The sequence below is a fragment of the Lissotriton helveticus genome, chromosome 2_1, assembly GCF_964261635.1.
Source record: "Lissotriton helveticus chromosome 2_1, aLisHel1.1, whole genome shotgun sequence".
NCBI classification, from domain to species: domain Eukaryota; kingdom Metazoa; phylum Chordata; class Amphibia; order Caudata; family Salamandridae; genus Lissotriton; species Lissotriton helveticus.
Genome location: NC_136059.1, coordinates 1,060,329,956 through 1,060,402,044, shown reverse-complemented (window position 1 = coordinate 1,060,402,044; position 72,089 = coordinate 1,060,329,956).

Below are 72,089 nucleotides of genomic sequence, written 5' to 3'. Positions count from 1 at the left end.
AAACAAAAAACAGCCAACACGTGTTTCGTCTTGGGAAGATACCCAATGACTTCCTCAGGGCCAAATAATTCTATCAAGATCACATCAGAAATGGCTTCAACATATTATTGTATAATGTCATATAATGTTGTTCCAATCGTTATATTCACCATGGAAGGACTGAAAGGACAGGTCCAAAGTAAGTGGTTGATATAGATTGTAAATCAGGTCCCGGAGAGTACTCCCGCCATATTCGAACGCCATAAATTAGTAAAACGTTTGCAGCTGGTCACCATCCTACAGTGCCCGAGACCATGTTATGCACAACCGGAGGTCCAGGAGCGGTGCAAGATTCGCCCAGGATGTGTGCCGATTCTGCTGAGGCTGTGGCGGTATTGTGGCCCACGTCGTAGTTTCGCAGCGCTGCCGGGAGAGTGGTGAGTCCGCATCCATTTGCTGCCCTTTCACTTCCCTGTTGCGCATTTCTGCCTGGCAGGCGTGCTTCCCGCTGACTGCTCTCTCGCTGCCGCCCCTCTGGTCGGATCCCCTGGCCTCGGGCGGGCTCTAGGGCTGTCGGGGCCTGGTGCGTGCTCCTGGGCTTCGATTGCTGGGGCTGGCCGGCATGTGGGGGTGGATTCGCGGGGAGTTCCGGGTCGCTGGTGGGTGACTGGTGCGGGGGCTGCGTCGGGGCAGTGCGGGTCGGTTGGACTTCCCCCCTCGGTGCCCCGGAAGTGCCCCGCTGCCGGTAGGGGCTTGGAGCCCAGTGGATCCCCGCTGCGACGCTCGCACCTGTGCCTCTGCTGACCTGACCCTATCCGGGCATTGATGTGCCAACGGAATCACCTGCCATTGCCGAAGCTACAGTCTGCCTTACCTGCTCGTCTCCAGTTCGGGGTCATGCGCTATGCCCGGGCCTGACATACGGGTGTCCTACAGTGCTCTTCTGCGGCGCCTGGGGTGTATGGTTGCCAGCTGCCGGACAGTGCTCTGTACCCTCTGCAATCCCTGGCGTGGTGTGGTTGTGAATGCCAGGATCGCACTCAGACGCCCTCGTATTGTGTCTGCCACCCACGCTGTTACCACTTGGCTGTCTCTACACTGTGCCTAGGAGTTACCTGCCAGTCCTCCTTTGCCGCTGTCCTTCGGATTCCCATTGGCCCTCAGTCTGTTCCTGGAGTGTGTGACACTGCCCGACGAATTGGCTGTGACCTTTCCATCTGCTTGGCGACTCCCCCTTCAGAGTTTGGTCTGTACAGCGGCGCTCTCATCGCGCTCTTCTCTGCTGGTCCCCTCTCCACGCTCCTCGAAAATGGTGAAGAAAGACCCTGAGCAGAGCAAGCTGCAGTTCGATAAAACAACAGGCTCCTGCTGATCAGTCTGCGGAGACCTCAATCCCCCAAGACGCTGAATGCTTTACTCCTCTTGCTACTGCCATGCTAGCCGAAATGAAGGCTGGTTTTAAGGTACTGGATGGCCGGTTTGATCATCTGGATAAAAAACTGGCGGATATGGGTAGAAAAATCCAGGTGCATGATCGTAGACTGGATGTAGTTGAATCCAGAGTATAGGACATCGAAGATGGTGCTGCCTCCTCTCTGAAATGGCTGGAAAGGGTCGAGAAGATCCTCAAGGATGTTGCTATTAAGAACGAGGTTTGGAGGCCCGGAGTCGCCGAAACAACATTCGCATTCTCGGTGTTCCAGAGACGACAGCCACCAGTCGGATGGACACGTTCGTGGAACAACTACTGGCGGACCTGTTTGGCAGGGAGACCATCACGCAGAGATTCGTGGTCGAGCGCGCCCATAGTTCGTTGGGCCCCCGTCCTAGACCTTGCCTGCCTCCGAGATCCATCATCGCCAGGCTCATGTACTTTTGAAATAGAGACACTGTGTTGAACGCTGCTCGTGACTTTGGGGATATTCAGTGGCAAGGGAGCAAGCTAACTTTCTTTCCTGACTTCACCATCGTGGTTCAAGAAGCTAGGCGCAAATTTCAAGGGGTTAAGGCAACTTTGAAAAACTTGGGTCTCCATTATGGCATGCTGTACCCAGCGAGGCTTAAGGTGGACATAAATGGCAGGTCTAGGGTGTTCGGCACTCCAGCTGAGGCGCAGGAGTTTTGCCGAGATTACAGGAAGGATCGAGCGGGTTCGTCCGGCGAGCCGAGATCTGCTACCCCACCGCGAGAGGCCTCACAGACAAGTGTGGATCTCTTCTCCCAGCCCGGGACTGGTTGACCGCTTTTTCCTTGCTCCTTTAATGTGTCCGACTAATGCTTATTTCTTCATCCATATGTGCTTTATTTCAAAGTTATTGATTGCTGTGTTGCCCGACTGGCGTGACGTTGCCATGTCCTATGGTGAATACCGTAATGTTTTCTTCTAATGTTCACATGTTGCACTGTGCTTCATCTGCTCCTCCTTGCAAGCTCCGATTTCCATTGCGCATGTGCATGGTTGATTGTACTTGGGACTGCCTCTTTGGGTTTACAAGAGGTTTAGTGGGGGGTGGGGGGGGATCGTTGTTTCATTATTAATGGTTTTTGCAGATTTTTGGAATCTATGGTCATGATGTGGTTTGGATCAGACGTACACAAAGCTTCGATTGTACTGATACTGTTTCAATGGTTTAGCTAGGTAATGTACCCGGTCCTTCCGGGCTTTCACTGATGACATGGAACGTGAGAGGACTGAATAACACCAGAAAACGTAAGCAAGTTTCAATTATATTGTGCGACACAAGATTGATATAGTATTTGTGCAAGAAACTCACTTGTCTGCGTCAGATGGGGTTCCGGTCGCCTCAAGTTGGGGCCCACATAGGTTCTTTTCCAATTACAGCAGGTACGCGAGAGGGGTTTCCATCTTTATCCATAAAAGGGTCCAGTTTGCACTCTATAACACGATCCAAGATCCTGATGGCCGCACGCTGATAGTAACTGGCTTGCTGATGGGACATAAGGTTACCTTGGTGGGGATTTATGGCCCTAATGTTGACTCCCCGACTTTTTTTCAGGCTTTACAGGTTCGGCTCCTTTCGATTGACACCGGGCTTTTGGTGGTGGGGGGGTTTCAATCTTCTAATGGACCCCGCTAGGGACAGTACTGCTGCTTCCCCTGACGCCAAGCCCCATGCCCGACAAGTACTAAGGGACATATGTGTTCAGTATTCTTTTTTTTTTTTTTTTTTTTTTTGGGTTATAAACTTTTATTCAGTGACAGTACATACACACAGCTCTATGCCTACAACCCTTAGGCCGGCAGCAATGTAAATGAACTTCAAGACCATCATAGTAGGACCGGCAGATCTTACAGAGCAGTAGCCCCCCAGGGAACAGTGGACACCCCACCTCTTCTCCACTGCCGAACACACATTCCCAAGGTACCATGGCCTCCCCGTCCTAACCTCGCCTCCCCCTGTTGGTGCCCACCCAGCGCTACTATGTGATCAGGTGTGTTGGTGTGGTGTGTCTGTCTAACCCCTGAAACCCAGTTTTATAACCTCACTTACTACTACCCCTCCCGAACCCACCCCCTCCCCCCCTTAACTACCCCAGTGCTTGCCTCTGCCTGACTCCCAAAATCGTGGCTCCTCCTACCCCGCTCTCCCAATCCGCAACCTACTCTCCACCCGCTCCAAACCTCAGTGACCCCCTTGCCCTGTGTCGACCCGCCCTGCAAGCAGCTCACTGGTAATGGTTTTCAAGTGGCGCGCTACCACTAGCTTCCCACCACCCTTGAAGACTCGCCTAGTGACGCACCCAGGCCTCCACTAGTCACTTAATCCGAGTGAATCGAGCCCCGAACCTCAGTGTCCTCCTCCCTGATCTGGTTCTCCTCTTCCTCCTGTCCCGAATCCGCGTCAGTCTTATTGGTAGCATACGTCAGGTACTGGTCCCAGAAATTTTTCGGTCTGCTGAGAGGAGGTAGAAGCTCGCTATAGAGCTGTGACTGAGTGCACCCATATAGCATATCTCTGGACCACCCATCTTTAGTCGGGAGAGGTCCTCGCATCCAGCACCGCGCCACCGACCGTTGGGCCATTATTAGTCCCAAATCAGCAAGGCGACGCATCGCCGGTGGGAGAACTCTGGAGTGTCCCAGTAGTGCCAACGCCGGGTCAACCGGTAACTCGGTCTCCAGTATGTGGCCCAGCTCCTCAAAAATGGCTGCCCAGAATCTGTTGATGCCCGGACATGTCCACGCAAGATGCATGAAATCCGCCACTGGAGAGTGGCAGCGATCGCACTCCGCTGACTGTCGGAGGCCATACCTATGTAGGCGTTCAGGGGTATAATACACTCTTTGCAAGAATTTAAAGTGGATGAGTCTATGTCGAGCGTTAATGGACACCCTTTTAGTATTGCGGCAGCAGTATTCCCACATGGAATCGCTTATTTCCGCCTGCAGATCCCGTTGCCATGCCGATCGAGCTTTGGAGATGGTTTGTTGGCCGCAAAGCTGGCCTATCCGATACAACCGGGAGACAAGGTGGCTAGGGGACGGAGTTTTGATAACGTACGTCAGTTCCGGTGTTTCGGGAGGCTCCTGCATGGTCGCACCCAACAAGGCCCGTAGCGCCGCTCGGACCCTGTGGAAGTGGAAGCGCTGCATTAGTGTGGCTGATGGACGGGAATGGGCCAACTGTGTCCAGGTGATCGCCGTCCCATCTTTGAATAGATCTCCCAGCTTGAGTATGCCCAATTGTCGAAGCGCACACAAGACCCCCTTCTCCCGCAGCGGCGAGAGCCACACTGCCCAGTCTATAGGGACGAGCGGGGAATACAGTAGTTCATGTCCATGTCTCCGAGCCAAGGAATGCCACGCATGATTAGTCGCCGTAATGGAGTCCAACGTACCAACCCGACGCGAAGCCGGTTCAAACACTGTGGCCGGCGGGGGGAGAGGGGCAGCGAAAAGGGTTTCAAGTATCACGTGGGGGATGTTGCGATCCCCGTGAGTCCAAGTATGCAAATGTGTTGCTTGCGCGACCCTATAGTATCTCTCCAAGTCAGGAGCCCCTAATCCTCCTTGTTCATATGGGAGCGTTAGGATTTGCCACTGTATCCTCGGTTGCTTGCCCCCCCAGGCCAACCGTGTGAGTGCCTGGGTCAGCGTCTTGAAGAAGACCTTCGGTAGGGTCACCGGGATGGTATTGAACAAAAACAGGAACCGTGGTAGGACTATCATTTTTATCAGGGCTATGCGACCCGACAGGGATAACGGCAACCTGCACCATCTGTCAACGTCATCGGACAGTCTGGAATAAGCCACCCCATAATTTTCCCTCACCAGAACATCTGGGTCCGGGTGCAATTGTATACCCAGATAGCGAACCGGGTCATCCGACCACTGTAGTGGATAATCCATCTCAAACTTGCTCGTTGCTGGGGTCAGTGGGAATGCAACAGATTTACTCCAGTTTACTCTCAGTCCTGATAACGCTCCAAACTGCACTACTTCCCGCAGCACAGAGGAGAGATTGAGCTCTGGGTCTCTAACATAGAGAAGGGTATCGTCTGCATACGTGGATATGCAGATCTTGTACGTAGGGAAGCTGATTCCCTCGAGACTATGGTATTCTCTTAGTGCGCACGCCAGGGGTTCCGCAACGAGTGCATATAGCAGCGGCGAGAGAGGGCAGCCCTGCCTGGTGCCCCTGCGTATTGCGAAGGCGTCCGACACTCTGTTGCCCAGGCGGATTCTGGCTGATGGTTCATAGTATAACGCTCCTATCATTTGCAGGAAGGGTTCTCCCAGGCCCAGCTTCCGTAGTACTCTAGACATGAAGGGCCATTCGACAGAGTCGAACGCCTTTTCCATGTCCAAAAATACAGCTAGCGCCTTACACTCTGGCTTAACATGTTGCATTGTCCCCAGCACCGTGCGTATGTTGTAGGTAAGGCTCCTAGTAGGGATGAAGCCGGCCTGCTCTGGAGCGACCAGTTCCGGGGTCAAGAGAGCAAGACGTGTCGCCAGAACCTTGGCGTATAGTTTAGCATCGACGTTTATTAAAGAGAGTGGCCGATATGAGCTCCGTTCAGTCGGGGGTTTCCCCGGCTTAAGGAGAGTAATAATGAGTGCCTCTCGCATGGTCGGCGGCATACAGCCTTCCTGACATATGCCGTCGAACAGAGTCGACAGGTAGGGTACCAACTGGTCCCTGAAGGCCTTGTAGAAGCCAACCGTCAGCCCGTCGGCCCCCGGGGCACTGCCCGTGCTCATGCTGTCCAGCGCTTCCACTATCTCTTCCCTCTGAATAGGCATCATCAGGAACTCCCTCTGTGCGTTTGATAGTTGTGGCATTTTAATAAAGCCTAAATAATCATCTATTGCCCCCTCCATGCCGGTAGATTTGGCCTCATAAAAAGTGGTGTAGAATTGTCGAAACTCGTCCAGAATTCGCTCTTCGTCGGTCAGGAGCTCTCCCGTACTCGACACCAATTCGCCAACTACAAGCTGTCTTCTTTCACTGCGAACTATGCTGGCCAGAAGGGATCCAGGCCTCCCACCTTCGCCATAAGTGCGTGCTGTAGCGTATTTGCCCATGTGCTGGACCTCCCTATCAGCTTCCGCATTGTATTCTGATACCAGCTGCTTAATAATATCTAGTGTGTCCTCGTCAGGGCCTGCCTGCAGCCTCTGCTCCAGTTCCGCCAGGCGCGTTTCTAGGTGCTGAAGCCGCTGTCTAATGGACTTAAGGACGCTGGAGTGTTTGGCCATCGCCACACCGCGTACATACACCTTGAATGTCTCCCACAGCGTTTGGAAGTCATCCACGGAGCCCACGTTAATGTCAAAGAAGTTCTGGATCTCCTCTGCGAGTTCGCCCCTAAACACTTCGTCTAGTAAAGAATATGGGGGAAAGCGCCACGTGAACGGGGGGAGACGAGGCGTCGGCAGTTCGAGAAGCAGGAGGAGAGGAGAATGATCTGAAAGTGTGCGGGGCAGAATCAGACAGTCCCTCACTCTACTAGCCAGAGGCCGCGACGCAAGCCAGTAATCTATTCTTGTGTGTATTTCGTGGTAGGAGGAATAATGCGTGTAGCCCCCTCTGGCATGGTGCCTGCTGCGCCAAACGTCAAGTAAATCCAGGCGCGCCATTGCAGTCTGTAGCACCGCTGCCGCTGCCGACGGGCTCCTATGCGGTCCCGCTGACCTGTCCAGCATCGGGTCAAGGACCAGATTGAAATCCCCACCCCAGAGCATCCCTGAACATTCATACAGCTCGCATTTCTGAGCCAGTGTCGTGTAGAACTCCGGGGAGTCAAAGTTTGGGCCATACACATTCACCACCATGCAATCAAGACCCCTGCCCTTACATCTGCAGAATACATATCTGCCCTCAGTGTCGGTCTCTAAGAGCGTCAATTTTAGTTTGGAGCCAGGGTTAACCCAAATGAGAGTTCCCCTAGAGTGTGTTGGGAACCCAGAAGCTACACTACAATCCACCAGACCCTTGTGAAGAAGCATTTTGCTGGTCAAAGGTAAATGTGTTTCCTGTAAGAGTGCAAGATCTATGTGGTGTCTGCGCAGATAACTGAGGACTTTGCGAAGCTTCCTGAAGTCATTTAAGCCCCGCACATTCCAAGTCAAGACTCTTAAGTGTGTAGGTTCCGGCTCCCTCAGTGCCGTGAGCCCGGCAGTATCAGTCCCACCCGCCATGGCAGATTGTAATAAAGTTGAGGAATAGATTCACGTATACTGCGGCAACACAGTCAAGCAGGTGAAACGGAGGGGGAGCAACAGCAGCATACATATTGGGAGGTCCCCGCAAAGATTGGCAAAGCACATTTTCAATCAGTAACAAAAAGAACAGTCCAAGTCCAAAAACAAACCCCAACATTCCACCCCCCTCCCACAGCTGACCCTCCCCAACTCGGCCACGCAGGTCCCCATCCCACCCGCCCCTCCCCAGCCACCAGTCCAGACACCCCGTAGCCGACGGCTCGTGGGCAAAGGTAGCCAGCCACTACAGACTCACCTAGTAAGTCACAACTCTGGTGCCCTGAGTCCCCACCCCCCGTCGTACACCATCAAGTATGCATCAGCCCATCAATCCGTAGACACAACCTCTACATTTCCCCCAGCTATGCCGGGAATAACTCCCCCCCCCCTCACCCGCCCCCAGCACTGCAACCACAGCCCATCCAATAGTAACAGGCCAGAGAGAGCAACAGTCACAATGGGTGCAGTCTAACACAACAAGGGACAATAACTGTGCCCGCATCCCATGCCCTCTTATCTGTGACGTCTCGGCTGTAAATAGCTCCTCCGGATCCAGGTCTCTCAAATCACACACGACCCCTGAAGGAACAGTTGGCAATCACTGTGCCACAGAGCGGTCATCGCCGAGTCACTCCTGGTCGTCCATATGTTGCTGACCAGCTTCTTCCTGATTATCCGCCTGCTCTTCCGGCTTGTCTCGGGCCCACTTCTTCATAGCTTTTTGCAACTCCGCAGGGTCCGTGAAGATGTGCGAGTGGCCCTTCCTATTCACACGCAGCTTGGCTGGGTACAGCATGGCGTAATCAAGGCCCATGTCCCTGAGACGTTTCTTGTGCGGCGCAAAGTGTTTGCGCGCCTCCTGTACCCGGGCCGTGAAGTCCGGGAAGATGGAGATCACTGATCCCTCGAAGTGCAGATCACCCTTGGAACGTGCCAACCGAAGTGCCGTGTCCCTGTCTCTGTAATTCAGCAGCTTCGCTATTATCGGCCGCGGAGGGAGACCCGGATTAGGTCGTGGGCCCAGCGACCGATGAGCACGTTCGACCACGAACATGGACGAGAACACTCCTTCTCCAAGCAGGTTAGTGAGCAGGTTTTCCACGAACTGCTCCATTCTTCCGGTCTGAGTGGTCTCCGGCAGGCCAAGGATGCGGAGGTTACATCGACGGGAACGTGCTTCTAAATCCTCCGTCTTGTCTTGCAGAGTCTTGATCAGCGTCTCCGCCCGGCGTCTCGCGGTATCCAAGTCCGTCTGGGCCTCCTCCACCTCCGTGATGCGCCTTTCCGCCATGTCATGCCTCTCTGTGTGTTTGTCGAGACGCTCCGCCATGCGGTCCATCCTGTATGACATGGCGTCCATCTTGGTCCCCAGCGCCGTGATGTTTGTTTGGATATTCAATTCCATGGAGCGTAGCATCGACTTTATCTCCGAATTATCCTCCGGATGTTCCCCCGCGGGCAGTACCTCATCCTGGTGCGTCTGTGGACTCAGCACCTGGACCCTCCGCTGCGAAAAGGGGAGCTTGCCCTGGGTCCTGTCTCCCTTCCCCATGTCTCCTTTGGTCCTGTTATGCCCCCGCCTCTGCGTGAAGGGGAATCTGGCCACCAAATAAATACTGCCGCTTTCCGACCACTAAAGTGGCACGACTGGGACTCCAAGGAGATCGCCCGGCGCCAGAGATGGGCACCGAGACCGTCGTGGTACAGCTTGACCGGCGGAGCAGCAGGTCCGTCACCACCAGATATTCCAACCGCCGTTAGCAATGCGGTGAGACCTGGGCCTCGTGTTGGGTAAGTAGCAGGAGAGCGGGGGAGGTGCGCAGTCCCCAGTGTGCCCGTGCTCTAGTCCAGGAGAAGGGCAGACCTCGGGCCGGGCGTACCGTTCATGGCTCTCTGGGTGGGCTGGAGGGGGGGGTCCACAAGTCCTTCCGCTCCCCCTTCCACTGCCCAGCGGTGCGCAAATCCTGCGTTGGCTGCCGTGCGTGCCCCTGGCGCCCCGGGTCCGGTGAAGGCCGCGCGTGCTCCCAGCCCCCTCCCGACTCCTCACCACTGGTTGGAGCGAGGTCCGGGTCCGCTGTGCAGGTATAGATGGCCGCACTCCCCGCGGCTACTCCTCCGACACTGCGCCGATCCCAGCGGAGGGTCCCGACAACTTGCGGTGCGGCCGCCCAGTCTCAGCCGCACGTCGCCGCACGCAACGCGGGCACGTTGCTAATTGAGACCGCGGACCTCGGGCCTTCCAGGAGTCCCAGCGATGCAGCCCGTCTACTCCGTCGGAGCTGATGGGATCTATCTCAGATCGGGTCAGCCAGGTCCCCACGCGATCCGCAACACTTTAGGGGGATAGGGGAGTCGCAGATAGTGGATTGATGCAGGATAGAGTAGGATCATAAAACGGTGTCGACGGAGCCCCGGGACTATGCGGCCATTTTCCGCGGCTGCTAGCTCCGCCCCCATGTGTTCAGTATTCTTTAGTCGACGTTGAGCTTCAAATGCGCACACACCTCCCCGCTTTCACTCATTACTTGGGGTTTCACAACACATGGACCAGGATTGACTATTGGTTAGTTTCCCCTGGGGTGGCGGGCTGGTTGGATGCAGTCCTTACTCTCCCCCGCACTCTTTCGGACCACTCTTCGGTGGTCCTGCAGTTGAATATTCCCAGAGCTGGGGGTTATGAGAGGCACTGGCAGTTCCCTGGCCGGGCCTTGTTAGACACTGTTTTCAATGAAGAGGTCAGACAGGCTATCGAGGACTATTTTGATTTAAACACTGGGTCAGTAGACATGTGGGCGGTTCTATGGGAGGGCTTTAAGGCTTACATTAGGGGGGTATGCATTGCTAAACACGCTGGTGTCCTGCGTGACCTCCACTCCACCTTGAACCGTATCGAACGAGACATCGCCGCTTTAGATCGTAATGCACTTGCAGCGCCCTCTGCGACCATTGAGTCGAGACGATTGGAGTTACTGATGGAATTTAGAGAGGCCGCGGAAAGGGAGCTGTCTTTCCTCAGTAAGCATCACGTTGCACGGCGATATGGTGAGGGCGAGCGTCCTGGTAGGCTACTGGCCAATACTCTGCGCCCTCCGCGTGACTCTGCCTACATCAGTGTAATGACTAGCCCCGATGGTACCCCTTTGCACTCCACCCCGAATATTTTCGGCCACTTTCTTTCCTATTATAAATCGCTTTATACGTCTCGTCTGACTGGTGACCTGAGTGACTAGGCGGATTATTTATCTGAGGTCGCTCTGGTGTACTTGGAACGCTACATGCAGGACTTTCTTTTGACTCCCATCACACCGGATAGCATTGTTGAGGCCATTGATGCCCTACGTGCCTCTTCGGCGCCTGGTCTCGACGGTTTTTCAGCCGATTTCTATAAGGCATATAAGGATATCCTGGTGCCGCGTTTAGTGGAGGTCTACGCCGAGGCACTTGAGGTTGGTATTCTTCCCCCTACATTTAGGGAGGCGGTAATCATTCTCCTGCCCAAGGCGGGGAAGGACCCCAAGCTGTGTGGCTCTTACCGGCCATTATCACTATTGAACCTGGACTATAAAATTCTGGCCAAGGTTGTCGCAATTAGATTGTCATTGTTGATGGAATTTATCATTTCACCAGCGCAGTCGGGATTTGTCCCACACAGATCAACTTCTCTTAATTTAGGACCTTATATATTGTGTTGCATAGGATTGAGCCCTCCCCTCCCGCCGCTGCTATTCTCCTGGATGCTGAAAAGGTGTTCGATTCCCTCGAATGGCCTTTTTTCCTGTCGGTCATGCGCCGTATGGGCATGCCTGAGTGCTTTGTCTCCACGGTGGCTCCGTTACATACTAAACCGACTGCCAGATTGCACCTTAACGGCACTCTCTCCGATCCTTTTCCCTTGACTCGCGGCACGAGACAAGGGTGTCCCTTATCATTTGGCCATGGACCCTTTAGTACGCCATTTCCAAGAGAACCACTTACACCGCGGCCTTCAATTTGGTACAGGCCCCCTTTTAATTTCATTGTATGCGGATGATACTGTTCTCTATGTAATGATGCCTCATATCAACCTTGAGCCCCTGATTTTGTAAATCGTTAGGTTCGGAAGGTTTTCTGGGCTTAGTATTAACTGGCATAAATCCGTTATTTTCCCTCTTACGGCTGGCACCATTGCCTGGCCTTGCGAGTTTCCTCTGGAATAGTGCAACGATTCGGTTAAGTATCTTGGTGTTCACATTCATCTAGATACTGCTACAATGATCAGACTTAATTATGGCTGAACAATTAGCTTGTTGGAATCACAGGTCGCGAAATGGTTACATCTCCAGCTGTCTATGGCGGGCAGGGTTGCCATTATTAAGATGGTCGTCCTACAGTTTCTTTATCTTTTTAATAACATCCCCATCCCTCTCACAAAGACTTTTTTTCTACAGCTGCGTTCACTACTGTTGCGATTAGTGTGGGGGGACAAGACTCCCCGGGTCAGCTAGAAGATTCTTACTTTACCATATGACAGAGGAGGGTTCGGGGTGCCGGATTTTTATTTGTACTACCTGATTGCACAATGTTGCTACGCGTATGCCTGGTTCCACCCGGGCGCACGCATTCCATATTTGAAACCAGAAGCAGATCTGGTTCTCCTGCCCCATCTCCTTACCATCTTACCCTCGGGCTTCCCCCGGGATCTGTGAGATGTTCAAATGGTCTCTACCACATGTTGGGCCTGGGACAGGCTACGTAGACTGTTGGGGTTCGACTCGTTGTACTCTCCTGATCTACCTCTGCCTAATCCTTCCTTGCTCCCGATTACTGGGGAGACCTTGATTCAGCGCACCCTGCAGAAATTAAAAGTTCGTACGTTTGGTGATCTATTCACCCAACCAATAATTTTGCCGCTTCGGGCCCATATATTTCAATTCACCATATACATTGACCGGGTGACTTCACGGGCTGCTACCAATTTGTGTGAATTCCCTACTGTTATTCCTCAGCGTACCCGACTTACCATCCACCGACACGGGTACCTATGACCACAATGGATCAGGGAGCTAGCTGTAAAAGGAAAGGCAGCAAAATACAACTCAAAATGACATTCAATACTTTTGTAAAATGACCACGGACAACTGGAAGTTTAAAATCTTTATCTAAAGTTCGTTTTCAGAAATCATGAGATTCACAAGAATAAGACAATCGATAATCAAGATAATGAAAAGTACATAACTATAGAGAAATAAAGTCAGGGTAATCATGGAAATGCTAATATGGGATGCAACAGGAAAAGCTATGCATTTAGGGCAAAAGTTCTTTGGACAGTTTAAGTAAGGACGTTCTAGACCATATCAGAAAATGACAAACTGCAATGCAAAATACGATTTCTAACAGGTAGGGTAACATGGGAACACGTTATGAAAATATGCAAATGACTTTACGATTCAATGGTTGCGGCAAAAGCATGGAAAAATTAACATGTGCAAAGGTATGTCTTTATTAAAGCAAAAGACAGAAAAATAGAAAGGTGCAAGGTTTAAAGATTTCAGAGCAATATTTACCTAGACTGGTGTGGAAACCAAACCCTGGCCACGGGTCATTTAAGGACAGGAAACCCTCCAGGAAGGATACCCCTCAATGGACAGCAGGTGCAGAATGGACACCCAGGACAGGACAGGAAACCCTCAGATTAGGAATCAGGACAGGACCTCAGGACAGGAACCCCAGGACAGGACCAGCACCCGCAGTTCGGAAGCAACGCCTGCGCTCCACCCTCTCTGCAGCTATCGATCAAGACCCCGATTGGGTCAGCGAACTCCCAGCAAAGTGCTCCGCCAGCACTTTAAGGTTCAGTAAAACCTTAGTCTATGGTCAATTTCGGACAGAGTGCTCTGCAGCTCTCTGTATCTTCAGTCACCTATTGAGTGCGTTGGGTCAGTGACAGGTCAGCTAAACCAGACAAGTCGGACAATTTCCCTAGGTGAACCCAGGGTAGTTATACTGTTTTGGGGCGGTGTACCACCCCCCAATGTTGCAAAGTGTCAGGATCCCTCAATTTGGATTGGTCCTAAGATAGGATTTGGGTAACACACCAATCAGAACAGACTATTTGGAGGCCTTATTTACATCTCTGGGCACCGCCTAGCAAGATTGGGGTTCCCATGAGAAAATCGCGCAGAATACAGTGAAAGAATACATTTTAGCAACATAATAGAACAATATCATGATGCTGCTGGGCGAAGGTACAGCTTCCCAGGGTGGCTCTGGTATCAACCTTCTTTGGCCGCCGTTCAATGCCATGATGGCTCCTGGCGAGTCTGCGCACAAGTACCCTCCAAGATGGGCTCCCCAGCCCAGCACCCCTCCGAATTGAGGATACATGAAAAGTAAGCGAAAACAAATTAAAACATAGAAGTGACGATATGAAAACACATCATTGGTTTTGTACTTTGAACTTATCATTATAAAAATATACTATGCAGTTTACGGGTTAGCAACATATACACTGGCACAAGAGCGACTGCACGAGCAGTACCACGTTATTACCAAAGCTATGTATTACGCATGCGCATCTTTTCCCTCCAAGCCTGCAAACACGTCAGGACACGTGAGTGTGACTGACGCATGCGCAGAAGCTATTTCAAAGCGGCGGCCATTTTATAGACTCGAATTAATCGTATTAGAAATACACATGTGCAAGCTTCATCTACCTCGTTCATACATGAAATAAAGATTAGTAAGACGTACAAATTATTAATTGATTACACATGAGCGAGGTTCATGACTAAAGCAAGTCGCGATGCGAAGCTTTGCTTCATCAATCCCCTCTTTGATGATATTTACTATCATCACAAAATAAATGGAACCAGATGCCAACTTCTCACACTTTATACAACTCTATCTCTTCCAGCAAGCGATTCAGTTTTTCTTTCTAATTTTTGGTAGGGTGAGAATTCTTCACCCTTTTGTATATCTGATTATTCATTTCCTCCAATTCAAGCTCATCCACACTTCGTTTCACTCCTCTGGCATTCACTTGATGCTTTCTGGTGTGCTTACGGCATTTGCAACAGACAAATATGAAGAATAGGATAAGACCTATAATTCCAATTGGTATCAGTACCTTAAACAATAAGCTTTTACCTAAGCTAACAAGCCAATGACCTACATTTGAGAGACCATCTACCAGTCTCTTCCAGGCACTGTCAACCTCGAGTGGTTTGAGTTCCCTTTCCAAATTAGTAATGTTTTTCACATATCTTTTGAGCTGTACACTTTTGTCCGGAATATAAGTGCAACAATGTTGCGCCTTCAACATCCGGCAGACTCCGCCCTCTTTTGCTAATAAGGTGTCAAGAGCAAGTCTGTTCTGCAAAACCATTGATCTGATCGCAACCATTTCGGTATTGACCAGCAGAAATCCATGAGCTGTGTCAGTAGACAACACATCCACTATGGTGGACAATTTGCAAATTCTGTGAGTGTTCAGAACCACTCCCACTCCAGGTATCAGTGCACTGAAAATACTACCCATTATTTCACCTACGCTTTCTCTTTTACTACGCACTAAGCCATTAGTATTTTCACTGCTTCCAGCAACTTCATTCACATGGTATATTTTCGGGAAGACAATGCCAAAATAGCAGCTTCCATACCAGTGATCCGGCAATTTGAAATAAGCCTTGTCTCCACATATATAATAAATTCCTGGAAACACAGGCTCTGACCCATTTTTGAAACCCCAACCTCCAATTACCTTGTAATTATGTTCACATTCACTGGAACCAATGAAAATGTTATTATAGTAGCTAGTCTTCTCGCGGTGAAGACATAGCTTTCCTTTCTTTTCAAAATCCAGCAACAGAGCAGGACCCGCCCCACCATTTGAGGTGCCTTCCATGTTCTCTGCCCATCTTGGCCTTTTCTGTTTTTCGTCATCTGCCTTTCTTTGTATTTTTATTCTCCTTTTCTCTGCCATGTTCAGGAACATCTTTTCCTGCTCACGCAAAGAACAAGTCAAGTTATCTCTGTGTGCGTCACCTATGTCGATATTACCTATAGTCAGAAAGTATTCGCCCATATAGCGAGTAACGTCACTTTTGGTATGTACAGGATTCAAGTTCCCACGTATAGGAAGTTCAGAAAAGATCACGTCATTGTTAGAGTAATAGTACTGTAACGGTCCTCTTTTGTAAAATAAGCTTGCTAAAATACTACAGGATATTCCATATGTCAGGGGCAGGTGATGGTATGTCACGCCTTCAGCTACAGAGGTAGGTAGCTTCATGCAGACATAGCAATCTTCAATTTCCATAGTCTCTACATAGTGTATTAACAAGTTTGCGAAAACATTTAAATGTGTCCTGTTCTTAACTCCATGATAATGTAGTCCTCCCTCATCTGATGCTTCTAAGTCTCGTTTTGTTTGTTTCAGTGCTCTCTCATGTCTTGCTACAGTCTGTGTTGTCAGCTCCTCACTGTCAGTATTTACAATCTCAGTAGGGTAAATATTAGTATTTTTGCTCACTGCAAAGGGAATGAACACTGTTAGTCCTATCCAAACTAATATCAGTATAACTATACTACATACACATACCTTGCAGCATGTTTTGCAACAACTGCGACTAGGTCTACCATTCACGCTTGAATCAGACATTTTGGCTCAGAAGAAGTTTCTCGACCCCTCTTTGTGTCTTCACACAAGTAGCTTACTTTGTGCAAATTCACGGTGGCTCGTCTTCTTCTTCGGCAGAGTACTCGGGGACGGGTTCTCCGTCGCTTTCGTCAGTTATATCAAGATCTTCAAATTCTTCCAAAACGAGCGTCCATTCAGGTGACTTGTACTTTTTGTTTTGTCTCTTTATTCGATCACTCCTTCTTTTGGAGGTACCTTCTTGTTGCTCAGCTATGCGAGCACTTCTCCTTTCTTCAGCACGTTTTTCTTCCACCGTTTTTATCCTTAGCCTCAATTTCTTTACAAAGCCAGGCTCAATGTGCTTTCTTTTCTTAAGTCTTTTAGTTGGCACTTGGGCTTCGTTTTCTTCTCTTGCCCTCTTGTTTTCATTAGTTGGTGGCAATTCTGCTTCAGTTTCTCCCCCTTCTATCTGACTAGTTCCAGGGCTAGCATCTAATTCTTCTGCCTGGTTACTAATCTGGCCTTGTTCAGGACAGTTTTGTGTTTGCTTTTCAAATGTCTCTGTTTCTGTTTCCTGAACACGTTCTTCTAATCCTATCTGATCCTGTTCGAGTACTTCGATCTCTTGATTTTCTTCTGCTCAAACTATTATTCTATGTCTAGTCTGTCCCTTCTCGACATCAGGAGTCAGTGGAGGAGTATCAATCACTTGTTCTGTCCCTGTCTGACCTTCTCCTTCCTCAGTTTTGATGTGAATCTCAAGAGTCTGAGGTTCTTCGCCTGTGCCTTGCTTTTCCTCTCTAGTCCACTCTCTACCTTCCCAAAGTCGCTCTCTTGTTCTGATGGGGTCTTCGGTGAGATCAATCAATGGTATCCACTCCTATGGCCATATGCTCGGCAGCTCGTCTTCAGCTACTTCTGGCTCAACTTCTTGGACCCCTTCAGCAGGCTGGACTCTTGGTAGTTCGTCATCAACTACTCCTGGGCCAACGTCTGCTGATCCGGCAGCTTGACTGGTACTGGGCTGTACGTCGTCAGCTACTTCTGGTCTGGCTCCTGCAGAGTCCTCTGCTGGACGCCCTTCTTCTTCAGGCTCCTCGTCTGGTAATACCTTCTGGGTGTGGCTGGCGTGTATCCAATGTGGAACCCCTGCACACTTTACTGCTGTGGTTGTTACCAGGATCACCTGACGCTTCTCTCCCCACCTTGGTTCCAGGCAGTTCTTCCGAGTATGCTTCTTTATCTTGACCCAGTCCCCCGGGACCAGTCTATGGAGAGGAGTCGTTGGGTTGAGGATGGCGTCTTCTCCGATCTGGCGAGAGATAGAACGCACTTGGTCACCTAATCTCTTGCAGTATTCAAGCACCAAATCATCAGTAATACTCAACAGTTTGCTTCCTGGTACCCATGCTTGTCTCATCACTCTTCCCATCAGGATTTCATGGGGGCTCAGGCCTGTCTTGCGGTCAGGAACACTTCGGAGTCCCATCAGGACCAAGGGCAGGGCCTTCACCCAGGTCATGCCAGATGCATCACACAGTTTTGCTAGTCTGTTTTTGATAGTTCCATTTATTTGTTCCACTATTCCAGAAGCCTCTGGACGGTACGCACAGTGAAGCTTTTGTGTTATTCCAAAGGCTTTACAGAGTTCGTCGATTACATCATTCTGAAAATGTCGGCCTCTATCTGATTCAATAGTGACTGGAACCCCGAACCTAGGTATCAGTTCTTTCAGTAAACACTTAGCTACTGTCAGTGCGTCATTTTGGGGAGTAGGGAAAGCTTCCACCCACTTTGAAAATAGGCAGACCATGACAAGGACATATCGCTTCCCTTCACAACGTGGCATGGTGATGAAATCAACCTGTATTCTCACAAAGGGACCCCCTGACCTCCCAATTTTTCCCAGTTCCACCATTGTTCTTTTGCCTGCGTTCATCCTTTGACATGGCAGGCACCTCTGGCAGAGGGACTCTGCTACTTTCCTGAACTTTTTACTGTACCAAGTCTGTTGGAACACTAGAATCATGGCGTCCCTACCAATGTGTGATCCTTCATGTATCAATCTCGCCATTGTGCCAAGTAAGTGTCTAGGTAACACAGGCATACCAGTTGGGCCCAAGATGACACCATCCTCACGCCTTGGTCTACACCCGTCCTCCTTCCACTTCTCTCTCTCTTGCCAGGGTGCCGCCTGCTGCCATTCTCTCACTTCATCCCATGTAGGCACTTCTTCAAACACTCGAAGTTGGCAGCTGGTTCCGGACCCCCCTCGTTTTGGATTTATGATATATCGATCTCTGGCGCACCATTGGGCCACTCGATCAGCGAAATCGTTTCCCAATGATACAGTGTCAGTGCCCTTCTTATGAGCAACACACTTTACCACTGCCAGTTCCTTTGGTAACTGGATTGCCTCTAAAAGGTCTTGAACAACTTTTCCATTTCGAATAGGGGTACCTGATGAAGTCAGGAACTCCCTCTGTAGCCATAATTGGCCAAAGTCATGCACAACTCCATAACAGTACTGACTGTCAGTATACACTGTTAGGCGTAGGTTTTTCCCAATTTTGCAAGCTTTTATCATAGCGATCAATTCGGCTACTTGTGCAGACTTTACTTCAAATAGATAACCTGCTTCTTCAATTTTGGTTAAGGAGACTACCGCATAGGCAGCACTTAGGCCTCCTTGTTCATGTCTTAGGCACGAACCATCCACAAACAATTCCTTGTCATGTATAGGCAAAGGTGTTTCTTTAATGTCTGGGCGTGGTTTTGTGCTGAATTCTGTTAGATCAATGCAGTTATGCTCATCTTCCTCCCCATCTTCCATATCCATTGGGTCGGGGAGTAAAGTGGCGGGGTTCAGAATACTGCACCTGACAATTTTTACATTTGCAGCACCCACAAGAATCCTCTCGTATTTAGTCAGCCGACTAGGGGTGAGATACTGAGTTTTCATTCTGGTCAGTAAAATTACCACTCCATGTGGAACATACACAGTTACAGGATGTCCCATGACAATGGACTCACTCTGCTCTAAACTTGTGCAGGTAGCAGCTACTGCTTTCAGACATCCTGGTAATCCAGCAGCCACTGGATCCAGGGTGGCAGAGAAATATGCCACAGGCCTTCTGGTTGTGCCATGTTCTTTTGTTAGGACTGACAATGCACAATTATCGCGAGTGTCACAGAACAGGGCAAATTCCTTGGTATAGTCTGGCATTCCCAACGCAGGGGCTGTACACAGACAATCCCGTAGTTTTGTGAAGGCTGTTAAGCTTTCATCATCCCATTGTACAATATCCGGTGTTCCTCTCTTGGTCATTTTTATCAAGGGCCTAGCTAGAACTGCAAATCCCAGAATCCATTGCCTGCAGTATCCTATCACTCCCAGGAACATTCTGATCTCTTTCTGAGTACGGGGTAACTGCATCTTTTGAATTATTCTCACTCTTTCTGACGTTACCTTCCTGACGCCTTTCTCTATCTGGTGCCCCAGATATTTCACTGATTTTGCACAGAACTGTAATTTTTCAGGGGCCACTTTATGTCCCTTCTCACTCAGGTGATTCAGTAGGGCAATGGTGTCAATCACACAATCCCTATGACTTTTGGACGCCACCAAGAGGTCGTCAATGTATTGCACTAGGACAGAGTTTCCAGGTAGGACCAAAGTTTCCAAACATTTTTTCAAGATCTGATTAAAGATAGAGGGGCTCTCTGTGTACCCTTGGGGGACCCTGTTCCAGACATACACGTGACCATTGAAGGCAAATGAGAAAAGAAATTTGCTGTCTGGATGCAAGGGAATGGAAAAGAATGCATGACACAGGTCTATCACAGTGAACCACTCAGCATCCCAGGGAATCTGATACAGAATCACTGCTGGGTTCGGGACAATAGGGCAGCAGGGAACCACTATCTTGTTTACCTTTCTTAGGTCCTGCACTACTCTGTACTTGCCACTAGGCTTCTTGATGCCCATAATCGGTGAGTTACATGGGCTACTCATTACTTCCTGTATGATGTTTCCTTCCAGCAATTTCTGTATTTCCAGGGTAACACCTGCTCTCACTTCTGTATTCATTCTGTAGGGTTTAGTATTGGGGTATACTGCATTGTCCTTTATTGCTATCTGTATGGGGTCCACGTTTTTCATTAACCCTACATCTTTCCCAGTAAAGTCCCATACCTCTGGCTTCACTGCTTCTTGGAGTTCTTTGGGCAAATCCTGCATAGTCATTCGTTTAATCTCTGAGTCAGGCCTAATTAACATTAATTTATAAATGCCATCTTCATCTGGGGTCTGAATTTCAACTCCCTTTGGTGTGCAAAAGATGGTACAGTTCATTTTGCACAGCAAATCACGTCCCAGTAAGTTCACTGGACTGGTGTCACAAACGACAAATCTATGCATTTCTTTAAAGTTTCCAATTGATATCTCCATGGGTTTGGTAACAGGAGTACTAATCAATTGATTAGATACACCCACTACTTGGATGGCTTCTCCCGAGAGGGGTAGGTTTGGAACGTCCACTGTTCTCACAGTAGAACGGGTAGCGCCAGTGTCCAACAGAAAAGTGACATCATTTCCGTCAACCTTTCCTTCAATGTATGGTCCTGACTGGTCCACCGGCAAGGAGGCGCCAAGTACGCACTCCTCATCCTCCCCTCTCAGGCCCCGTCAGTACTGGTCATCACAAAGGAAGGTATCATTTAACAAATACTGCGAAGTTGCTGCATTTCTGTTCTCATTGCTTTCCCAGACTTCTACCTCATCACCCTCTGTGGATTTTCCCTTATATACTTGCTTTGGAGCTCGGGGCACCTGAATTGTTGTTACCTGTGGTTGAGTCTTTCTTGGTCTTTCTTTCTGCGTCTGTGGAGTTAAATCAGGTGTTTTGGGGTTATCATCTGGCAAATAAGGACACTCGTTTCGCCAGTGTCCAATTTCTCCGCACTGGTGACAGGGAAATTTCTTCATAGCCTCTTCTCTGCTCATTTTGGGCCGGGGCTTACCTCCTCCCCCACCCCCAGGACCTTGGTTCTGAGTGTTTTTGGCCATGTTACTCAATTGTTTTTCTTGTTGTTCTGCGAGTTTCACTGAAGTCCACATAACCTTTTCCTTGAGAGCCTTTTTCTTTTCTGCCATTTCGTCCTCACAGTATTTTGCATACCGTAGGACCTCGTCTATCTTTTTGGACTGCCAACAAATTTTGTTATCTTTTATCCACTGACAAATTTCAGGCCTTAAACCATTTACAAACCTGTAAATAAAATGCGTCATATCCTTCATCTCGATGTTATCTATACCACTGTATGTTTTAAACACCTGCAACAGCCTTTCATAATAGGAATGCACTGTCTCGTCTCTTTCCTGCGTCGTTCTATCTATCTTGGTCCAATCAGTTTCCTTTGCGGGCACCTTATTTTTCAAATGCTGAATTACTTGTTCATATTTTTTCATCACTTCAATCGACGGTTCCCCTGTGTTAGAGTCCCTCGGGTACTCCTCACTAGGCCAGGCTATGGCTATTTTACACTCGGTCCATAGATCTACCGGGACCACAATATCGAAAAATCCATCTAGGTCTTTCCACAGGCATTTTTGCACCTTTACGAACCTTTCCACCTGCCGGTACCAGTCAACTGGCTTTTCGCGCAATTTCGGGAAATCGTTAGTAAAGGACACAATATCCTGTCTGGACCATGGAACGTGCACATACCTCCCACCTGGTACTTCACGCATGGGGCATAACGGTTCGGGCTTGTCTACTTCTCTCAAAGCGAAATCAGGGGTCGCTTGTCTGGATCGAGCCTCATCTTTCTTTCGTGCCCACCTGTTTTTCCATTTTTCCACGTCTCCCCACTTTTGCAGAATTGTTAGCAACTCTTTAATCTGCAACTTTTTCCCTGACACATTCAGGTTCTCTATATCTTTGTCTGAGAAATCAGCTCTGTAAGGTTTTTGCAATGGCTTGGACCTTGAAATATCTACCCCCATACTAGCTGCAGTGTCTGTCAGCTTTTCGTGGAGCACTCTGGTACTTCTGGTAAGGCTTTTACACATAAACAGCAACTCTTCTTCAGAGTAGGTATTTAATCTGTCTAATCCCACATTTCCTGCCATTAATTCCTCTATTTCTATCCTCAGTTTGTAGAGGTCTAAAGGTTTCGTTTGCGGAGTCTGTTTTTCTAATTCACGACTCCAATTTTCAATTTCTTCCGGAGTTACCAGAGAGACACTCCTAGTACCTGACGTTGACTCCAATTTAATTTCTTTCGTATTAAAAGGATTATGCCTCTTCTGCATTCCCTTCCCGGTCTGTTTGTTTGGCAGGTCCAAGAACACAACTTCAGACTCGCACTCACTGGACTGATCATCTATTATTATGGGTTCCTGTCTTGGTGGTGCCATGATTGGGGTAATAACGGGAGGGTTTGGACTTCCCTGATTATTCCCATATAACGGAACCACTGGTCCAATTGTTACCGGGATAGTCAAAGCCTCAGGACTGGTGTTTAACTGGGAGATTTTCTGAATTATTTCTGTTCTCTGTTTGGCTAGAGCCTCTTGCTCCCTTTCATCCAGTACCCTTCCTAATGTTCTGTCAGGTATTATCTGTGGGGTCAGGTGAGGGGTAAAACTCGGGGCAGTAGGATGCGTTTCACTTGGTCCCCCACCATAATTTGGTTTTGGGAACAAAGTTCCGGTGCCAAATGACCTGCGCTCTTCCTCATATGGAGGCTGTAAAAAGGGCATTCCTGAACTTGATGGTTTTTCTTCGTTTTCATAAAGAGGTCTGGGGAAAAAGACTCTCTCACGGGAATATTTTTCCTCCTGGCTCGCGGGCACTCTAGGATATATATCTCTTACCTCCGCGGGTCCGGGATTCTCAAAATAGGGCGGTATCTGACAACCTGCCCCCCTACTTAGGGATCTGTCCTCCTCCTTAATAGATGGACGTTGGGGATTTTCTCCTGCACTGGAAGGTCGGGCTCCCTCATTATAAGGGGGCGGACTTCTCGTAAAGATGTCATCTAATAATTCATCGTCTGACTCCCCAAGAGCTCCCCAATGCTTACACTTTTCTGTCTTTTTCTCTCCCGCAGAAGGGTTACATGCTGGCATCATGGGAAACAGACCCTCAACAATCATGCTCTGCCTCCACTGTTTCATCTTTTTATCCCTGGTTTCTTGTTTCAGCCTTGGGTACCACTTGGTCAGACCTTTGTCCATTCGGGGTTTCTCTCTTTCGAAAGCCTCAATCTCCCATTCCTCTAATGCCTCATACTGCGTTAGTCTCGGTCTGGGATGCAATTCTTTCATTCGGGTTCTCAAATTAAATAAAATCCTACCATTGAAAGTACCGTCTAACGGGAAAGCCAATATTCCGTCATCTTTTGTGTACTTTACCCAATTTTCCAACCACACACAGGTATTGTACCCTCGGTCAAACATCATGAACGAGGCGGGAGTATTGGGTGGTGGAACAATAATGCCCTCTCTGGTTTTAATCGGTTTGTCCGTTTTGAAGTAATTCTTCACCTTATTTACAAGGGACATTTTTCTCTTAGTTCCGTACATAATATCGTATCTATTGGCTTTCCACTGATCCCTTTCAAACCCTTGGTTTCTTGGATCGGGTCTAGTCTCTGGACAATACGAGTGCCACATACGATTTCTACGCTTAACTTTGTTTACAAAGTTACCTCCAATCAGAATGCGCCTTGCAATTCCGTGCGACCAATGGGGTGCACGCGTTCAAATAGTTTCGACCAATGGGTGCGCGGCCCCTTCGTGAGACAGTTCTCACGCTTCGGCGCTCACCCCTCCTTCACAATTCCAGCCCCGCTACCCACCCTCTGTTTCTACCAATCCCAGCGCGGCACGGAGTGACGTCAGAGACGCTTCGTGACTGACTCCCTCCCTTCACAAGGTAACGGAAACTTTCTTTCTTTCTAAAGTGCTAGTGCTTGGTTATTTTACAACAAATACACATTCGCCACAGTGCTCAAGTGTCTAGACAGAGAAAGATTTATTTTACTGCAAGTAAACTACTTCCATTTACTTTTCACACGCTGCGGGTAGATCTCTTCCGCCTACCCTTCACTCTAGCATCAGTGAACCTGTTACTTCCCTAGACCCATCCACTTTTCCGGGATATATCCGGGTCTAAGGTTTCCCAGCGGACCCCTCTGCTTTCACCCAAGCTCCGATGTACCTGCTACTCTTCCGATGTGACCCTTACTAGGTTACGCCACTATGGGAATTTTGCCAATGAACCTTGTTACTGACATTTATTCACACATGTATTCTGAAAAAATCCCTAGTTAGTGCTTCCTGGTTGTACCTAACCTGCACCTAACTTTCCTTGAGCCTGCGACCTCAAGGCAATGGATTCTATTCACCACTTGCCTTTTCAATTCCTCGGGGAGTTCTGACAACACTGAACGAGACGTTTTACAAACGCATGGATTAATACATATAACAATATAAGAACAAGAATAACAATTTCCAAACAATTCATAAATTTCAAAGCAGCGTATTCTCAAGAGAATGATCAGGTCCCTCGGAACGGCCGCTCTTATAGCAGCATTAATATACTAGCAGCTACCGACTTGACTAGTCTAACTAATCCTGCCTAACCTTTAACTAGTCCCTAACCATACCTCTGCTACCAGAAAAACTGATAGAGCGCGCGAGGTCACCCAACCAATAATTTCGCCGCTTCCGGCTTCGGGCCCATATATTTCAATTCACCATATACATTGACCGGGTGACTTCACGGGCTGCTACCAATTTGTGTGAATTCCCTACTGTTATTCCTCAGCGTACCCGACTTACCATCCACCGACACGGGTACCTATGACCACAATGGATCAGGGAGCTAGCTGTAAAAGGAAAGGCAGCAAAATACAACTCAAAATGACATTCAATACTTTTGTAAAATGACCACGGACAACTGGAAGTTTAAAATCTTTATCTAAAGTTCGTTTTCAGAAATCATGAGATTCACAAGAATAAGACAATCGATAATCAAGATAATGAAAAGTACATAACTATAGAGAAATAAAGTCAGGGTAATCATGGAAATGCTAATATGGGATGCAACAGGAAAAGCTATGCATTTAGGGCAAAAGTTCTTTGGACAGTTTAAGTAAGGACATTCTAGACCATATCAGAAAATGACAAACTGCAATGCAAAATACGATTTCTAACAGGTAGGGTAACATGGGAACACGTTATGAAAATATGCAAATGACTTTACGATTCAATGGTTGCGGCAAAAGCATGGAAAAATTAACATGTGCAAAGGTATGTCTTTATTAAAGCAAAAGACAGAAAAATAGAAAGGTGCAAGGTTTAAAGCTTTCAGAGCAATATTTACCTAGACTGGTGTGGAAACCAAACCCTGGCCACGGGTCAGTTAAGGACAGGAAACCCTCCAGGAAGGATACCCCTCAATGGACAGCAGGTGCAGAATGGACACCCAGGACAGGACAGGAAACCCTCAGATTAGGAATCAGGACAGGACCTCAGGACAGGAACCCCAGGACAGGACCAGCACCCGCAGTTCGGAAGCAACGCCTGCGCTCCACCCTCTCTGCAGCTATCGATCAAGACCCCGATTGGGTCAGCGAACTCCCAGCAAAGTGCTCCGCCAGCACTTTAAGGTTCAGTAAAACCTTAGTCTATGGTCAATTTCGGACAGAGTGCTCTGCAGCTCTCTGTATCTTCAGTCACCTATTGAGTGCGTTGGGTCAGTGACAGGTCAGCTAAACCAGACAAGTCGGACAATTTCCCTAGGTGAACCCAGGGTAGTTATACTGTTTTGGGGCGGTGTACCACCCCCCAATGTTGCAAAGTGTCAGAATCCCTCAATTTGGATTGGTCCTAAGATAGGATTTGGGTAACACACCAATCAGAACAGACTATTTGGAGGCCTTATTTACATCTCTGGGCACCGCCTAGCAAGATTGGGGTTCCCATGAGAAAATCGCGCAGAATACAGTGAAAGAATACATTTTAGCAACATAATAGAACAATATCATGATGCTGCTGGGCGAAGGTACAGCTTCCCAGGGTGGCTCTGGTATCAACCTTCTTTGGCCGCCGTTCAATGCCATGATGGCTCCTGGCGAGTCTGCGCACAAGTACCCTCCAAGATGGACTCCCCAGCCCAGCACCCCTCCGAGTTGAGGATACATGAAAAGTAAGCGAAAACAAATTAAAACATAGAAGTGACGATATGAAAACACATCATTGGTTTTGTACTTTGAACTTATCATTATAAAAATATACTATGCAGTTTACGGGTTAGCAACATATACACTGGCACAAGAGCGACTGCACGAGCAGTACCACGTTATTACCAAAGCTATGTATTACGCATGCGCATCTTTTCCCTCCAAGCCTGCAAACACGTCAGGACACGTGAGTGTGACTGACGCATGCGCAGAAGCTATTTCAAAGCGGCGGCCATTTTATAGACTCGAATTAATCGTATTAGAAATACACATGTGCAAGCTTCATCTACCTCGTTCATACATGAAATAAAGATTAGTAAGACGTACAAATTATTAATTGATTACACATGAGCGAGGTTCATGACTTAAGCAAGTCGCGATGCGAAGCTTTGCTTCATCACCCCGATGGGCATGCTTTTTCGATATCGGAAGAGGCCCACTTCAGTGAGCGTACCTTTATGGATACCTTTGTCCTGATCGGGTGCGTTCCGACCTTCGAGCCGTGTTTCCTTCTTTTCCTTCTGCCCCTGAACCTACCCCTGCCCTGACATTGTTGATACAGAGCCCGTCCGGGGCGCATTTGATTTCCAAACTATATAAGCAGTGTGGCATGATTAGGCCAGTGGATGACACCAGGGTGCGGGCGGCCTGGGAGGTGGACTTGGGTAAGCCTATATCGGACGATCAATGGGAGCAGTGCTGTAGGGCTACCGGTGAGATCTCCTTGAACAGCAGACACAAATTACTCCATTTTAAGTTTCTCAGCAGCATGTATTTCACTCCCGCCCACTCCCATAGAATAGACAACTCCAGACCGCACCACTGTCAGAAATGCTTATCTCCCTTTGCAGACTTCGCTCACCTTGCCTGGACGTGTCCTAAAATTCATCAGTACTGGACGAGCGTTCACTCTACGCTAGGGGACATATTGTCCACGCAGCTTCTGCCCACTCCAGAGATTGCACTGCTGGGTTATGTAGCTAATTTCCCTAGGAAGGTTCATAATCTGGCTGCCCTGGGGTTTCTTTTGGCCAAACGCGAGATTGCGCTATTGTCGGGTAGTAGTAGAACCCCCACTCTACAAGCCTGGCTGAGAAGCTTGGCGTTTTGTAATGTTAACTGCGAGGAATTTTGTACTTTACTTCCCAGTTCATCCAGACCAGTGGACATCTGGGGCCCATACAAAGACAACATAGCACGGCGTAAGAGGACACAGAACTCATAGGTGGCGGATGGCATCACCCCTGAGGGGGTGGGGTAGAGGCTCAATTTAGGTATGAGTGGAGGCCGTCATTTGGAGTATTCGTGGAAAGCCGGACCTTCCTACTGTTTGGCATAGTCCCCCTTACTGGGGAGGTGGTGCCCCTCTTTCATTCTTTAACTATTGTGTTACATAGTATTTTTGTACGCTGTATGCCTTTCATGCTGGACAGTATTGCATTCCTTGCTGCTATTATCATATGTGATTGTGTTATGTTTGGTATCCCACTGTTGTTAACATAAACTGCATTGTATCATCGCTGCTACGTCTCTGTATAAAACCCAGGAAAATAAAGTAAAAAAAAAAAAGTACACTGGTGTTATATGGTGGATCGCTTTGTTAGTGATACACGCCATCTTTAGTTGTACTCTTGCTAGGTAAGGCAGTCAGTTAAGCGCTTTCAGATCAGGGGTGATGTGGTCAAATTTTTTGGAGCCAGTTATAAGTCTTGTGGCCGCGTTGAGGCAGGCTTTCAGTGGGGCTATTGAGATCCTGGGAAGACCAGCCAGAGTTGTGCAACCATACTCGATCCTTGTTATGACCAGTGCCTGGACTGCTGTTTTAAGGTTTCAGTTTTCTGAGGTAGCTTAAGTGGAACCGGGCATTTTTTGTCATTGTGTTGATATGTGAAAGCGTGTTCAGGTTTTTTTGTAGTATAATTGCCAGGGATTTGGTATAATCAACAATCCTCGGAGAACATTTTAGTGCTGTTATCAGATTGGTCCACTCTAGGATGTTGGTAGCACTTTTCTGGGGGGAAATCAGCAGGAATTCGGTTTTATGTGGGTTAAGCTTCAGGTGATTATTGGTTAGCCAATGGATGGTTCTCGTTAGTGCCTCGTTCATGATATCTATCTCTTCTGTCGATGTGACCTTGATGTAAGGATGTGTGTGATCTGCGTACATGTAGAAAGAGATGTTAGCTCGTTGTAAGGTTTCTGTGAGTGGCTCTACGTACAGATTGAATAACGCCGGGGATAGTGTTGAACCTTGAGGAACTCCAATCGTGTTTCTGGATGAAGCTGATAATGTTTGGTTGACTATGAATTTTAGCGACCTGCTCTCTAGGAACAAGCTAAACCATTTTAGGACTGTACCCTCTAAACCCATCCTATTTTTGATCTAGTATTGTAGCATGGTTTACCATGTCGAAAACTGAAGAGAGGTCAAGCAGGATTAGGAGACATGTTTCGTTGTGGTCGAGGTCAAGTAGAGCGTCATCCACGTTGTGCAGAATTGCTGTTTCAGTACTTTGGTTTGGTCTAAATCCTGATTGGAAGTCATTCAACAGATTGAATTCAGAGATATGTTGGCTCAATTGTTGTTTCACATATTTTTCTAGGACTTTGGCTAGCATGGGAATGTTTGTTATTGGTCTGAAATTTTTGGGTCAGAGGGGTTCTCTGTAAGTTTTTTTAATATTGGAATGACTTGCCCTGTTTTTAGGCAGACGGGTATTGCGCCTTGTGCCAACAAAGTGTTAATGATCTTTGTCCATGAGGGGATGAGCAGATGGTTTATTGTGGATCAACACTCTGCAGGTAGTGGATCGTTGTAATGATTGTTAGGTTTAATGGTCGATGTATTCTTTGCAATGTCTAGGTCACTGACAGGCTTGAATTCTGACCATCCAGCATTATTTTTAGGAGTTTCAACATTTGGTTGATATTGATGCTCATCTGGGATGCTCTTAGTGATCCAAGGGCATTCAGATGCTTTTTTGCGCTCCACCTCCATCGAATTGGCTTAGGCTGTGAAGAAGGAGGAGAAATCTTCACTGTTTATATTCGATTTTGTAGTAGTTGGTGCAGATTTGGCCATTTTATCAGCCGCGGGCCGTGGAGGGAGTTACGGTGGGGCAGGGAGGCGGGGAGTGGGCGGGGCAGGGTGGAGAGGGCTAAAAACCGGCACCTGGATAATTACAGGTAAGTAAACAATTTGATTAATAAAACGAATTTCGTAGTGCGCACTGCATCGCATTTTGCGATGCAGTGCGCTCTACGAAATTCATTTTATTATTTAAATTGTTTACTTATCTGTAATTATCCAGGTGCCGGTTTTTAGCCCTCTCCACCCTGCCCCGCCCCCTCCCCGCCTCCCTGCCCCACCGTAACTCCCTCCACGGCCCGCGGCTGCATTTTATTAGATTGATCTTTTAGCAGCTCGAATAGTTTCCTCAGTGTACTTTTTTGCATTATCTAATTCTTTCCTGAAGAAGTCTTTTTTTGAGTTTAGAATGCTTTTATTGAAGGCTTTTCTGGTCTGTCTTAGTTGGATTAAATGGGGTGAGGAAGGGTGTTGTCGCCATTTCCGCTCTTTGAGTCTGAGTGAGCGTCTTTCTTCATTGAGACACATAGATCTACACATGCGCCTACATCACCAGAACATATAGTAGATGAGAGAAAATTAAAGGATTCCTTCATAGATGCTTCACAGGGAAGTTTCACATCAAATGTTTATTCTAGACTAGTTCATGAATTTACACATGCTTTAGAGGCTAAGGATTGCAATGTTTGTGCACACGTAACTGCTTCAGCTACTGAGGATGTGACCTAACATCATGTTCCACTTTCATATGCAGTTACATGTAGCATATTGCTTTGCTTATTTTATAAATGCAAAAAGAACAATTGTTGGACAGAATGCAGAACAATGCCATACATTCACATCAGTTCAGAGGTCTGGGCCTAAATCCATCGTTTTTTTGTTCCCCATGCCATTCCAGCCTGAACCTAGCCATATACAAATCAGTCTTGACGCTGTGCCCAATGGGAACAGTCCAGCCCGAACGGCCAGGCCAGTTCCTCCCTGGACTGGAAACAAGCATCCTAGGAGCGGTTTTGGGGTTTCACCGTTCATCAGCCAGGATAGCTTGACTCCAGTTCGGGCTGGACTGCTCCCATGAGGCACAGGGCCAAGACTGATCTGCATACAGCTGGTCCCAAACTGGGGTGGCATGGTGAGCAAAAGAACATGGATTCAACCCAGATCTCCTGACTGGGGTGAATGTTTGATTTGCTCTGCATTCCGTCCATCATCTGTGTGTCTTTTGCTGCTTATTTTATAGACAGAATTATTTTGAATATTATTTTTCTAATTAGGACTTTACCCTCTTGTTATATTTCATATCAGTACCCTGATATAGGTCCAGGGAACATTGTACACTTTCCCTACATCATCACCCCGTCATTTCATATGAACGAGCCTTATAAGGACATAACTCCAAATAAGGATAGACTGCCTTGTATGGACATAACGCCTTATAAGGACCGTAGCCTTTTATGGACTAAACCTTTCACCTACTTCCATGCCGAGGGTGGGTTTTTCCCAATCAATATTGCTAAGACGTCATCCTCAGCATAAATGAATAATTTATGAATACACTCTCCGAGAGGTACACTTCACCTCTCCCATCGGCGCACATCTGCACCCACGTGCTTAAAAAAAACGAAGAAATGTCTGAAAACCTTTTGGACAAATTGCAACAGTTTTCATTGATTGTGGCTTCAGACAACCTGGACAGTTTTGCATACATCCTACACGATTAGCACTACTTACCTACCCTGTTCAGTACCTCCCTGTTTTCATTTTTCTTATCCATTCACTTGGCTTTTTTTTACAATTCTTTTTTAATACTAAATTGGTTTGTATTATGTTCCTAGTTTGCAACATGCAATCTCTAACTTTCATACTTAGTTGGGATTTTTTAATAGATTTTTCTTTGATCTTCGAATGGAGGGTAAACTGCCGCAACATGCAATGGAAATATTTTTTCATTAAACTTTGTACCTCCCCACTTCTACCTTACAGTAAAGATAACAACAAATGTTCTAACTTTATGTCCCCAGAAACATTATATAACTACTTTGATTTATTCCCTGGACGTATATTTTGTGTACTTTTTGGTAGTTGCTCTGCTTATCTCGTGTTTGGTTCTTATATTTTGAAAATGACTTATTACACCTCATGTCCCCGTATATTTGTTTGTGTGAATATTTGTAAGGAATGTTTTCAACGAGTGTTCTGATTTGTTGTAATATTTTCACAACATTTTGTAAAAGTTTTAATATTAAATATTACATTGTTTGGGCTCTAGTTCAATTTTTTAATAAATATATTTTTCTAATGAGTCAATTCTGGCTGCCTGTAGTCTTGAAATGTTTTTTTTTCTGTAAAAAAATGGATGAAATCATTGTGTTTATCTAATAGTTTCCTTTTCACGGGGAACTTTCAATGTATGTTTGTTGTTTGTAATATAAATGTCCACCTCTTATCCTAACAGTTTATATTAATGCTCGATAATTGAAATTAATACTTCAGTACTAATGCACTTCCCCACCCAAAAACCCCTATTCAGGGGCACTCTACTTACGGACACGAGTGAGGTCCCATTTTTATCGGGAAACTTGCCGCAATGCTAGGTGGAAGGAAGTTTGTGGTTACCCCCATATTCCAGAACTTTCCATCACAGAAATATGAGGAAATTTTTCTTTTTAGTCAAAGTTTGAGGTTCTCAAGGGATTCTGAGTAATAATAATTGGTGAAAACAACACATTACCCCACATTGGATTTCCCTAGGTATCTAGTTTTCAAAAATGTTCAGTTTCGCTAGGTTTCCCTAGGTGCTTCCTGAGCTAGGCCCAAAATCCACTGCTATCCACATTGGAAAAAAAGAGTCAGATTTCAGTGCAAAATGTGTTGTGCCCATGTAGAGTTTTGGCCTGTTTCCTATCACGGGTACCAGGCCTACCCACACAAGTGAGGTAAATGTAAGCCAGTGTGTAAGAAAGAAGACATTTTCAAAAATACCCTCTAGATAGCATCCTAGTACAAGCACCCACAAATTCAGAGATGTACAAATAACCACTGCGTCTATACTCCATATCTTGTGTCTATTTCAGAAATACATAGATTTCCTTGATACCCATTTTTCACTCTATATATTTCACCATATCAATTTGTCTATACTCAGTACACAATGAATAACCATTGTACAGTGCAGCTCAGTTGTTGGCTATGGGTGCCTCGGGTTCTTGAAGAACGTGAATACCCTATATACCCCCGCAACCAGAAAGGTCTAGCGAACGTAATGGTATATTGCTTTTATAAATCAGTCATTGTGACAAAAAGTTAGAGATGAAAACATTGTCACAAATGGTGTTCTTTTCCTACTCATTTTAAATATTTCTTTATTTCAGCAATTAGTTTCTTTGGGATAACCTTCAGGGGTCTACACATATGATCCATTGCTGAATTTGGAATTTTGTCTACTTTTCAGAGAATCTTAGGCTCATCCATTGGTTTCACACTGGTTTTCACCACGTACTAGAAGTAGGTGAAAATCACAAAAAATAGGAAAAATAGGCTACCTCTTTGAACAATGCCAAAACTGTGGTAACACATAGCTTTTTGATTCAGTTCTGCATGTTCCTAAAATCTGGTGAGATGATGACTTCACCACAGAAAACTGTTTGTTGATGCCTGCAGTGTCATGTCAGCTATAATAGTAAGACCCATTTGCTCCTGGATGGACTCCGTAGAATACTGACGTAAGTGATTGGGTGTGGTTAAGAAAATTCATGACGTAGTACGTTCAGGTAACAGTTACAATCTAAGGTATAAAGACGTGTAATACCGAGCTCCATGTTTGGTATGATCATTTACATGCACCCAGGCTGGGGAGGACGCTACAACTGGTGAAGAAGATGGAATCACATAAACCCCACAACCCGAAGAATCAAGAGTGCTCTACCGGAGAGTTTGCCATGGTCCAGCAAAATGTTCATGCGTGCCACATGTGCCTCAGTCGAAAAATTGACGGTTGGCAAATGTGCAGTCAAAGATCCACTCCAGCCATTGCAAGACCTGTATAGAAAGCGAGAGCCTTACATAAAGTTTGTTTGTTATCAGCTAGAAATTTGCTGGTAAAGTCGAGACAAGAGATACTGCAACACGCCCTAGCACAGGCAACAAAAACCAGGTACAATGCAAAGAGGTGAGATTGGGGAAAACCCAATGCAAGAAACCAAAGCTGTTACTCACTGCCAAAGAAGAAGACAGCTCCACACAACCAGAGAGCTGGTGCGATGACCAAAAGGTTAGCACTTGCACAGGGCTAGTGCTTAACAAAGGTGCTAGTTCAAGTGGGCAGCAGATACTGCCAGAGTAGGCTCCACTCACAATAGAAGAAAGTTTCACAGGTTATGATGCTGCCGCATTCCTAAAACAAAAATAACAATTGATGGACAGAATGCAGAACAATGTCATACATTCACCCCAGTACAGAGATCTGGGCCTAAATCCATCATTTGTTTGCCCACCATGCCAATCCAGTTTGGGCCTAGCCATATGCAAAGCAGTCTTGACCCCACACCCAATGGGAACAGTCCAGCCCGAACTGCCAGGCCAGGTCATCCCTGGACTGGAAACAAGCATCCTAGGACCGGTTTCAGGGTTTTATCCCTCTTCAGCCAGGATAGCTTGACTCCAGTGGCATGGAGAGCAAGGGACCCAAGTCTGGGCATACCTGTACCACATGGGGTGACAAATGCAAAAAGAACAATTGATGTACAGAATGCAGAACAGGTTTCCGGTTCAGGGAAGAGCTGGCTTGGCAGGTCGGGCTGGACTGTTCCCATGAGGCACAGGGGCACAGGTCAAGACTGATTTGCATATAGCTGGGTCTGAAATGATGTGGCAAAGTGAGCTAAAGAATGATGATGGATTCAACCCAGATCTGTGACTGGGGCTGAGTGTCTTAAAAGTGTCAGCGTTCTGTCCATCATCTCCTTGTGTTTGCTTTGTTCGCCCTAAATTGGCTGGGTTTGCCCATACGTGGGTCCCTTGCTCACTGTGCCACTGGAATCAAGTTAGCCTGGCTGATGAAGGGTGTTACCCAGAAACCAGTCCCAGGATGCTTGTTTCCAGTTCAAGGAAGACTTGGTTTGGCAGTTCAGGCTGGACTGTTCCCATGAGGCACAGGGTCAAGACTGATTTGCGTATAACTGGGTCTGAACTGAGGTGGCAAAGTGAGCTAAAGAATGATGATGGATTCAACCCAGATCTGTGACTGGGGGTGAGTCTCTGAAAAGTTTTGGAGCTCCGTCCATCATCTCCTTGTGTTTGCTGTATTCCTAAAACGGCCTCCTCCCGTCGACCCCACTAAAAAGCAGAATATTGGCGGCAGATGGACTTCTTGAAGTGAATCCTTTGATGGTTTCATTGATGTGCCAGAAGAAGCAAATGACAAAAAGATAATTAAATATCTAAAGAATTTGGCGGTTGAAGGAGTGAAAGAAGTAATAAAGAAAATACTACACATGGATGAAGTGACATACCATCATCTCAAAGAGGCAATAAACACCAAATTCAATCCAATGCCAAATGTCAACTACGAAATGTACATTTTAACCAAGAAAGGTGGTGAAACGGTGAATGAGTTTGTAGAAAGACTTGATTCACTCATCAAGCATTACAAATTCAATGCTTCTCAGAGTCATAGATGGTTGTCTCTCCAATTCCTTCAGATGATGAATGCGTAAAGAAACACTCAGCTATGAGCAAGTATTCGTGGCTGCAAGTGTGGAAGAAAGGGCTGACAGACAAGCTGCTAACATGGAGGCCGCAGAAGCCTAAATGAAATCAGCGCTGATTGTGAAAAGTAAGCCAAAACACAAGGTAGAAGGCCACAAAGTAATGTCTCCAAAGAAAGAGAAGTTGTGTTTTTAATGTGGGTTTTCCTGTAAATGTTCCGCCACTGGACAGATATGCAAAGGCTGTAGGAAAGAGAACCACTATGCAACGGTTTGCAAAGTGAGGTCATGATCAAGTGCATCACGTCAAGAAAAGACGATTGGATGCCAGAAAGTTCCAGAGATATTACAATCACGCCCACAAGACCAAGCAGCAACATCAGTTGAGGCAAGTCGAAACTGAACGACAACGATTGTCGTCAAATTCCTCCTTTAAAGGTTTGTCACCATCATTGTCAAGCGACAGTGAGAAAGATAGGGGTACAATGTCAATGTTGACCACTGGACGATGTGTGCATATAGGATTAGCTTCTTCTAAGGAAGAATGCTGGTCAAAGCTAGATCGACAAGTGAAAGTGTGAAATTCATTTGGACGTTATCCCAAATTCACACTGAAAGTGAGTAGGTGCTCCATACCTTTGATCATAGACAGTGGTGCATTGATAAACATTATGCCAGCGGAAACATTCAATGAACTGTCTCCAGTGCCTAAAATGCAAAGTGTATATGTGGGCTGCTTCAACACCACTGCAAAGTCAAGATAGCAACTGTGAAGCATAAAAAGATGAAAGTACAAGCCCCGATTCATGTCTTCCAAGGTACTTCATCGAGTGCAAGTTTTAGCACTGCCTCTGACATGGGCTAATTGCTGTAAACTACAACAGTAATGCCTATTATGAGATAGTGTACCAGTTTCCATCCTTGTTTTGTGGACTCGGAAGATTTGAATATGCAGCTTCACACAAATGAGGGCATCCGTCCTGTTGCTCAATGACATGGACTAATTGCGTTTCATTCACAAGAGGCTGTTGAGAAAGAAATTGAGTCATTATTAAAACATGACATATTGTGCGATCCACTGGACTGACGCCATGGGTATCACCCATAGTGGTAGTTCCCGAAGAAGGATAGTGGAGGAGCTGTGCGCATCTGCACTAATATGCGACAAGATAACAAGGCGATTGAAAGAGAATGACTTCCAGGTCTGCATATTGCTGACATGATTACAGCAGCAGAATGGAGCTAAAGTCTTTTTTTTTTAACAAAGGGTATCACCAACTTGCAGTCGTGGCTCCTGCAGGTAAGCGTAGTGGGGCGGGGGGAAAGTCGACAGACGACAGAATAGGAGTTATTTATTTATTTTTCCCTATTTTGTCATCGGTCGACTTCCCCTTATGCTCTGCCCCGTCCCGCCTCACCGCACTTACCTGCAGGAGCCATGAATGCCAGCTCGAACTGCAAGAACATTTTAGGTACATTATTACCTTTATGACTCTTGTTGGTTTATTTAGATATAAAAGACTAAGTTTCAGAGTGTCATCACCGCAGAACCTTTTTAGGATGTCATTCATCGCATAATACAGCCAGTCACAAATGCTTTCAATTACAGTGATCAAATATTCGTTTTTGTGGCCACACGAATGAAACATGATAAAGCTCTTACACAAGTGTGTTATATACTTGCCATATCTTTTCTGATGGAGGAATGACTTTAGATGTCAGTAAAGTACACACCTTCTCATCCACTTCTTCCCCACAAGATGAAACTATGCTGCTGCAGTCCTTCCTTGCTATGGCCAGTTACTGTTCAAGGTATATACATGACTTTGCCACTCTAAGTGCCCCATTGAGAGAATTAACGAAACAAAGTGTTCCATTTCGATGGTCATGTGAATGTGAACAAAGCTTCAAAAATGCAATTGAGAATGCCACTGAAATGGCACACTTTGATTCAAAACTACAAACAGAGATTGTTGTTGATGCCAGTCCTGTGGGGTTAGGTGCCAATCCTTGCCCAGCACAATGGACATCTTAATGCACTAAGGCACGTTGTGGCTTATGCTAGCCAGAGTTTGTCATGGCGGAACATGCATATTCACAACCTGAAAAAGAAATCCTCACTGTGGTGTGAGCTTGTGAGCATTTTCATGGGCTCCTGTATGGAAAGCATTTCACGGTTGTACCGACCACCAAGCATTACTCACCATTTTTGGCAAACCTAAAGCCAAGATGCCCCCTCACATTGAGAAGTGGGGTTGTGACTGCAAGAGTATGATAATACAATTGTGCATCATCCACAGAAAGAACAAAACACTGCTGACTGTTTCTCACGTGTACCAATACTGTGTCATGGCACCACTTCTAAAGCATTGGCTGCTTATGTTAGCTTCATTGTAAAATTCAGTACCCCTGCTGCCATATCAGTGGGACAAATCATTGCTGCCACGAGTACGGACAAAGATTTGCTAATACTCAAAAACATTATTGCACATCAATCTTAGAGAAAACATACTCAACCTCTTCATGGATGACAATGAATACCAGACATTAAAAAATGTGCAGGAAGAACTTTCAAGTCAAGAATTGTCATACCTGAGAGCCTGAGATAACAAGTCATTGAACTGACACATGAAGGACATCATGATGTTGTTGCCACTAAGCGAACGCTATGGGACATGTGTGGTTCCCTCATCTCTATGAAAGAGTTGAAAAGGATATTAAGGGCATGTCATTTGAACAACTGTCACCCAAAACCCCCCGCATCCGTTGAACATACCTGATCTTCAAAAGCGTTCCTAAGAAAAGATTGCAATTGATTTATTTGGACCTCTTGCCAATTGACATCATCTAGTGGTAGTTTTTGATGACTACTCCCGTTGTCTCCTTGTGGATGATCTGTCATCAACTACTCATGACAGCGTCATTGAGAGATTGGAAAGTATTTTTGCAATATGGAGTGTTCCTTCAATTTTGAAATCTGACAATGCACACCTTTCAATAGTTGAGAATTTAAGATGTTTCTCACTTATTTGATGTCAAGTATCAGAAAAGCACACCTCTCTGGCCACAGTCGAATGGTGTCATTGAGCGATTTATAAGCACCCTCAAGTAGCCCATTCAGTGCGATGCACTGGAAAGGCTTGAACTCAAATCAGTTCTTCTTTCTACTCTTTGTGCATACAAGTCAACTTCCCACCTTACCACAGGTGAAAGCTCTGCCACTTTAAGGTTTGGGAGAGTAATGGGAACCAAATTGCCACAATGGGCCACTGAAAGATCTATTGGCATTGATAAGCTGTGCACTGCTGATTCATCTCACAAACTTAAAAGGAAGCCCTATGCGGATAGGCACCGCTGTGCTCGGAGTACAGTATTCAAAAGAGGACACCAGGCAATTGTCAGACAGAAGTGCAAGTCTGATTCTCCTTTTGATGCTGACCCACTGAGGGTTGTGACTAGTAATGGTCACACAGTGACTGTTCATCGTCCTGGAAAGTCCAACACCAGAGATTCTTCACATTTCGTTGAATCCTGCCATTCAGAGTGAGACCCTTCCATCTGGGAGTCAGGAGAGCCCAATGACTGCACCTGTATCTGTGTCACCTGTGCTTGCCACAGATGCCTCTCCTAAGTCTCCTCAACCTCACACAATGATATCTGGAAGATTAATTTGAGCACCTTGATGACTCATTGAGGAGTTATGATGTGTATATGTATTTTTTTTACTTTTTATTTAACACGTAGAGACATGTATTGTTGTGTGTTAGAGATAGTAGGACCCCCTTGGTACCTGACGGACTCCACACGTACGTGATTGCATGAGAATTAGAATTCATGACATAGGACGTTCAGTTAACAGCAACACCCTAATGAATAAAGGCATGTAATACTGAGCTGCGTGTGTGGCGTAATCATTTACATGCACCCAGGCTGGGGAGGACGCTACAATGCCATTTTTTGGGAAAAAATCTGACACTTTTATCAGGAGCACTTTTTCCCTATTTTTTCCCCAAAACTCAAAATATACCTATATTTTGCCTAATTTCTCAGTCCCTTCCAATGGAATCCACAAACTCTGGTAGCTTTGGAATCCCCGTGATGTTGAAAAAAAGGACACAAATTTGGTGTGGATACCTTATGTGGACAAAAATGTATGGAGGCCTAAAAGTGAACTACCCCAAATAGCCAAAACAGGGATCAGCACTTGGGGACGAAAGCCCAGCGGTAAAAGAGTTAAAGTGAGGAAAACATACAGCTTTGTGTAGCGTAAAAACAACATTCCTCATCTCTTTATCAAGGTTTAACAAGCCACTCAGTTCATGCAGGTGGTACATTATTGATGTAACACGCTCACTTTCAAATTAGCTGTAGCATTGTTGCGTAGAATAACTGAGACCTGCCAGATATGCACAGATCTATGCATACGGTGGCTTACCCCACTGAACTATATCAACCAGTTGGTACACTCTGCAAGTGGATGCAGGTGTTAGGGTAGCTCTGTGGGCTAATGTTCCTGCAGTGGGATTATCGGGGCAAGTGGGATTTAACAGGTTCTTCAAAATCCTTTCAGCCAGTCTCACCTTTCTTTAAAAAATTGATTAAACGGGTACCACTGTGTTGGGTGACAATAACATCCTATCTACATTAAAACTGAACTGAAAGATTGTGATAAAAACTCTAGACTGCAGCCTTTAATATAAGGTCAAGCAATTTGTAAATGCACGTTTTTACTGTCAGTATATGGGAAGTATTTAGGGAGAGGATGTGGCGTAACTGGGGAACCAGGTGCGGGTTTCGTCGTCAGCGCAACATCCTGAAATTCTGAACAAATCACTTAATTTCCCAGTGCCTACAAAAAGATTATGTTTTCTTGTGTAATCTAACTGATGCTCGTGTAAAGGCAACACTACTTTCAGGTTGAGTTCGAGCTATATAAAACTGCAATTTAAAAAAAAATTCAATCAGACCTGATTTTAGAAAGAATACAATGGGATAATACATTGGACTATGCGACTCCTTACATGACTAGACGTCCTGTTGTGTTTTCCAACAGGGGTCAGCACAAAATTCCATCCCTATCGTGTGTTTGAGTCTCCTAGGGGCATATTTACAAGCCCCTTCTGCCACCGGAGTGTCACTTTTTTTGACGCTCCAGTGGGGTAGCGCCATTTCTCATATTTAAAAGGTGGTGCTTGGCCACTTAACTTGGTTTAATGCCACCTTGTAAATGTGCCCCTTTCTGCCGTAGTCCTCTGAGGCAAAAGGGCATAGCACCCATTGCTTTTTGACACTGCTTCAGATTTACAAGTCTGAGGCAGCACACATAGAAAGAGCTAATAGCCATTATCGATCGTTTAAGTGCAGGAAGTTGTCCCTTCCAGCACATAAACAATCGCCCCTGCAGAACAGGCACCCTTGCAACATGGCGGCAGGATGACTGCGCTGGCCCTAGGCATATTTTACAGCGCCAGTGCTATAGGAAACACGGAGGTGCGTTGTATTCTTGTGAATACGGTGCACCACTGCGTTTTAAAAATATCAGAGCGCGGCATTGCCAAATTTGGCGTAGCACTGTGCTCCGACATGTTTTAGTAGATATGCCCCTTAGTATCGCATTGCACCACGTAAACGTTTTGTACTTTTGGGCCTCAATTCATAGAGCACGCTCTCTCTCCATCACTGATGCTGTCCCCACGTCCTGCTTGGCAAAGAGAAAACTGCGAAAGCAGGAAAAAAAAACAGGAAGTTGTGTGACGCACTTCCCCGTATATGCTCGCCTGATACGTGGCATCATATTGGGGGAAGTGCTAAAAAAGTTCTGCTAGGTATAGGGTTTCTGGGGAGCAGACTAGCTGCTCACTGTTAAGGAATGGGACGGAAAGACTGGAGGAGGAGGTAATTAAGTGCACAAATGTCTTTGCGGGATTAGCACAGGTTTGTCAGAATCAGATACCTCATAGACTTCACTATGCAAGCAATGGGAAACCTATCTTAGTATTTCGTTTTTTTTTTTTTTGCTTTCCTTCTGTACGTGAAATTATAGACCACGGTGCCATAAATATAACTCGTGCGCCATCTAGTGTTCAAAAGCAAAACCTTTCTGACAGCCTTTGATGTTTACATTTTGTATTCACGAGATTCATTCTCCACTGAACCTTGAGTGATGACTGGGGGCGTAATTTGTACAATTAGTCAGATGGGTACCTTGTCACGGGTATGACGCATAGCCAGACCAGTGCTATGCTTTTCTAGTGCACAATCGTTTGTGACTTAGTGCCCATCCGCCAAACTATAAACAAGGCCCTTAGGGCCAGATGTAGGTAGGCATTTACCGGTCGGTAACGGCCGAATTCGGCCGTTACCGACCGGTAAATGCAATTTGAGATGTAGGGCCCTGTATTTTACAGACTCGGTAAATTTACCGATCTAAAATAACGAGTCGGTATTTTTACGGAATAGGGAAAATTGATATGTAGGTGGGACTCTTCTGAGTCCCACAAGCATTAAAAAATCGGTATTTTACCATCAAATACTATTTGATGGTAAAATACCGATTCTGGTGTGCTTGCACATGTGTGCATGCACACCTATGCCATATGACAGGCAGACCTGCCCTTAGGGTAGGTATGCCTGCCACATGGCACCTGAGCCTCTTTTGGGGGTGCCAGAGGGTGTCAAAGTGACACCCCCTGCACCCTTGTGTCAATCGGTATTTACCGATGCGGTAAATACCGACCGGTAAATGCCCAATCATTTCTATGGGCTTCAAAGCCCATAGGAATGCATGGGCATTTACCGGTCGGTATTTGCCGCATCGGTAAATACCGATTGTTTCCGAATCGGTAAATGCACATCTGTATTTACCTACATCTCGGTACTTTTATTTTACCACTTCTTAAATACCGAGTCGGTATGATGCGGTATTTAAGAGGTGGTAAAATAAAATTTACCTACATCTGGCCCTTAGTGAGCTGGTCAGTCAGTAAGCGAGTTAGTATTGTAATATTTTACATAGCATTTACTACCCCTTTATGCGGCACTGATACGCGCACCTACATGAGTAGCATGCTACAGCACGTAAGGTGTGTCTTAGGAAGGTGTTCTCTCTGTTTTGATCATATGTAGGAAAGGTTTCCATGTGGATCATGATAACCAATGAGGTGTAAATAATGTGTTATGGAACAAAGGGCCTCATTTACTATATCATGACGCACTGCAGCACAGCAAGCCTTCCTGCTGCGCTGCCGTTTGTCCAAGTAAAATGCAGGAATGCACCGTATCCACAAGATATGGCGCATTCCTGTTCTTATCCCCTGCGCCGGCCTACAAACAGCAGTTGTGCGCCAACGCAGACACCCTTGCGCCATTGTGCAAGGGTGCCTGCGTTACAGAGATGATTGTTGTTGCGCAGTAAGGGACACCTTCCTGCGCAAAAACAATCATTAATGTTGTTTTGCTCCTTCTATGTGTGCATGCAGATTGAGGCACACATAGAAAGGGCAAAAAACAAGGAGAAATAAAAGTATTTCTCCTCGTGGCACCACTCCTACGCCTCCCCTGGGGAGGAGTAGAATTCTGACGCATTCCCAGGTTTGCAACACTTTGTAAATATGGGAATGTGTCAGGTGCCATGGCTGTTTTGTGGGAACACCCACAGCAACACCTATGAAACGCCCCTTTCACGCAGAGTAATGCGTGAAAAGGGCACATATTTACAAGGCCATGAAAAGCCACGCAGGGTGACTTTACGTGACCTTGTAAACACGGTCAGACACACTGATCTGCTAGTGCGTATAAAAAGGTGATGTACTGTCGGCGCAATGGGCTTGTAAATGAGGCCCAAAGTGCTTAACAGTGTGAAGGATGAAGTATTCTGAGAGATGGGTGTGCAATTTATGTTTTTTTAATAGGGTGGGGCTTTGGTCTGTTTTGCAGGCCCCTTTATGGGATATCCGAATCATAGATCATTATCCTGGTTACCGCCTAGGGTAGTCCTTTCTAAGATTTTAGTTTATGATTATGGTGCTGGGCAGGCATAAGTTGGAGGGTAAGATGGTCAGGAGATCTGCAGGGACGGACTTTGTTACAATCATTCCTTATATCAACAGCAAGTGAAGGACCCTTTATACTAGATTCAGTGGGGTCAGAATAACGTGTTCTTTATTGCCTATTCTTGTCTTTGATCTGTGATTTGCAAATCACATGATAGAAGCAGAAGCTAATAAATATTGCTGGAAAGAAGGTACCAGCAAAGCCGTGAGAGAGAAATAGAAACAGAAAAAATTAATGACGAATAAAAGGAAAGAAAGAAGATAAAAAAGGAAAGACTAAATGAAAGAAGGCAAAAACGAAATAAAGAAGTGTAGAAAAGAAATATCCTCTCCTGAGTGAATTTTTGGTGGCAGTATTATTCATATGAAGCATTTAATATAAACCACAGTTATCACTGGGAGCCCTAGACAATCAGTCCCAGAAGTTCCCAGATCGCATAAACGATTAGATTGATTTACTATTGCAACAACCTCCTTGCGATTTACCACAGTCTATAGGCGGCAATTCACACCCAAATAGGCAACTAGACAATAGTGTAAAAGATGCGTATCATCCGCTGATCACGAGCTACGTCAAGCACAAGTGGTCAGCGACTATCATCATCAGCATGGTAACAGGATATTCTCCAGATACTGTTGTGAAAATGCATGTTGTGGTTGTCTCATCTGTCTTAACTTTCCTAAATTGTATGCTTGACAGATGGCACAGGAATGACAATACTGCACAGACAGACACTAGAATATGGATGAAAAACAATGTTGCTGAAAGGAGGAGACAATGCCACCCTTACTCATGTGAGCCACACTGTGTTACATGGAGGATGGTGCTGCCACCTGACCCATGGGAGAGAGCCACAGGGTACTCAAACCCTTGAAAGAGCCAAGCCTACCGCCCTTCCTCAGCTTTTTCATTCCCTGTGCAATAATCCTGAAGAATGGGAGGCAAGGCGGGAGAAAACAAGTGACCGAGGTGTTAGAAATGCATTTGAATGTTGGGATACATAAGACAGTGTGACTAACCTTGCTGCACCACACGCACAAACAATCCCTTTGGTGGCATCACCCACAAACTTGTAATGGACAGCACACTTGAACCCAGCAGCTTAGATGGCAGTGAGCACGTGAGATACTCAAATTATAATGTAAGTAGGCGTGACAGTGGATGTAAAGAAACCTCTGGAAGCTCAGAGTTGTTAAAAAACCATGGACAATTCCAAAGACATACTTCGAATCTGGTGAAATAGAGGTTACCGCTCCTGTAGCTAAAGAAGTGCCCTTATTAGTTTAACAATTCAGCAACATGTGCAGACATGTTCCTTTCAGGACAGTGCTTTCAACAATACAAAATACAGTGCAGACAGTATAAGACGTGGAGACGATGAGGCATAACCGCCAGAGCAGACGACCTTGGAACTGGGGAACCAGGTTCAAGTCTCCATGTCGGCTCAATATCCTGTGATTCTGGGCAAATCACTTAATCTGCCTGTGCCTTAAACTTAAGAACGTGCATTTCTTCACTTATTATGAGGTAAATGTAGGAGAGTAGGGTCTACTTCCTATGGTCACCCCCACTTTTTGCTGTGATTTTCTGTTTTTTCGACTTTAGTGTGGCTGTGGGCCTGCTAATCAGACCCACAGCCCAGCTGTTCTCTCTCTAAATTGATACCATGTACTTTAGGTACATACCTAATTGGGTATTGGGTCACCTCTGTGAGCCCCTGTATAGTGTACCATAGGTACCCAGGGCATAGGTGCATCCAAGGCCTACCAGGGGCTGCAGCATGTATAATGCCACCCCTGGCTGGCCATCCAAACTGACACCACAGGCTGATCACTAAGCTTGGGTAAGGTGGTGTAATCACCCCTTACATAGATATAGTATACCTATATCTACCTTTATATATAGACACATATACACCTATAAGTCACTCCTATGGTAGGCCTCGACAATCCTGGAGGCAGAGTGCTTGGGTTTATGTGAGAGGGTGCCCTAGCATGAGCTGAGCCCCTCTGCAGCTTTCAGAACCATGTCCTTATAGCTGTTCTATGATATACGATTCAGAAAAGGGGGTGGTGATGAACAGAGTGTCTGAATTAAGCAGACCACTCTTACCCAGTCCAAAGATCAGGGCTTGATCCATCACCGTTATTTAGCTCACTGCCCCATCCCAGCTCAGAACCTGGCTATATGCAAATTAGTCTGTCCCTGGCCCAGTGCATCATGGGAACAGGGCAGACCAAACTACCAAGCCAATTCTTCACCAGAAAGGAGACAAGCTTCCGGGGACCGGTTTCTGCCATTTCAGGCGTCGTCGGCCCGGCTTGCTTGAATCCTGATGGAGCAGTGAGCAAGGGACTCATGTCTGAGCATACCCTGCCACACCTATAGTGGCCAAAAACGATTCAGAAAAGGGGATGGTGATGAACAGAGTGTCTGACTTAAGCAGACCACTCTTACCCAGTCCAAAGATCAGGGCTTGATCCATCACCGTTATTTAGCTCACTGCCCCATCCCAGCTCAGAACCTGGCTATATGCTTGTTTCCTTTCCAGTAAAGAATTGGCTTGGTAGTTTGGTCTGCCCTGTTCCCATGATGCACTGGGCCAGGGATAGACTAATTTGCATGTAGCCAGGTTCTGAACTGGGATGGTGCAGTGAGCTAAAAAATGGTGATGGATCAAGCCCTGATCTGGTGACTGGGTAGGAGTGTTCTGATTAACTCAGATACTCTGTCCATCACCACCCCCTTTTTGAATCGTTTTGGCCACCACAAGTGTGGAAGGGTATGCTCAGATGTGAGTCCCTTGCTCACTGCACCATCAGGATTCAAGCAAGCCAGGCCGAAGACAGCTGTAATGCCAGAAACCGTTCCCCGGAAGCTTGTTTCTTTTCCAGTAAAGAATTGGCTTGGTAGTTTGGTCTGCCCTGTTCCCATGATGCACTGGGCCAGGGACAGACTAATTTGCATGTAGCCAGGTTCTGAACTGGGATGGTGCAGTGAGCTAAAAAATGGTGATGGATCAAGCCCTGATCTGGTGACTGGGTAGGAGTGTTCTGATTAACTCAGATACTCTGTCCATCACCACCCCCTTTTTGAATCGTTTTGGCCACCACAAGTGTAGAAGGGTATGCTCAGATGTGAGTCCCTTGCTCACTGCACCATCAGGATTCAAGCAAGCCGGGCCGAAGACGGCTGTAATGCCAGAAACCGGTCCCCGGAAGCTTGTTTCCTTTCCAGTAAAGAATTGGCTTGGTAGTTTGGTCTGCCCTGTTCCCATGATGCACTGGGCCAGGGACAGACTAATTTGCATGTAGCCAGGTTCTGAACTGGGATGGTGCAGTGAGCTAAAAAATGGTGATGGATCAAGCCCTGATCTGGTGACTGGGTAGGAGTGTTCTGATTAACTCAGATACTCTGTCCATCACCACCCCCTTTTTGAATCGTTTTGGCCACCACAAGTGTGGAAGGGTATGCTCAGATGTGAGTCCCTTGCTCACTGCACCATCAGGATTCAAGCAAGCCGGGCCGAAGACGGCTGTAATGCCAGAAACCGGTCCCCGGAAGCTTGTTTCCTTTCCAGTAAAGAATTGGCTTGGTAGTTTGGTCTGCCCTGTTCCCATGATGCACTGGGCCAGGGACAGACTAATTTGCATGTAGCCAGGTTCTGAACTGGGATGGTGCAGTGAGCTAAAGAATGGTGATGGATCAAGCCCTGATCTGGTGACTGGGTAGGAGTGTTCTGATTAACTCAGATACTCTGTCCATCACCACCCCCTTTTTGAATCGTTTTGGCCACCACAAGTGTGGAAGGGTATGCTCAGATGTGAGTCCCTTGCTCACTGCACCATCAGGATTCAAGCAAGCCGGGCCGAAGACGGCTGTAATGCCAGAAACCGGTCCCCGGAAGCTTGTTTCCTTTCCTTTTTTTTTTTTTTTAATATTTTTATTGTAAAACAAAGGATTTTTCTGGCACACACATAACACAGAGTACAAATAAAATTAATACATATAATGAACCATGGTTACTATCCAGAAAAACAATATAGTACTAAACATCACCTTCGACACAAAAAGAAGAAAAAATAAGAAGAAAGCTATTAATCAAATATAATGATACATCAGACTACACTTGCATTTGTCCTTTCCTTCCATCGATGTACCGGTTCCCAAATTCTCCTTCCCCACCTTTTTACCCTTTTACCTTTTTTCCCAAATATACCCTTTTCAAGGTTAAACGTCCCCAATAATAAAGCAATCCACTGCTGTATTCCCGGGGGTAGGGGGTCCAGCCAGACTCTAGCAATCAACAACCTGAGAACCGCCATCGCTACGAATATAAATTCACTATGGTCGCCTTCGCAACCCCTAACTCCTAACATAATTACTGTCGGTGTTAGAGTCACATTTAAAGCAAGTGTATGGGCCATAAATTCCTCAATACCCTTCTATAAGGGTCTTAATTTGGGACAGAGCGCAAAAATATGAATACTGTCTGCGGCCAGAGCATTACAACGCCAGCAATTAATCCCTGTAGTAGCACCCCACTGTGCTATGCGATCTGGCGTATGGTAAAGTTGATACAGCGTTTTGAAATGCTGGGATTGGAGTGGGGCAGAATAAAAGGCTGAACAACCTAACTCCAAGGACTTCAGAAAAACCTCACATGATATCCCTAATTTTCCAGCCCATTTATTACCAAATTTGTCAGTGTCGTCCTTCTTCGTTTCAGCCAACTGGGCATAGAAATATCGAATGGAGCACACCCCACTTTGCGCTATTGCTTCCATAATGTTACTTGTATTAAATCCTCCCACACCTCCTTTTTTCTTAGAAAAAAAACTCCTAATCTGCAGATACTTAAAAAAACTATATCTTGCTATATTAAATTTAGCCATCAGATCTGAAAATTGAAGTATATTTCCATCTAAGTCTAGCATATCTCCTATTTTTTTAATACCTTTTCTATCCCAGTCTGCCATAATGGTATCAGAAAAAATTAAAGGGGGTAGGGACTTATTCCTATACAATCTAGTATACCTGTTAAATCTCCCTAATCCACAATTTTTCGCAACAGCAGACCATACATTGTAAGCTGCGGCAACTGTCTTGAATCGTGTACGTTTATAATATGATGAATCTGTACAATTTAAGAAAGCATTTACTGAATCTTCACCCAATACAATTGAATAAATCATAGTTGAGACAGCTTTAACTTTCAGATCCCCTTCATTTGCTCCGATCAAGCCTTGAATGTATTGCAATACCGATGCCCAATAGTAAAACCTAAAATCAGGAACCCCCCAACCTCCCCTGTCCCTTGGCAAAGTCATAAATTTGTATGCCCGTTTTGTCTTCCCATACGACCAAATAAATTTATTAAGAATCGACTCCAGTTTGTTAAACCAAATTGATTCAAACAAAAGAGGAATTGTACGAAAAAGGTAAAGAAATTTGGGAAGTATAAGCATTTTAATAATGTTGGTGCGGCCCACTAACGTAAGCCTAAGATTATTTATCCTCATCAGGTCCGAACTTACTTTCCTCAGTAAGGGGGAGATGTTACGATCAACTACTGTCCCTAAGTTAGGAGAAATTTCGACCCCAAGATAAACTGCTGCCGAAACCACTCGTGGATCATTACATTGAGCTACAATGTTTTTAATAGTCTGTGTTTTGGCTCTATTAAGCTTGTAACCAGAGATATTGCCAAAATTTAGGGCCTCTTGTTCTATCTCACCAATTGCCATTACAGGATCAGGAGTAATTATCGCGACATCGTCTGCGTATGCCAACACTTTAACTTCTATCTCATTTACGCACATGGGGGGAATACTGGGATTAAGATTAAGATTGCGTAAGTAGGGATCCATATACAGTGCGAATAAAAGAGGAGAGCTAGGACAACCTTGCCTTGTTCCTCTTTTAATCTGCACCGCCGTTGTTAATTCCCGATTGATTTTAATTCTAGCCGTTGGATCCCTATAAAGAACCTGAATTGCTCTTATAAAATTGTCACCGAACCCAAAAGTTCTCATTAGCACCCACAAATACTCCCAAGCGACCCTGTCGAAAGCCTTCTCGGCGTCTAAAAATAAAGCTGCGACAGGGCCGCCAGAAGCCTCCATGGCATCAAAACAGGTGATCACAGTCCTAACATGTTCTGTAGTCCCTTTCCCCGGTATGAATCCGTGTTGTACTGGGGTGACTAATTTTTCTATGACAGCTGACAACCTTGTTGCCAGAATTTTGGAATAGAGCTTCACATCAGCGTTCATTAATGCAATAGGTCTATATGACCCAGGAGCTGTGGCGGGTTTACCTTTTTTCAGGATAACTATAATTTCCGTCCCGCCCCATGATTTTGGGATTGAGATTTCTCTCTGGGCTTGAATGAGTGTATCCAATAGCTCCACTCTAAGAACTGATATAAAAGTTTTGTAGAATTCGATCGGTAGCAGATCTGGTCCTGCAGCCTTTGAGGATGGGAGATCTGATAGGGCTAGTGTCAATTCTTCTAATGTTATAGTGGCATCAAGTATATTTTTTTCCTCCAAATCTAGTTTATTAAGTTGACTGTTTCCTAAATAATCCCTAACTTTGTCCATATCTACCTCAGTCTCCCTATCATATAATCCAGAATAAAACTTCCAGAATTCATTCCTTATTCCAGCAGAGTCAGAGATCAAGTTGCCTGAATCGTCTACTATATTTTTAATGTCCCCTGCATTAACTTTTTGTCTGGTCCTAACAGCAAGAATATGACCGACCCGCTCACTAAACTCACAAGCCTGCTCCTTCTTTGCTAAATAACTAACTGCTGTCTTATTAGTGATTCTTTCCGCTATTTCCGCCTTTAAAACCATAATTTCCAACAATTGTTGATCCAATGGGAGGCCCCTCATAATTAACCTACTTAACTCAGCCTCAGCGTTCAGAAGGGAATTAACTTGTTGATCGATCATTTCTCTTTCTTTTTTCCGTCTATATGTTGAAAAACTAATTGTCTCTCCCCTGACGCCAGTTTGAAGGCATCCCAGATATAACCACTACTAGTGCTCCCCGCATTATTAAGCCAAAACTCACTGATCCACTTTTCCATATGCTTACAATAACCCTCATCTTGTAACAGAGCTCGCTCAAATGACCATTTATATGTTTTTCTACCTAACCCATTTAAACTAAGTGACAATAACAGAGGGTTGTGATCAGAGACCAAACGAGGTAACTTCTTAATCTGCGTATTATAAATCAAGACATTGGAAATTAAAAAATAATCCAACCTTACTGTTATATTGTGAGGAGCAGAGAAAAAGGTATCGCCATCTATCTGCGGGTGCAAATTAGCCCAAACATCTGAAAGAGCATTATGCGAGGCCATATCTACTATCGCCCTATGCACCCTTTTCTTCCTCCCCGTATAGGAATGACTCAGTTGTAGCTCAATATTTGCCGGTCGACTGATATTAAAATCTCTGCAGCAAACAATTGGCTCCACCCAAGTTGAGAGTTCATGATCCAGAAATTGAAATATGTCTGGATCATCGCACGTTGAGCCATAAACTGAAACCAGTGTGAACCTAGCTCCTCTAAATCCTATTTCTGTAATCACCCACCTACCCCAAATATCTTCTTTGCTCCTAAATACTGTGCAATCCGCCCCTCTCCCCAAAATCGCTACCCCACGAGTTTTGGAGGCTTGTTTGGTATATGCTAAGACTTTAAAGCCAACCTGTTCTAGCAAAAAACCCTTTCCTCCCTCCACATGAGTTTCCTGTAGACAAATCAGATCAGGAGACATTGACTTGCAAAATGCTGAAACTCGCAGCCTTTTTTGGAAATCGTTAAGACCACAAACATTAAATGACAAAATTCGACAAGTCATCAAAAAACATCAAAGATTAGCACCAACTTCCAATTCCAACTCTTAGCCAAACCCACCGCTTCCTTCTTTCTCCATTTATACAGAGCCTGTAGCTGCCTCAAACTACGTTTTACTGTGTATGATGTGTGCCATTTTTTTTCCCTCTTCCCCCTCCTCCCTCCCACCTCCCTGAACCCGCCCACACTACCCCTCCCCCTCCCCCCCTACAGGCAAATAGGTCACGCATGACCTATATGTGAACGCCAGGGAAGCAGCAGCCGCTACTCCTCCCCACCGCCAACCAGCATATCAAACATAACAAACATGAATCCATTATTTGTTCTCCTTATATCCCAAAACTTCCATCATGTAAACCTTCGCCTTAATCTCTGAAAAGAAAAATTTAAACTGGCCCTTGGTCACGATTTTCAATTTTGCAGGATATAACAAATAAGCTTCTGAGCCCAGTGCCTGAATATGTGGTATCAGTTGCCTCAACCTCCATCTACGTTCAACAGTGGCATGGCAAAAGTCTGGTCTTGCAAAAAAAGTGACGTTGTTATAGGTACGTCTCGACTCTGGCTTCGCTTTGTCCAATATCAACTGCCTAAGGAGAAAATTCCCTACAAAAATTAGCAGAGCCCTTGGGCGCCCACCCTGTACTCCAGCCTGAGGCTGACCCCTTTTAAGGAACAATGGGAAGCGATGGGCTCTTTGAATTTCAAATTCCCACTGCCAACTAGATAACTCCGGAAAAGCCCCCTTTAACAAATTTACCGCAAACAACCTGGGGTCCTCCCCTTCAAGACCTTCCTCCACGCCTAGCAGCCTGATATTATTACGACGCTGCCTATTCTCAAAGTCTTCCAACTTCCAGTTGACGTCCTCTGCCACCTTTTGATGCTCTTCCTTGTATGATTTCAGGTCTCTCAAGTCATCTTCCACTTTACTGGTCCTTTCCTCTACATGTACGACTCTCTCAACCATCTCATCTTGCCTTTTACTTATGGTTCTCAGTTTATTCTGTACCTTCCTTGATTCCTGTCTCGCCCTCCTACTCTCCCCTCTAGCCTCAGATTGCATTAATTTCAGGGTATTAAAAAGAAGATCAAGCGTAACAGGGGGCTGAGTGGATTGGGAAGAGCCTTGTTCCCCAATCAGTGTTGCCGGACTGTCTTGCTCCATAAACGAGAAGGTAGTAGTAGAATAATCCCAAGCTAGTTTTTTAGTAGGATCAGTAGTACTACTTGCAGTGGAAGGTTTCCTTTTAGAAAGGCATTTTTTCTGTGAGGTTTTCCTAGCCGGGGAGCTGCTGACAGAGTCAATACCTGTGGATTCATCAGAACTAAGGCCCTCTGATGGCTGAGACTGCGACTGCGTATCTTCATCAACAGAGTAAAATCTCTCTGCAGAAGCTGAACCACTAGCGATGCCAATCTCGGCGGAGGTAGAGGATTCACCTCCTGATTTGGTTCCCCCACTCTCCGTATCTAAGTCCATGGTTTCTGCCCAAGTTAGAGGTTTAGGCAGCATTGTACCCGCATTATCCCTATCAGATGCAACAACCTCCATTACGTCATTTAGCTTTTGTCTAGGTAGCTCGATCCCCAACTCAACTCCTGGCCCTGGCGCCAGCATAGAAGACCTTCGAGTTTCATCCGGTAGCTCATCCGGTAGCTGAGTATTCATAGCCCGGTTGTCAATTGTATCTATAGGCTCTTTACCCGCTCCTTTATTTATATGTGTTTTAACTATTTGCCTCAATTCATGCGTCTCTGACCCCCGCTTCATCCCAGTCCCAGTGTAGGCTCCAGACTCACCCTCGGCAGCCACCAGGCCCGCATCTCTGTTCTCACCCGGAATGACTGCAGGCACTGCATCGGACGGCTTTCCTGCTGTTACTGCTGGTCTTACGGGTTGCCTAGCAGCCCCGACACCGGCTCCAAGCCCTGTACTAGCAACCGCACTGAGGACGCCGGCTCCAATGCCTCCAACGCCGACTTCAGCTTCTGAGTCCGCTCCTGCTCCTGCGCTAAGATCCGCAGAAACACCAGGTTTGGTTGCGGGGGGTCCGCTACTTGCTGGGGTGTTTGCAAAACTTTCCGTGACCGTAGGCTTCCGCAGCGCGTTTTCCTTCACTTTCGGCTTGATAACGTGTCCTGCATCTCTTACGGATGCTGCACTGTCCGCTCCGTTTCTTTTTGCTGCCGACTTCTTTAGACTTGAGGCATTTTTTTGTGCAATAGCTATGGAAGGGCCAGGGCCAGGAGCTTTTAAATCCGCTTTACTTTTCTCTTTTTCTTTTACTGTTTGGCCTTTAATGGTATCCGTGTCTGCCGGTTTCCCTCCCTTGCCGTCTTTGGTCTCGAGTCCACGCTGCGGGCGGGGAGGCATCTTGAACCAGGACCTCAGTACCAGTCTAACAACTTCTGATATTCTCCTCTTAAAACGCAGGGCTGTGCGTGTTATGGTATTTCCTCGTTTTTCCCAGGAAGGGAATATCGCAGTGCTACACAAAAAAGGCATACAGCGACCTCAGGCCAAGCACCTTAGTTACTCCATTTCGCCATTGGAGAGTCTGGCAGTGGAGAGGGGGAGAGTGCGGCTTACTCGCTGCATCCCTCGGCGGCCATCTTGCCCAGGCGTCTCTGGAACCTTTGTTTTCCAAGCTTGTTTCCTTTCCAGTAAAGAATTGGCTTGGTAGTTTGGTCTGCCCTGTTCCCATGATGCACTGGGCCAGGGACAGACTAATTTGCATGTAGCCAGGTTCTGAACTGGGATGGTGCAGTGAGCTAAAAAATGGTGATGGATCAAGCCCTGATCTGGTGACTGGGTAGGAGTGTTCTGATTAACTCAGATACTCTGTCCATCACCACCCCCTTTTTGAATCGTTTTGGCCACCACAAGTGTGGAAGGGTATGCTCAGATGTGAGTCCCTTGCTCACTGCACCATCAGGATTCAAGCAAGCCGGGCCGAAGACGGCTGTAATGCCAGAAACCGGTCCCCGGAAGCTTGTTTCCTTTCCAGTAAAGAATTGGCTTGGTAGTTTGGTCTGCCCTGTTCCCATGATGCACTGGGCCAGGGACAGACTAATTTGCATGTAGCCAGGTTCTGAACTGGGATGGTGCAGTGAGCTAAAAAATGGTGATGGATGAAGCCCTGATCTGGTGACTGGGTAGGAGTGTTCTGATTAACTCAGATACTCTGTCCATCACCACCCCCTTTTTGAATCGTTTTGGCCACCACAAGTGTGGAAGGGTATGCTCAGATGTGAGTCCCTTGCTCACTGCACCATCAGGATTCAAGCAAGCCGGGCCGAAGACGGCTGTAATGCCAGAAACTGGTCCCCGGAAGCTTGTTTCCTTTCCAGTAAAGAATTGGCTTGGTAGTTTGGTCTGCCCTGTTCCCATGATGCACTGGGCCAGGGACAGACTAATTTGCATGTAGCCAGGTTCTGAACTGGGATGGTGCAGTGAGCTAAAAAATGGTGATGGATCAAGCCCTGATCTGGTGACTGGGTAGGAGTGTTCTGATTAACTCAGATACTCTGTCCATCACCACCCCCTTTTTGAATCGTTTTGGCCACCACAAGTGTGGAAGGGTATGCTCAGATGTGAGTCCCTTGCTCACTGCACCATCAGGATTCAAGCAAGCCGGGCCGAAGATGGCTGTAATGCCAGAAACCGGTCCCCGGAAGCTTGTTTCCTTTCCAGTAAAGAATTGGCTTGGTAGTTTGGTCTGCCCTGTTCCCATGATGCACTGGGCCAGGGACAGACTAATTTGCATGTAGCCAGGTTCTGAACTGGGATGGTGCAGTGAGCTAAAAAATGGTGATGGATCAAGCCCTGATCTGGTGACTGGGTAGGAGTGTTCTGATTAACTCAGATACTCTGTCCATCACCACCCCCTTTTTGAATCGTTTTGGCCACCACAAGTGTGGAAGGGTATGCTCAGATGTGAGTCCCTTGCTCACTGCACCATCAGGATTCAAGCAAGCCGGGCCGAAGACGGCTGTAATGCCAGAAACCGGTCCCCGGAAGCTTGTTTCCTTTCCAGTAAAGAATTGGCTTGGTAGTTTGGTCTGCCCTGTTCCCATGATGCACTGGGCCAGGGACAGACTAATTTGCATGTAGCCAGGTTCTGAACTGGGATGGTGCAGTGAGCTAAAAAATGGTGATGGATCAAGCCCTGATCTGGTGACTGGGTAGGAGTGTTCTGATTAACTCAGATACTCTGTCCATCACCACCCCCTTTTTGAATCGTTTTGGCCACCACAAGTGTGGAAGGGAGGAGGAGCTTGGCGGGCATCCGTGATGGCCGCGTGAGCACAGCGCTCTCCGGACCCCCGCCACTCCCGGCATAATATCCTGAACATATCCTGATTTTTCACGAGGATTTGTGTAGAGGACACTGGGCTGATCTTCCTATGGTTTTTGGATTTTGATTCGGACCGGGGGCACCGAAGATATGACGACTCGAACTTTCGGGGTCCGCCCTGGAGGTACGCCCGGGTCTTGGTGAGGCACTGTGGCCGTGTCTGAGTTGAACAACAGCAGCTGGGGGATTCGACTTGTGGGTCCCCCTCTTAAGTTTCGGTTTCGATTCTGCCTCGGACTGCGACGTCTGGCAGAGGAGTCTGGCCCTTGCTGAGTCCAGCGGCACGAGGCTGCTGTTGTACCTTTGGCTAGCTTATTATCCTTCCTGGCTGGTTCACACCTAGAGGTACCCTCGCCGCTGCTTTTTGGCTACAACGCCCTGCTCTCCTGCGGCCATTTTCACCTGATCGAGTGAGTCCCCTGGGACGCGGTCTCCAACATGGCGGGCAGAGGGGACCGAGAGACTCGGAAGACCAAAACGCCCCTTCGCGGGGGCCCGGTCCAGTCTAACGTCATGGACCGGTACACCCATTCGAAGGGGTCCCCTGGAACCACCTTGCCTGGCCCGAGTGCTGTTGACCACACTGTGGAAGGGTTGACGGAGCCGTCCTTGCAGGACATCATGGGCGCCATTTCTGGCATGAAGGAAACAATAGGCCAACAGTATGAAGCTTTGGCCCACAAAATCGACACCGTGGCCATTGATGTGAACTTGATTCGGGCCGACCTATCTAAAACCAATGAGAAGGTGAAGTCATTGGATCTCAAATCATCCAGCCTCACGACCGACGTCCCGGAGATACAGACGGAGATTGGCAATCTCCGAAGGGTGAACGATTTCATGACCCGGCGCTTGGAGGACTTTGAAAACAGAGCACGTCGTTGTAACGTGCGTGTGGTTGGCGTTCCGGAGAATCCGGACCCGCATTCTGTTGATCTCCTGGTCGAGGACCTGATACAGAACTACCTCTCTCCGTCTGGGTTGAGTAAATTCTTCGCAGTGGAACGTGCCCACCGTGTTCCGGGAGGCCAGGGCAAGCCGGGCGCCCCGCCGAGGCCTATTGTTGCGAAACTCTTTCACTATAGAGACCGGGACGCTATCCTGCAGGCCTCGCGAGTGAAGGGCCCGGTGGCCTTTGAGAATGCCACGGTGAACTTCTACCCGGACTTTTCCCAATTGGTGCAGAAACAGCGTATGGGCTTCCGTGGAGTCAAGAAGCGTCTCCGGGACTTGGGACTGCGCTACGCTATGCTTTTTCCAACCAGGCTGCGAGTTGAATACAATGAACGGACCCTTTTCTTTGATCGGCCTGATTCCGTGAATGACTGGCTGGACTCTCTGCCGGACCGACCTCCTGAGACTGAGCCCACCGAACACCTGGGTGGTGCCGAGGGTGGTGTAGAGAGCTGAACTTATTGTCTATGCCCCGGTCTCCGTGCCACGTAATTTCTTCAGGGATTTTATGCCTCAGTGCCTCTATTTTCTGTGTGCTTTCCTCCTTCTTTATCTTGATCGGGGTGGCGGGTGGGACGGGACCTTTCCTCCTCCGGGGTCTTTTTGTAGAATGGGGGTTCTTGGGCGACAGGCACACCGCATGTTGGGGTGGCTTTTTAGCTTCTTGCAGGGGTGCAGGGTGGGGGGTGTTTTCTTGGTCGTTGGGGGGTGGGTTGTTGGGAAGTTTGATGTTTGTGTTTTGTTTTTTCAAGGCGATTCTATCTTGCTAATGGTGTTTTCGATGTCATGCTCATTGGGGGAGGGTTCTGGCATCACTGTGTGGGATGGGGGGTAGCGGGTTGAGGTTTATTTCGTGGAATGTCAATGGTCTGGGGGATCGTATAAAACGGGGTGTGGTGTTGCGATGTCTACGACGTTTGTCTCCTGATATTGTCTTTCTGCAGGAGACTCATCTAGTGGGCAATACTTGTCGTGCAATGAACAGGTGGGGCTATCGCCTCGTCGCACATTCGGGGTTTACCACGGGTTCCAGGGGGGTGGGCATCCTTGTCCGGGCTTCCCTCCCCCTGGCAATTGATGATGTGATTCTTGATGATCAGGGGCGTTACGCCGTCCTCGTGGGACGCTATGAGGGTCGGACCCTTTCCCTGTTTACCGTTTATGTGCCTCCCGGTCTACAGACCTCTACCTTTTCCGACTTGGGCCGAGTGTTGTTGGGCCTCCCTGATAGTAGTCTTTTCATTGCAGGTGACTTTAACTCTGTGTTCTCCGGTCTACATGACCGTCACCCCCCTAGGGACACTCCTTCGGCCCAACAATGGCTGGGTGGGTTTCTGGATACTTTTGGTTTAGTGGATTGTTGGAGACTTATGCACCCTACTCAGCTTCAATACACTTTCCATTCCGGGGCCCATGGGAGTCTGTCTAGACTGGATTATTTCCTGATGCCTGCGGCGCAGTCGTCTGCTGTTCGGGAGATTAGACACCTCCCCCGGGGCATCTCCGACCATTCTCCGCTTTGGCTTTGTTTTGAGGTGGGGGTGGAGGCGGCGGGCCGGGTGGCTCCCATTAATCCATGGTATCTGACCTCCCCCGAGACCCGTGGTCTCTTGATCAAGTCGTTGGACAATTATTTTTTAGACAACAAGGGGTCCGTCTCCTCTGCAGTGTCCCTATGGGAGGCCTTTAAGACAGTGATCCGCGGGCAGGCCCTTTCCCTTATTGCTGAATCCAAAAAGGCGAGAAATCGGGAGGTGGTGGAACTCGAGAGGGAAATTGTTGGGATAGAGGCTGACTTGGAATCGGCTGTTACTCCTGATAAACTCCACGCCCTGGGTCTGAAACAATTTGCTTATAGGTCTTTGGTTACGGACGCGGCTAAAATGATGTTTCGAGAGCAACAGGGTCGTTTGTATGATGTGGGGGACAAGGCGGGTAAATTGCTGGCGTGGTTGGACAAGAAGGAGAGGGCGAATCGTGTGGTACCGGTGATTCAGACCCCGAATGGTGTGAGAGTGACTGACCCGGTGGGAATAGTGGACTGTTTTGCGGACTATTTTCGTGTGGTTTATTCCCCTGTGTCTGACCGAGATGTGGATGACTCTCGCCTCTTGTTGCGTGATATAGCCCTGCCCTGTGTCTCTGATTTAGACCGAGTCTCTTTGGAGTCTCCTTTTTCCACGGATGAGATAGCGACTGCCATTCGCTCACTCCGTTCGGGCAAGGCTTTGGGCCCGAATGGATTGCCGATTGAGTTGTACAAACTACGTCCTGATAGGGTAGCGCCCTATCTTCGTGCCATGTTTTTGGAGTCCCGGGAGCGGGGTATTCTCCCTTATGATCAGCGTCTGGCTACGATCGTTGTTATTCCTAAAGAAGGTAAACCCCGGGACCTTTGTTCGTCGTATAGGCCCATTTCCCTGTTGAATGTTGAACCCAAGGTTCTGGCTAAGCTCCTGGCTACCCGCCTCCTGACTGTTATTAGCAGCTTGATTCATCCAGACCAATCCGGATTTATCCCGCATCGTAACACGGCTCTTAATCTGCGTCGTCTCCACGGAGCCATTGCGAGGGCGGGGCTTCTGGCGGAGCCGGCCATTTTGGCTTCGCTGGATGCCTCGATGGCCTTTGATACGATAGAGTGGCCCTATCTTTGGGCGGCGCTCGAGAAATTTGGTTTCGGTCCTGGGTTTATTGGCTGGGTGAAGTTGTTATACGCCGAACCCTTGGCGCAGGTTGTGGTTAACGGTCGAGTTTCTGTTCCCTTTTGCCTTGGTAGGGGGACCAGACAGGGGTGCCCCTTGTCTCCGCTACTTTTTGCTCTTGCTTTGGAGCCGTTAGCTGCGTGGCTTCGATGGGAACCATCGCTCAAAGGGATCCGTTGGTCACCAGATTTTGAGGACCGCGTCTCGCTTTACGCGGATGACATTCTTCTTTACCTTACTTCCCCGCGCATATCTTTAAATGTCCTATTTGACGTTCTCACTTCGTTTGGCGCTAACTCTGGTCTGGTTATTAATTGGGCTAAGTCCTGTGTGTATGTTCTTTCGGGTGTTCTGCCCCCGTTGCCGGATAGATTTCATATCCAGGTTGTCCAGTCCGGCTTCAAATATTTGGGGATCTTTATTACGCTGGACTCTTCACTCCGGTTTGAACGTAATCTCCTCCCCCCCGCTTCTTAGACTGCGACTGGATGTGGCCCGCTGGCGTAAGTTACCCCTGTCTCCTCTGGGCAGGGCTGCCCTTTTCAAAATGATGTCTTTGCCACGATTCCTATACGCGCTTCAGAATTCCTATGATGACATTCCCGCTACCTATTTCCGAGAGATTGAGAGTCTCCAAAGGCAACTGATTTGGGATGGGCGTCCACGTATCGCTCTTGCGAAACTTACCATCCCTTGGTATGACGGGGGCATGGCGCTCCCTGATATCAAAAGATATTATTGGGCTACCCAACTGGCTGCCATTAACCACGCGATGTATTCCCCGGGTCGGGATCCGGCCTTTGAAATGGATAGACTCCTGCTACCGGGAGGGGATTTTAATAGAGCGCTTTATTCCAGGTCGGCTGGGCGCCATCTTACGGGCCCGTCCAGGATTGCAGTCAGTGTGTGGCGCGCCGCAAATGTGAGTCTGGGATGGGAGAATCGACTGACACTGGCGACTCCGCTTTATGATTCTGAGCGTTTGGGATGTCTCTGGTCTACTAAGGGCTTTGACCGCTGGGATATGATTGGAATATGTAGAGTGGGAGATGTCTGTGTGAACGGTAGAGTGAAGTCCTTCGAGGCCCTTCGGACCGAATATGACTTGAGTGATGAGGAATTTTTTCGGTATCTGCAGGTCCGACATGCCCTGGCCGCTGTTCTGACTCCTGGTGTAGCCCTCCCCGAGTCCTCCCCCCTCGAGGATCGCATTCTGGATGGCCACCTTCCCGATAGCACTATCTCCCTGATTTACAAGAAGCTGATTAATAATCGCGCCGACTTACTTGTCCGACTTCGGAAGGTTTGGGTCGGCGACGGGCTGGAATTAGATGACGAGGATTGGCAGTCGGCACTCTCTTCTCCGAAAGAGGTCGCCATCCCTGTCCGTCTCCGTTTGGTTCAGCTTAAGATCCTCCACCGGGTGTATGTTACGGGTCCGCGTCTGGTTGTGATGGGTTTTTCCCCGGACGGTCTATGCAAACGCGGATGTGGGATGAGTGCTACATTTCTACATATTATTTGGGAGTGCCCGGGGGTGGCGGCCTACTGGACTGATGTGCTTGCGGTGATGACTGTTGTGACTGGGATTGCCCTACTGCCTGAGGCCCGACGATGCCTGTTGAATGTGTGGGAACCCACCGACTATTCTGTGGCCCAGACCAGATGGGCGACCTTGGGATACATGGTTGCAAAGCGAGACATTGCGCAACTCTGGGGCGCATCTAGACCTCCCGACGTCTCGGCGTGGGAGGACAACATGGACTGGTCCATGTTCCGCGAGAAGACAGTCTATGTGGCTAGGGGCAGACCCAGGGCGTGGACGAAGATTTGGGGTCAGTGGAACGAATATCGTGGGAATATCTGTACTCCTCCCTTGGTTGACACACCCGATGTTACCCTGTCTCCCTAGGCTGGTGTTCCCGAAATTTCTAATGCTGTTCTATGATTTGCCTATCTTCCCCGCTGTCCCCCCCTCCCACCTTGCCGAGTCCCATTGATTGTGATTTCGTCTTTCTGATTAGTGAGTTTCCCCTCCGCCTTCTGGGCTGACTTTGATTAGTATGCATTCGCCTTTTTGTAGTTCGTTGTTTTTTGTATGTATATAACAGAAAATGGTTGTGTCCTGTTCTATATTTCGAGTAACAGTTGGCATCTGATTTATGCCTGACCACGGGAGTGATCGTATGTTTTTTACATTGTGCCTTGATTTTAGCGGCCGGCCCGTGTGGTTGTAGGCCCATCCTTGTGACCCTTATTTGATTACTCAATAAAAGTTTTTAACCAAAAAAAAAAAAAAAAAAAAAACAAGTGTGGAAGGGTATGCTCAGATGTGAGTCCCTTGCTCACTGCACCATCAGGATTCAAGCAAGCCGGGCCGAAGACGGCTGTAATGCCAGAAACCGGTCCCCGGAAGCTTGTTTCCTTTCCAGTAAAGAATTGGCTTGGTAGTTTGGTCTGCCCTGTTCCCATGATGCACTGGGCCAGGGACAGACTAATTTGCATGTAGCCAGGTTCTGAACAGGGATGGTGCAGTGAGCTAAAAAATGGTGATGGATCAAGCCCTGATCTGGTGACTGGGTAGGAGTGTTCTGATTAACTCAGATACTCTGTCCATCACCACCCCCTTTTTGAATTGTTCTATGATATAGTCATACCATATACTCTTAAGTGCATTATAATCCTCGCGGTTAATGCTAACTTTGGTTTGGCTTTATCAAAACATGTTGTGTAAGGTGTCAAACACTTTGGAATACTAACCCCTGCCAATTCTGGCGGCGGGGGTAGCATTCCACCCTTCTAGAGGGAAAAGACATGTATGTTACTGCTTTACCTGGTTAAAGGTAAACAGAGCCTCAGCATCACAAAATGGATGCTGCTGCCACAGACACGAGTCTGACCTCCTGCTGCTGGACGAAACTCTGGCAAGGGAGGCCTGGACAATAGGTTTCCTGTCGAGGGAGGTGCTAGCACCTCCCCAGACAGCCTGTAGTGTATTGGAGCAGGATGGGTTGAATGGAAATATGCTTTTCCAGACACTGCCTGGGGCACACAAGGTGCTCCATGCATAGCCCGGTTCAAACCAGTTGCTGGGGCACTCCAGCCCTGCTCTGGCGTGAAACTGGACAAAGGAAAAGGGGTGTGACCACCCCCTTCCCAGGTCCACCCATAGGAGGGACCTAGCAGGTAATCCAGCCCATTTTCTTAGTATAAAGATAGGTGCTGTGTCCCCAGGACTTTAGATTATCCTGGAACGAAACTCTGAAATGAAACTCTTGGACCTTTGACATTCTATACCGACTAGAAGACCGAGGACAGCTCCCTTGTGGTCAAGGAGTGACCACCCTGTGCAAACAGGCACCACCAGTAACTTGCCAGTCTGCTTTGTCGACGCTCCCGATGGATCCCGAAGACTCAGCGACTCAGAAACTGGACTCTCAAACTTCTCTGACTTTGACCCACATCCACAACAAAGCTGAGACCCGTGGCAGGCACGAGAGACATGGGACCAGACACCCTGGACATCCTGCATTTTGCTAACTGTGCAACTACCAAGGCACCCTTGCAGTTGTGCATTGGGGTACGAGAAGGCTCAGACCCGAGCGCCATTTGCACTGAAGCTCAGCCCTCCACACTCCACGAGTGTTGCGTGGGGCCCGCTCTTGCATTTCAGCTCAAAATGTCTTCCCGGTTGCTAGCCCGCTGGCTAGTGAGCCCTCCGAAGATGAACCTTTGAAACTAAACTGCTTTCCTGGTTGCTCCAGGCTTGCTCCAGCTTCCCTACAAAGGAGAAGCTCCCCAGACCTTGCTGGTCTGACCTAAAGCCAATCTTCACTTCCTGCGTGGATTGCGTTTGCCAAAGCTTGTTGGGTCCAATCCGGATACCAACACCACAGTCAACTAGATCCTTTGTTGGACAGCTCGAATCCAGCTCCTGGTTGTTGTCGACACCTCCTGGTCCTCGTGGCTGCAGAGACAAGCTTCACCTCTTTACCTGGGTTAATCGCGACATCGTCTGGTTCCTTCCTGGTCACTGGCTAGTGACCCAGACTCTGTCCCCTCTGTATTCAGGTTCTTCAGTTCTTCAATCTACCCTTGGATCCATCCGGACACTCTTCCTTTGGCCGCCTGCAGCACTTCTTTTGCAGATCTCCATTAAAAGCATCGACGAACCCCGACATGAAAAGACACCTATGCACCCGGCTTCCCTGGGTGAGGTAACTCGAGTACTCCGGTGCTCCCCTGGGTATTGACTCTCCAAGTGTCCTAGTTTAAAGGGGTATTGTCGTAGTCCATCCGGAAGTGCCCTAAAACAGTAACTTTGTAACTTCTTCGTTCTCCATTATAAGTCAATGGTAACTCGCGATTGTGTTTAGACACTGCACGTGTCTCCCGTGGGTCTCCTACTTCCTAACCTTTGGTTGTTCAGTGTAGCCCCAGCGATTCCCTAGGCCCTAGGCCTATTCACTATTCCTGAAGTGGTTCTTATACCACTTACTTAGTATATGGTTTGTGAGGCCCCTAGGGCATAACTGTATTTGTGCAACTTATCGTATGCTAATTGAGTAACTTGTGATGTACTTCGATCTCTGACCTCATAAAGAGTGCAGAGGGGTGGTGTTAGAAATAAATACATATATATTTGATATATACCTTGTGTGGAGTACTTTCATTTGGTATTCAAGGGATTATATTTGGTAAAACAGCTTGCTTTACATGCTCTCTGAAGTTTTAGTCTAAGACTGCTGGTCCATGCTACCACTAGGATAGCTTGTCTATAAGGTTGACTTTACAACCACCATCAATAAGGGTCGTTTAGACTGGTGCAAGGTGCCCACTAGAAAAGTGGACATCATATGCCAGGCTAACTTCTCACAGTAAATACAGCAATAATAATTGCAGTTTATGTGATGCTGGGGTTGGTGCAAATATTTGCTCCATTCACTATTACTCAAGCAGCCAAAAGGGCGCTAACTTCATTTACCTGTCCATTTGTTTGATTAGGAATTTAAAGATGTAGAGGGACCGATTTACAAATAAGAAGTCAATCTGCGCTCGCAGATGTACTTCTATGAATGGGTGCAGATTGACAATTTTTTGGAATCCACAAACATTGCCAACAGTAGACTTGCAAAGCTGTTTCCAGTTAACTACTGGCGATGTCACGTGACATTTTGATACAGAAAAGGGGGTGGTGACATTTTGGTCAAGTAACACTTTTGGATATGACCATTTCCCAATATGCAGAGATGGTACATCCAGAAAGCTTCCTCGTTGGGAAAGGCCGCTTTGCAGGTGGAATTCCTATTTACTCCACGAGGAAAACATATTTCCTCCTGGAGAAACCCATAGACCTCCAAAAATGTTTGACATACTCTATTTCCCTTCCAGCCATACATGGGGATTTACATTAGTGCTTTGCTGTAGCAAAGTTCTGACGAGTTCCAGTGTGGGAAAGGGTCAGAGAGGAGTTTGTGAATGCCTCCCAGCTCACAAGTTGGTGAGCAGTCACAAACTATCAAGGCAAATCACGGTTGATCCACTCACTCCACACTTGTTGCATGGGACTTATAACTGCATAATTATGCAACGTTGTGATGTATAAGTATGCCATAATAAATGCTAGGTATGCTTGGAGGGATATTTGACAGGCATACCGTTTTGGCTGCAAATTTGGTTTCTTAAATTAGGCATACGATGACAATATGGGATGGAAGAGTGCAATATTAATGGTAATCTATATTGTTGGTGGAGTTTGAACTAGTACAACAGGACACAACAACCTTTCTGATACTTTTACATCATGCATTGCACAGCTAGATTGGTAACTAAAATTTGCCCTGGAATATATGTTAATCACTGGCCTGTTTTAGGTGAGAGTCACCCACACTCGAGTAAGGTGTGGGTTTTGCCATCACTAAATCTGAAACAAATGTGGGACCTCACAATTGATTTGCCCACCCAATATTCGAAAAATATTTTTGGTTAAAAAACTATGTGCCCAATTTTAAAAAAAAGTCAGAAATAAGAACCAACAAGATATTCTGCAGTTATCATTACCTCGATTTGTATTGGTCACGAAAGTCCAGCAAAAATAATCTATTATGGACATTGGGTGGGTTGAATTGAAACATTGGCATGCGCTTCCAAAAAGAAAGCATTCATTAGGAGCAAAAAAAGAAAAAAAGTGACATGTTAGAGTCTAGCATATCACTTCCCTTTTTAGAAAAAAAACAGTGTTTGAAATCTCCAACATGCCATTAAAATTAAAATTTCGGTTAAATTAAAAATATGTATTAATATCTGTATTTGCCTGATGTATACTGGTTTCTGTTAGAGGCTCAAGTCATAAAAATTGCTTAGGTGAGATACCTGGCTTCCAGCAGTGATTCAGTCAGGGTCTGGAGATCTCCAAAGCATATTAACCAGAGAAAAGAATGGTATTTAGTGGTGTTTGTTGGTAGTATTGGAGACACTGGTGGTGGTGGTTTGGTGGTATTAGAGGTGGTGGCATTGATGTTGTGGAATGGGTGAGGTGGTGGTAGTAATGGTGGTATTGGTGATGGTGGTGTTGGCATTGGTGGTGGAAATATTGTTGGCACTGATAGGGGTATTGGTGTTATCTGACATGATGAATTCATGGTCGTTTTATTAATGTGGTTGGTATTGGTAGTAGTTTTGGAGGTGACGATGACATGGAATTGTGGCTATACCATGGTTATGTCGTATTGGTGGTGGTGTACTTGTTGTAGTGGTATGGAATTGGTGTGATATTGAATGTGATGTGCTAGTGTTGGTGTTTGATCTGAAGTGAATTGGTGGAGGTAATGGTTTGGTTGGTACTGGTTATGTGGTTGGGCATATTGGTGGTATTGGTGGTAATGTTGGTGTGGTGATATTTGTGGTATTGAGATAGGCATAGCATTAGTGATGTTGCGGGTGGCGGTACTGGGGCAGTGATACTGATATTGGTAATGTTGTTGGTGGTGATATTGATTGGGTATTGGCTGTGTCTGATAGAAAAGTGGTGTAGGTGCTGTTAACAGTGTTTTTGATGGTGTTATTGCTGCTGGTGATATTTGTGGTGGGGTGGTAATGACAATGGTGGCAATCAGGGCAGGTGGCAGTATTGGTGGTGATATTTTGATGGCGGCATTGATGGTATTGGTGGTTTTGATGATGGGAATACTTATATTGAATGTTAGAGATAACATTAAATGTGACAGAAAGTGTTATGAAGACTGTACTTTTTAGATGGAACTGGTAACAAAAGGTCAGGACATAGAGCTATTCTTTAGCCCAAGCAAAAAATGGCTTTCTGGAGTCTTGCTATGTCCTGTTCTTGACGCTGCCTACTTGATGTCTGAAACTAGGGATATTAAGAGCAGCACGAGTGTATCAAAGGCCAAGACAGACATTGCAGATGATACCCCTGGTTACTGCTAATTAATTACTAGGTTGAAGTGTTAACCAGAACCCTCCTACCTTATGTTTCAAATTCTAAGAGAACAGCTATTACAGAGCAGTCAATGGGAGAGCAGAGGGAACAGAGATGAGAACAAAGAATGTGCATCAACTAATTAGAGGTCCCAGGCTTCAAAGCTGAAAGTGTCAGATATGATGCTACCTATAAATTCCAAGCTTTTGAAATGTGGATTATTAGTAGGGGTTAGTAGGTACCTATCACTAGTAATAAGGACACAATCATAATATAAGGCCTAGTCAATGTCTCAATAAGTTATTCCCTTGCTCAACCCTTAGAAGCTCGCTATGAGCAGTCAATCTTAACTTAGGAGACAAGTGTGTAAAGCATTGAAAAACAGCAATACATGAAATAAGTAAGACACAACACACAATAATATTAAATCCAAAACCAATTTATAGAAATAAGAAATAGTTCTATGATTAATATGATCCCAAAATGACAAAATCCAATGTATGAATTTTTAAAGAAAAAACACTTTCTAGTGCCTAAAACAGAAAGGGGCAACTTGGGACATCTGGTCACGCTAAACTGAGATAAAGTCAAAGTTTCAGGCCAACCGCGATGAAGCGGTCAAGTTTTTACCTTCTGACTTAGTCCCTTTTTTGGAGCTTTTTCCCTCTATGTCAAGTAAGGCTCCTCTTCAGGCCAGGCTTTGATTCGACAGCTGCGGCTTAGTTCAGCACGAGGCCTCAATGAAATCCTGAAAGTCTTGAGCTCCTGAGCTTTCAGCGAGATGGACCTGAAATCCAGGCCAGGTCACAATTCGACATCAGCGGCTTGACTCTCGACGAGGGGTCGGACAACTATGGAGCTTTTTAACAAAAATGTTTCAAAGTTCTCCAAACTTCTGTGACTTCTTCCAGAATGTCCTCCTGGGGTTCCAGAGTGTTCACAACACCAATCTATAGTGCCAGCAGCTCTGAGATTCTCTTTGGGATGTTGGGACAACATCTCCCACAATGCACCTGGCCAACTCCTTAAAAGTTCAGATGAAGTTGGTCAGCTAGTTTCTTCTTGCTGGAGATGATGCAGGTGGAGTTCTTTTAACCTGTTGCTATAAGGGAGTCAATACCTTTAACTTTCAAAGCAAGGTAAAATCGTTAGGGCTGTTGTTCCCAAAGTGTGCAGCAGGTGCAGACCTTCGGAGTGCAATCCTCTTGGTGCAGGTCAGGGTTCCAACAGGGCAGTCCTTCTTCTTCTTCTAGTTTCAAGGCAGAGATCTGAATTGCTGGGCAGCTCTCCCATATTTATCCAGAGTTCATGGGCAACAAGCAGAGAGGCACCCCTGACCAATGAGGTACAGGATGACACACAGAATTATGACAACAGCCTCCAAAGTGTAGCATATTCCTGTCCCAGAAACCACTATTCCTTTAAAATCTAAAATGGAAAAACTCTCCTGGAGGTTAGCATCTGGTTAGTTTCTCTAACACTTCCCTTTCAGCCACTCTGCTGATTCAATTACTGGGGCTCCTGTCTGGCTGGGAGTGCAGGAAGTAGGGGGGAGCCTGCATCCTGTACTAACTGTCATTCCCTCATTGAAGACCAGTTTGGCTACCCAATCGCCTTCCTGCCTTATGCTCTGCAGCTTGCAGGTCTCCTTCATCCAGATGTCCTTTGTCTCTATGCAGGCCATGTCACACCTCATCAGAGCAGTTTGGATCAGCCTGTCAAAGACCGGCCAATCAGGAGAGGCTACTGGAAGGCAGGATTTTAGCGCAGCAAAAAAGCAAGTTCTATAAGTTATTTTCTGTGATAGTTATAATAAATCTAACCTTGCCAAGTAGTTTGATTTATTCTATCATTTTCATACTTTGCAGTATGGTTTTAGCTCACTTCTATCAATAGTTATACTTTATTAAAGTATTCCAATGTTAGCCTATGGAACCAATGTGCTACGATGGGGACAAATGAAATTGGCAGCGTTTTCCTCCCAGGGCATATAAAGCATCTTTTATAATGTCCCTGCTTATAGTAATAAGGCACCCTACCCCCGTGGCACCTAGGGGAGACCTTAGGGGTGACTTATGTGTAAAAAGTAAGGTAGTTTGAGACTTTAGAAGTACCTTTAACTCCAAAGTCAAATTTGCATATAATTTACTTTTAAAAGCTGCCTGCTAAGCAGGTCTGCCTTTAAAACAACAGCAGGCCACACATTAGTGCACACTTAAGTGCATTAAATGTGCTGGGCCCCTAAACCTACATTCCCTACCATATACTTGGGACTTAAAGGTAGTTTGTCAGTACCAATTGTAATTATTCCTAATTGCCATATACTTTTAATCAGAGCACAGGCCCTGGTCTGAATAGCAGAGCACAGGGCACAATCAGAGTCAGAAAACCAGCATCTAGTACTCAAAATGGGGGTAAAAAGTGAAGGGCCACAGCAGAAAGCCCTGGTTTCTCACACCAGCTCCTATTTTCTTCAAGTATTTTCGCTTTTTCTAAACTTAAAAATGTCCAAAATGGGCTGGCCTTAAACACTGAGGCCCCGATTACGAGCATAGGTCGTATTCATCACACATGATAAATAATGAAACCCCAGGGCATGTTGTTTATCAAGTGTGATAAATACCTGCCATTACGAGTTGTTGGGGAATAACATTTGGGTTTCGGCGTTTAACGTACCAAAATCTGCATGATATAGTAAATACTGTATGGTTCCCCCCCTCTGTTAAATTTCAGCAGGTTTGACCTGCCGAAATTAAAAAAAGTATATGTTATTTAATGTATCGGATAATTATCGGATCTGTTAAATACCTAGCAACTCATAATTTCAACCCGTGCGTAAAAAGTGGTTTTGACGCATGCGTCGGAATTAAATGTCCAACTCATAATCAGGCCCTGAGTGTTATAATGCTGCAGTCATAAACACATTTAAAGTACACAAAGCCATAGTTATTAGAGGATTTCACAAGAGCAGAGGAAAAATCGTTTAACAAGTCATTTACGAAGTCAAACAAGCACAACGAGAGGGGAGGGGCGGGGGGGGCGGGCGGGCAGCACAACCTTCCTCCAGCGGCGGTCGGGGGAAATGGCAAAACAAAAGCGCCGGCAAAAAAAAAAAAAGAAGTAAACGCCCACCTCCGAATGACGATGAAAAAGGGGCGGGACTTAAAAAAAGAGACAGAAACGCCCACGAATCGCATCAAGGCGGGAAAAATAGTAATTGACACACATCTCTTCCAATGGCTAGCCTCTATTTACGAAGCTAGCCAATGGAAGAGAGAGGTGGGATAAAGCTCCACTGTTGAAGTCATGAAATCTCGGCTCGGCCCCCCACTGCTTCGCAGTGAGACGGTAGCCTCGACCTAAAAACCAGATCAGTAGTTGTTTCTGAGAGGGTCATTGATGACTCATTTCCTGCCTCTGGTGTCTGTGAACCTATTCATCAAAGACGGCATTTGCCTACAGGGACATGTCCTTTCAAAAACGTTCGATAGGCATAGGCGTCGGCTATTTGTGGGATGAAAGGTTTTTGTATAAAGTTCCATTTGATCTTCAGAATAATTAAGCCTGTGAAATAATATTTATAATGCGCCCGATGGCTACAAGCAGCCTTACATAAATGAATCAGAAATTCAAAATGACTTCATTTATTAAATAGACATATGACGTGCATCTTGGTACTGCATTATGGACAACTCTTAAGTGTTGGTGAGCAGCAGGAAAAATAAAACCAGGTTCCCAAAACTATTTACTTGCACATCTAACATGTACTGAAACAAACCCGGGCAAGCGTTTTTCAGACCCTGCATGTGCTGAAGCTGCCTCAAAATGTGTCCAGAGAAAATGTTTTTATTTTGAGGAGATGCCCATGCTACCAGAAAAGGTTCCCGCGTGTCGACTTTGACCCACTCCCCAAATAACGGGCCTGCTTTTTTCATGAGCGCAGAACGAATTTAGAAATTCACAAAACTGTTTATTGCACTCCTTACACCATTTAAGAACTTTAAGTGTGAATAAATGTGGCCCTGTGTTTTTTTTTGGAGGGGGGGGTGAGGGGAGAGTGCGGGACTGGGCTGGAAGTTTGGAAACATACAAAGATACACGTGGGTGTTCACACAACAGTTGCCAAACCTTCCTGTCCTGGAAAGTGTGAGAGATGTTGTTTCTGACATGGGCAGTAAATGTCATTTCTGAAGGGCGGGAGGAAATCGGAACATCTCCCCCGTTGGTGGGGGCTTTTGGTAAACAGGCTTTTTCCTGGGAATACATGTTTTCTCCAAAGAGAAAGAAGCATTGGTAAATGCATTAGGTTTCGCCTATGTGAATAATAATAAGCTGTTTTTTGTTGTAAGTTGTATCTTGCGGAGTAGTTGTACAATATAAGTTACAGAAAGTCTGTTAAAGTGTTATGACCTGTTTATGTGCAAAAAGGCAATATATTGTGCTGTTACTAGTGGTACAGTGTGGGTAAGTAATAGCAACATTTTGAAAAATGAAGAGGGAAATAATAGAATTAATTGATGGAATAGTGATATTAGGTGTTTAGATGAGTTCTGATAACTTTTGGGCCCAGTGCCCCTGCACCTTCTGCACCATTCAAATCATGCCCCTAGTGCCTGCAAGAAAACTGCATGGGGGAAAAGGATGGCAACTGAAAGAAGAAAAATGTGAGAAAAGATTGAAAACGAAGTGAAAGAAGCAAGGAAACGGGAGATATGACTGAAGGAGGGATTAAGGAAAGATAAAGAAAGCTGTAGAAAGGACAGAATGAAAAAGAAATGAAGAAAGATGAGGGAAGGAGAAATTAAATAGAAAAGAACAGTGTGCGAGAAGGGTGAGAAGGAGGAGGGAGAAAAGAAAGCAGTGGAAAGAAAGAAAGGCTTGAAAATGGAGCAGTGGGGAGGAAAGTCCGAACCTTGGTGCAGATGGGTGCTCCTCTCTAAGTCTGTTTGACGGCTGTAAAGTAAATGGTTATTTCTGCCTAGGAATAGACATGGCAAGGGCTGGTGGGACCATTTGGTTTAATGAAGTAGAAGAAGTCGTTGCAGGCAGGAATAAGAAAAGCGTTGGCGGGCTGCACCCAGGGCGACTGGACATGATTTGTCTCCAAGAGCCATGCAGAAGTGAATGTAATACTGAGTAAGTACTGGGACGAATGTGCTAGTCTGCAGGAGTGAATAAATGGAGGGATTAATGAGTGTGCAGGCATTAATGAATGTAGCAGGGAATGCATGAGTGCACAGGTGAATGATTGCGGCAGGGAGTGATGTGTATATGGTGTGAATGTAGAGAACTTGTGTGGTAATTAATAAGTGTGGTGGAGTAAATAAGT